Genomic DNA, 51,786 nt, shown 5'->3' on the forward strand with positions numbered 1-51,786 from the left:
TCCAGTGGCGATGAGAGCGCGGTGCAGAGGCGGGTGTGTGACAGCGTGATCCGTGGAGGCATCGAACCGCAGCCCGGTTAACTCTGGCAGGTTAAAGCCATTCCCCTTGGCCTGTCCCTACATCCCTTGTCCCAAGCCCCTCTCCAGGTTTCCTGCAGCCCCTTCAGGCACTGGAGCTGCTCTCAGGTCTCCCCTTCAGGAGCCTTCTCTCCTCCAGGCTGACCCAGCCCAGCTCTCTCAGCCTGGCTCCAGAGCAGAGCTGCTCCAGCCCTCGCAGCGTCTCCATGGCCTCCTCTGGCCTCGCTCCAGCAGCTCCACATCCCTCTTGTGCTGCTGCCCCAGAGCTGGATCAGGACTGCAGGGGGGTCTCCCCAGAGCACAGCAAAGGGGCAGGATCCCCTCCCTGAGCTGCTGTTCATGGGCTGCAGCCCAGAACACAGAGGGTTCTGAGCTCAAGCACACACTCAAAATGGGCTGAAAGTGCTGCAAGGCAGTGCCCATTTCCATCAAACATCCCAATTTGAGTCCTCCTCCTGTCTCCTTCTAAGGCCTGGGACTTTTCTTCACCATGTCCTCCCTCAGGCTTCTACTTCCACCATCAGGAAAAGCTGGTAAGGCAGGGAATGGGAAGCTGGAGCTATCAGGCTTTGGGCATGATACCACCAGTCAGTGCTCACCAGCCCCATGGTCCCGGTGTGGAGCATGCTGCCAGCAGCCTTCTGCTCTTGCCTTGAGCAGCCCGAACATTATCATCTAAAGGTAACAGAAGACAGAAGCCCGCTTCTTGCTGATTTTCTTGCCTCTCTTCAAAACTGATCATTGACCAGAAGGGATGTGTGCCTAATTCCAGGACACACACTGTGCCCCAGCACTGGTCTGGATTCTAGTATTTCATGCTTCCATAGGGAGTGGCACTCCCGCCGTTATCCCACTTTACTCTCTTTTTATTTGTGCCAAGCTGAATTCTTGAAATAGTCACAAAATTCAGTTCTGAGCCTCAGTTTTACCTAATAGATGAGACAAATGGGTTCTTCAGAGCACATTTGACATGTTTCCCACAGGTTTACACCAACCAACATCTCAAAGTCAAAACCTGACACATTCATTTACTCTTCTGAATTCACAGGTTCAAGTTAATCCTTTTATTTTAAAGGGCCATTAAGTGCAGTTAACATGACAGATACTGGCTCCCCCTGTTCATAAAACTGTCTCCTAAGTCTCTATCTATAGGTCAGCTTCACATTCACTAGGGTACAAAGAGTTAGAATAAGGCATACAAAGGGCTTCCAGCCACATCCTGTATCGTGTTGCACCTGAGACATCATCATGCCCATCATCTTAGAAGGCATTTTTCCCTATAATCAGAAAAGCAAATTTAAGCTGTGGTAAATTCTCAGAGACTACTCTGGCATCTGAAACAATGGGAATTTGCTTCAACTTCTCTCTTTGTACAGAGCCGAGCAGAACCTTTTCATTTACCACAGACACACAAATCTGAGGTTTGTATGAAGTATTTGCATTCAGTCTGGTCCAAACCATTATAAATCTATAGCTTACTTTTAACAAGAGTAAATTTAATTCCATCTTTCATCAGAAAAATCTGAGCTCATCAATGCAGAAGCCATTTCTACCACTGTGTCCTTTGCTGATCTGTATGAATAAACTGTGGCTTGGGCCTTTTATATCAGAACAACATCAAGGAATATTTTCTAAGTACTCCAGCACTGCTCTCTTAGTTGGATCCATATTAATGGCAACCCCTCCATGGAGCAGAGGACAAACCTCAGAATGAAAGTTTGGCTCTGAGAGACTTGATGCTTCCGTATCACAGAAAATTTAGGCAAAGAGCAAGAGAAATGGAGGAACTGAGGTATGGAACAGCTGTTAATGGTTCTGCTCACAGGCCAAAGGGAGAAGAACTGAGACTGAGTGACTTTTTTGAACATATGGGTCCTGTTCCGCTTCCCTGTAACATCCACACCCCCAGCAGCACAGTGGAGGAGGAACCTAATCCCACTATAATGCTACTAAATACGGACCACTGCTCCTTTTCAAGGATGCCATGGCACGTTTCTTCAGCTGTAATTCATCCTTCTTCCCACACTTCAGAGAAAGGAGGTTTTATTAAGGAGCATTTTGAATTACGACAGACACGAACCCAGGAGAAAGGCCTGTACTTGCATTCAACTCTTTAAACCACCAGTGACAGGCAAGCACAAGCAGTGCTACACAAGAAATCAAGTCCTTCAAACCCCCTTCATTGTGAAGAGGGTTCAGCCTGGGGAAGTTCACAGAATGCTGGGAATGGGAAAAAAGATCAAAAGCAACATTCAAGGCATACACAAACTGAAACCTACAGGTGCTTTGAAGTCTATACTTTTGTTTTCCTCCCTTTACAAGTCTATACTACGATACAGAGAGAAAAAATAGTGTATGTGGGGGGGAGGGGAAGGTCTTCACCCAGTACTTTTTCTACATTTCCACAGTTTTATATTTTGTTAAAAAAAGTCTTTTATAATTTAATACCTGTTTCGGGATTCTCGGATTATGGTGCTGTTAACATTGCACTTAATTGGCATCATCCATTTAAAAAAAAAAAGAAATTAAAATGCAGCTCTGAACTTTGCTTCTGAGACGGAAGCACTGTCTCTGAACCACCAAAGGTTCCTGTCACTCTTGCTTTGCAACTTTCAAGGCCTGAAGTCTTTCTAAAAGGGGTGGATGGGAGTAATGCCACATTGAAAAGATCCAGTCAGAAACAGGGAATCCTAAATTATCTTTGTTCAGCTTGATCAAAGCAGAATAGAGGTCTTTAGCCTTCCCGAGTTCCTTGGCAAATGCATCTGCTTGAAACTCAAATCGACGGCTTAGTACAGTCAAACAGAATGAGAGAACCTGTGGAGAGAAACACATTAAAACTGATTTTACAATTCAGATATCTGCAAGTTCCTTATGTTATCAGTAAGTAAGTACTACATTATCTACCTTCCCACATCCCACACATCGCTGTGGCTGTAGAATGATCCCACTAAAGTTTATCTAGGCTGCACCTGAAACTGAGGGTCTTCCCAACATGGAGCAATAAGCCTATTTATTGGAACAAGATACCAGAGCCCCAAGAAACCTCAAACTTCCCCCAACCCAGTCAAAATAAAATCATTATTTAAAGAGTATGGTATTTCAGCATCTACGTCTTGAAATCAATTTACCTCATTGTACGGTGAAAAAATGAACTGGAAAATAATCATCAAGCCTATGAGGGTAGGCTGGGTGTCACAGAAACCAAATGCAGCAAAGAGTTCTTTTCGACCAATTAACACAGCAAACAAGAAGAAGCAGAGGAAGGAATTCATCTAGAAAAAGGAAACAACATTCTTAGATTATGATCTAAGTCTAAAACACAGCCTATTCACATTACAGATTTGCATAGAAACACCGCTGAAATAAAACCCCACAAATCAATACTTTAGAACAAATACACAAAGAGGAACAAACATCTGGCCTTCCCATGCGCTAAAGAAACATTTTCTGAACTCAAAAGTTAACATTAACTTAGCTAAACTTTTTTTGGTGGACCTGCCTGAATTTTAGCAATGGGTAGGAAATTGTCTCAGATGGTGACCACGGAAGTGAATCACAGCATCACAGAATCATAGAATAGTTAGGGGTGGAAAGGACCTTAAGGTCATCCAGTTCCAACCCCCCTGCCATGGGCAGGGACACCTCACACTAAACCAGGTCACCCAAGGCTCTGTCCAACCTGGCCTTGAGCACTGCCAGGGATGGAGCATTCACAGCTTCCCTGGGCAACCCATTCCAGAGTAATGTTTGTTAGGGCACCAGCCTGTGAAGTACCATTCAGAACTGCCAAAAGCAGATGAAAATAGGGGAAAGGTAATTCTGGCAGGGGAAGATCACAACCACCAACCTCAGGTATAGCACCTCTTCAAAAGATTAAGGAAGTGGGAATCTTACAAATTGTAGGGAGCATGCGTATTAACCTACATGTTGGGCAAGTAAGTTTTAGCCAATCATGTAAGTGAATAACAATACATATGTATTACAAGATTGAATATGTTAATGTTTGGTGTAGAAGTAGTTGTGGTTTGAGCAGCACTGATGTGCTAGCTTTGTGGAATTATCACCTAGCACCCATCTCTGCAGACATGAAATAAATACCTCAACCCTGGGTGTTTATTGGCTTTTTGCATGCTTGATGAAAGAACCCAGACCTGGGACAACACGACCAACCAGCTGGAGCAAAAAGGGGCAGAAAGGCCAGTGCATGCTCACTGTAGGCATAGCAAAGGAAAAAAAACCAAGCATACATTCTGTTGCAGAGCAGAAGTACGTTGTGTGAATGTGCACTTGCAAATCTGGAAGCAGACACTGGGAAATGGCAGTAGTAACAGAAGGCTCCAGGAAAACCACCCGTTTATCATAACTTACCTGGCTGATGATAATGTTTTTGACAGTGTGACCTAGTTTCCAGTGACCCAATTCATGACCAAGTACAGCCAGAACTTCTTCATTTTTACATCCTTGCTTCTTATTCTGAGAGAATATAACAAAGCAGAAGTAATATCAGCTATGACTGAACATAAGGGAATAAATTTCTTACTTATTATGCACATGTGGATCTGTCTGTGCGTGTGTGTGTGTGTGTGTGTGTGTGTGTGTGAAGGAACATGAGCTAAACCCCAGAACAGGTTCCTTATTCAACCGATTTCAAGGAAGGCTCATTTTTCATGTGCAGAGAACCAGTGTTTTGCTAAAGCCCATGTCGACCTCTGTGGTCTCTTTGGTGCTTTCTGTACCACTCACACAGCCCCAGAAATTCCAACTAGAAGCTCAAGGATACTTTGGTGTTGAAACCATTAGATTTCGGATTTTAGCATCTCACTCAGGACCTTTAAAATACATTAGAAAACACAAGGGAATATCTCACCAAGAAGTTAATGTGAACAACCTAATGAAAACCAAAGATGAACTCACTTTGGTTTTAGACTTGGTATCTTCATTCTCACCATCTTCTCCTTCTGCTGGCTCTTTGTTCAAGGCAGAATAGTCTTCCAGGAGGGTGTCAAAGAGTACTATCCGCTTATTCTTGAAGAAGCCATAGAAATAAGCATTGCTATGAGAAGAACGCTTAGAACCTGATGAGAAAAAATGTACATTAAAGACCATGATGGGACTAATCCCATGCACTGAAGACTGGGCAGTATTACATAGAACAAACTCTTCCAAATGAATTCTCAAAGTCCCCAGATGAACAACACACAAACTCAAGCAGATAAATACGCAGGTTGGAGCATACTTTAAAATGATGTAACGGTGACCTCATTTACTGACTCCAAGTGAGAATTTGTTTCATACATAACATCTAATTACTAAAATCACTGAAAACAAAACAGCTGTCACAGGAAGATCTAATACCCAGGAAAAAAGCCATTTCTATTGCAATTTGAGGTTCAGAGTGGGAAGAGCATTCTGCACAGAACAAGTGCTGCTCTCCTAGCAAAGGCCCTGGGACCAATATGTTTAGAATTCTTTCAATGTGCCAGCAAAGATGACTCAAAACAGATAAGGATGAAGAGGTTAGAAACAGATAAGGAGAAGAGATGAGCTACAGATACCACCTCTCTCCAGCTTTCTTGTAGCCTCTTTAAGCACTGGAAGCTGCTCTATAGTCTCCCTGGAGCCTTCTCTTCTCCAGGCTGAGCAAGCCCTCTCTTAATGCTAAGCTGGGACAAGAAAAGATAAAAAGAATGATAAACTTTTGCTCTGGTTTGAAGTTCTAAAACTGGAAAATCTTCATTGCTGCTTCCATTTCTGACTTGTGCTATCAATTTCCAGTCCACACTGCCAAAATACTTCCATGTTGATGCTGAGTTAAGGCTGTACATTCCGCTTCCCTTTCCTGACCTCAAAGTGAGAAAAAGGGAATGGTACAGGCATTGACAGGTATTACAGTAGCTGAGGAATGTAAGCAACTGCCCTACTACTGTGTCCACAATCAAAGCTAAAAATCCACAAATGCAAAATTACAAAGTCTTTTGATTAAAAAAAACAAAATCTCACCTTCCACAACATACACCTTCGTCAGGGGGAAGTCAATGCTCTTTGCCATCGTTTCAATTTGTTGCTTGAGCTCTCCCTCAGGAAGAGGAATGAATTTATCAAACAGAGGTGCGATATAGTCTGCATAGATCGTAACAAGCACCTGCAAACACAGATGATACAGATGTTAAAAACAAGACATACAAACGTGTGGTGAGTTCAGTTTCAAGGGGCTGGTAAAGCAAAAAACAATACTATTTTGGGATAGGGAAGTGGCAGACAAGGAAATGTGGTATCAATTCTGGTCCTCATAGATGGTGGCAAATGCTCTGTGGGGGTGGTTGCAGCAATGGACGCAGAGCAACTGGCAACACAGAGGTAAATCCATCTGGGCTGCTGCACTGTGGCAAGATTTCACTGCCTGGGTGCAGAACCTGGTGGTGAAGGTACGCTATAGAGATGCTCATGTACCCAAGAGTCGGGTCACTGAGAACACCAGGACAACCCAGAGGTGGATCAAGCAGCTGAGATTGAAGTGGCTCAGACGGATTTAGACTGGCAACACAAGGGTGAATTATTTCTAGCCCAGTGGGCCCATGACATCTTAGGCCACCAAGGCAGGGATGCAACGCATAGATGAGCTCATGATCAAGGGGTGTACTTAATGGACACTATTGCCCAGGTTATTCATGAATATGAATGTGCTGCAATTAAGTAAGCCGAGTGGTTAAAGCCTCTCTGGTATGGAAGACGATGCCTGAAGTACAAATATGAGGAGGCCTGGCAGATTGACCATAGCACACATTCAGAAAGTTTCTTATGAGATCGTACAACACTTTTTGTTACGTATATTTTAATGAAAAGGTGGGAAGAATAAAAGCAGTCCATGACTGGTATAAAGGAAGCAAAGGGGAAAAATACCCACTTAGGTGTAGGAATGAGGGCAGGCCATTTCAGAAGATCCTGTATCTTCTCTCAATCCTGAAACTATCAGTTCTTTTAACATTTCAGCTTAATCCTCCCATGACAAAGCAAGTCTTGAAAGCCTTTAAGACTAAAGACTTAAAATATCAGTGAGGAAGTAATATCTCCCTGGTTTTGCAAATCATAGGGCTACAGTAGAACAACCCACAAGTATGGACTATTCCACTGAGGCTTACAGTGTATATGGAAAGATCCTTTCAATATAAGCCCTGAAAACATCAGTTACCAATTCAGTGTAGCAAAGCAGCTCTATAAGCAGAGCCAGGAGTGGAAATTGCTACTCATCTCAATATAAAGAAATGCAACTGAGATGTGTGCTCGATAACCTGCAGGAAAAGCCCCATGGAAACTTTACTGCTGAAAGCACATGCTGCCTTGTCTTGCCAAACTGCTGGCAGCTCTCCTTGTGCCCTTTCTATACCTAAGAAAAAGGAACTTCTCACCACAGTGTGTTCTATTTCCAGTACCTGTATTAAAGCTTTCTGAACGTTTATTTATCAATTGATGAAGACACTCCAGTATTAAATACAGAAAATCTAAGATAATACATTTATGTGAACAATTAACATGAACTATTATTCCTGAACAAGTACACTGAGAGCAAGACACTGGTACAGTTTGTAGACACTAAATTCCTGGGAGATGTAGATTTTTCTCCATTTCCTTTGCACACTGAGCCATGCAATTAAATTACCAGTTGGAAGAAATCCCACCACATTCTCATACTCACCAAGGAAACAACCAATGTGAAGAGCCAGGCATAGATGAAGAAATAGTCTCCCCCTATTTTAATAATGTAAAGCAGAAGGGATGTCACTGGCAACAGAATACATTGAGTCACGACAAACTTCTTGATAGCATCCTTAAAAAAAAATCCCAGTGTCTGTAAAGAGAAGAGATAAGCAATATTTGCAATGTAAATACTGATGTGGCACCGTGGTTAATGAACTGATCCCTTCAGGGGATGCACAGAAACAAAATCACACAACAGCAATACCAAGGGGATGAGGAAATTAGAGTTGGTTAAGAAAAGGTGTCAGAACCTTTATTTTGTGTTGCACGTACATACTTCATTAAAGGAGGAAAGAAAAATTTAAGCTAATCTGTCCCTTAAATCCTTTACCAATCTATATCCAAGACATTATGGGATTTTCAGAGAATAGGAAACTTACAGAAACATAGTTACTGTAATGGAGGAAACTGTCTTTAACAGTTGCCTCCATTCATCTTAACTCTCTCTTACCACTAAGCTGATTGTTTAAACTGGAAACATATAGAAGTCCTATGAAAGATTTTTAGGTATATATTGAGCACTCCAAGTTCCACTTGCAGGTACAGTTACCCACGTAACTGTCTCAGGTTTTAAAATTAATGATAACTTGAATTGAAGCAATAGATATTTCAAAAGAGCTCTACCTGAATGAATCTGATCTAGTGACCCTGCAGCATGATCAGACACCCAACTAGCTCTTTCAGGAGTTCTTACTTCATTACTTACAGCTATCTGCCAGGCACAGAAGTGAGGGGGGTAGCATGTAAAGATCCTTCCCAACAAGGCTGTATTAAAAAGCCCACACTACGTTAAAGATATGGAACTTGTCTGGAAAGGAAAAAGCATACTGGTAAAACAGATTTTAATGAAAACTAAGGATTTGGATAGATGCCCCAGACTTCCATGACTAACAAACACAAATTGGACATAAACCCCAAATTTTAGGCTATTCTTTAGACATGTACACTCTGGTCACACACTCTGGTAACAGATTCTTGCTAAGCAGCCATTAGTGTCAGCAGTAACACTATTGCACAGACACATGCCCACACAACTGGAGCACACCAGAAAATACTGATGAAGATGAAACTGGCAAGTACTAGTGTATCTCTACCATTACTGGAATGAGCCAAGCAGCTTTACCCCACACCTGCTACCCATCCAAATCTCATTCTACTGTAAAAAACCAAACTAAGCAACACAAAGAAACAACTTCCTAGTAGGCTTTGAACAAAAAGTACAGCAGACAACAGCAGCTGGGTCCAAAAGCAGAAAAACTCTTATGCTTTGCCATGAAATGGCTAATGATGTCTCCTAGATTGAGGCTGTCCTCCCAAAAGGAAAATCCGATCTCATGAGAAACTGATACTGAAGCAGGTTAAACTAAGTTGGTGAGAAAAATTAAGGAAGCCAGAGCTGATATTGAGTACCTGACAGGAGTACAAATGAAGAGCTGAATTCTCTCATTTAGTACCAGCTGATACAAGAAATAAGTGAACCAAAATGAGGGGAAAAGTAATTTCTCTGTCTTGTTTCATCTGTTCCGTGTTCACAGCTCAGGTCTGCTCCAGACTTCTCCATAATCCAGACTTCTAAGGAAGGACTTAATGGAAAGCAAAGGATAGTGCATCCAGAAATGAACAGCTGAGGTATGAACTGTCTTTGTTCCAGTTCTAGAATACACATTACTCCCTGCTCAAAGGCATGGGCTCAGGCAGAGAATTTTGCTGAGGAATGGGTACTTCTGCTCAACCAACTGTCACAGCTCTTATTTTTATGCAGTATGAGTAGAAATGTTCCTAAACCTAATAATCTTTGGCACAGATATGGACATACCAGTCCCTCTGACCAGCCAAACCTACTGAAGATGTCAGGTCAGTGTAAGTGCTATCTACAATACCTGTTGATTGAAGCCATGTTTTTCTTCTATGACAAATGTGTTATACAAACTCCATGGGAGACCAGTCACTGCACTGAAGAGTGTTGCAAGGAGCAGAAATACCAATGACTGAACAATCTGTGGGAAAAAAACAAAGTCAAAATGCACCTGATCTTTACTGACCTGTACTATCATTAATATTCTGGGTGTTAAAAACTGAAACTGGTTAAAAGAAGAGTTTCAGTGGATAAATCCCACAGAAATTACATGACTGTGATAATTAGGTAACTTAATACTCACTATGTTAAAGAAAAGAAATACACTGATGCAACAAATATAAATATAAGGAATTGGGATAAGAATTAGGATAAATACCTCACCCAAAGCACAAAGACAACATAATGGTAGCCTCAAATTTTCCACTCTTTTACTGTGCAGGAAGATCACAGCCAGGATTAGCAAAAGGAAACACCCAAACAAAATGCCCCCAAAACCTAACCCACCATCTCACTTGACAAGCAGCTTTGAGACTTAGAATTACAGAATAGTTAGGGTTGCAAAGGACCTTAAGATCATCCAGTTCCAACCCCCCTGCCATGGGCAGGGACACCTCACACTAAACCAGGTCACCCAAGGCTCTGTCCAACCTGGCCTTGAACACTGCCAGGGATGGAGCATTCACAGCTTCCCTGGGCAACCCATTCCAGTGCCTCAGCACCCTTACAGTAAAGAACTTCTTCTTTATATCCAATCTAAACTTCCCCTCCTTCAGTTTTAACCCATCACCCCTTGTCCTATCACTACAGTCCCTAATGAAGAGTCCCTCCCCAGCATCCCTATAGCCCCCTTCAGACACTGGAAGCTGCTATGAGGTCTCCACGCAGCTTCTCTTCTCCAGGCTCAACAGCCCCAACTCTCTCAGCCTGTCTCCATACAGGAGGTGCTGCAGCCCCTGAGCATCCTCGTGGCCTCCTCTGGACTTGTTCCAACAGTTCCATGTCCTTTTTATGTTGAGGACACCAGAACTGCACACAATGCTCCAGGTGAGGTCTCACAGGAGCAGAGCAGAGGGGCAGGATCACCTCCATGACCTGCTGCTCACGCTCCTTTTGATGCAGCCCAGGATACGGTTGCTTTCTGGGCTGCGAGCGCACACTGAAGCCGGCTCATGTTCATTTTCTCATCAACCAGCACCCCCAAGTCCTTCTCCGCAGGGCTGCTCTGAATCTCTTCTCTGCCCAACCTGTAGCTGTGCCTGGGATTGCTCCAACCCAGGTGCAGGACCTTGCACTTGGCATGGTTAAACTCCATGAGGTTGGCATCAGCCCACCTCACAAGCGTGTCGAGGTCCCTCTGGATGGCATTCCTTCCCTCCAGGGTATCAACCGAACCACACAGCTCGGTGTCATGGCAAACTTGCTGAGGGTGGGCTCAATCCCACTGTCCATGGCAGCGACAAAGATGTTGAACAAGACCGGTCCCAACACCGATCCCTGAGGGACGCCACTCGTTACTGGTCTCCAGCCGGACATTGAGCCATTGACCACAACTCTGTGTGTGCCCATCCAGCCAGTTCTTTATCCACCGAGTGCTCCATCCATCAAATTGATGTCTCTCCAGTTTAGAGACAAGGATGTCGTGTGGGACAGTGTCAAACGCTTTGCACAAGTCCAGGTAGATGCCATCAACTGCTCTACCCCTGTCCATCAGTTCTGTAGCCAAATCATAGAAGGCCACCACATTGGTCAGGCAGGATCTCCCCTTAGTGAAGCCCTGCTGGCTGTCACCAAGCACGTTGTTGATTTTCATGTGCCTTAGCATGCCTTCCAGGAGAATCTGCTCCAAGATTTTGCCAGGCACAGAGGTGAGACTGACTGCTCTGTAATTCCCCGGGTCATCCCTTTTCCCCTTCCTGAAAATGGGGGGTATATTTCCCTTTTTCCAGTTGTCGGGAACTTCACCTGACTGCCATGATTTTTCAAATATGATGGCCAGTGGCTTAGCAACTTCATTTGCCAGCTCCTTCAGGACCCACGGATGGATTTCATCAGGTCCCATGGACTTGTGCACGTTCAGGTTCTTACAATGGTCTCGAACCAGATCCTCTCCTCCAGTGGGCCTAAGGTCTCCATTCTCACAGTCACACGTGTGACTTGCATGTCACACACTGGCTGTGGTTCTCAGACTCACACAATTGTTATGTTCACCAGAAAATCTGTTATTTTTACTATATTGTACCTGTAGCTAAATCCCACTTAAATGCAAGCTTAAAAATGTAAGGGCCACTTACCTCATACTCTGGTCCAAACCCCGTACCACCAGAGATCTGACCAGATAGATTCCAGAGAAAAGGAATTCCTCCACAGAGGAGAATCATCTTGAAAACAAAACCACATACCACAGAGACAATATGAAACAGACTGCATCTTATTCCACTAGAATTTCAGGACCTTTAAAGGGTGAATGAGAAGTTAGGTAATTAGGCTTTTTGTCCCTCTCTGATCTCAGCAGTGCACAAAGCCTGGAGCATTTCGCAGTGCTTCATTTTCACTTTAGAGAAGTAGAGATCAGGTCCAGCTTCCTCTTTTCCTGGGAAATACAAGCACATTTCCAAGCCAATTTACTGTAGACTTTGCTATTATATTGGTTCAGTCCTAATGTGTATTTCACAGACCTTAAAATTCATTTGCCAGGTGGCTGCCTGTATAACACATCTCTAGGAGGGGTATGCAAGATTCAGCAACTTGAGTGAGCTGGAACAGTCTCTCCTGCACTGCCTACCCATAGAAAAGCATTCAGAATAAGGCTGTAATCACACTTTCAGTATTAGTGCTGCTTCAGCCATTCTAAGGGAGCTTTATGCCTTGTGCCTGTCTGGCAATGCCTCCTGCCATACAGGTTGCCAAGAGAGTGGACTACTCAGGACACACCATCAAAGAAACGCTTGAGACAGAGCTACTGAAGTAAGTGCTAATTGTAGTTCAAGGCAGGAGCTGGTAGCATTTGTTAAGCAGCTTGACTTCCAAGTGTTTCATACTGACTTTCTTAGCAAGTTATGCATCACTATACATAAAAATCAGTTTTCCAGTAGGCAGGCTTCCAGTATAGGCAGGGCCTGGTTTTTACGTAGTTATTTTTAAAAGGCTTACTCTTATAACCTGAATTTTGAGTGTCAGCAGGAGATGGATAGGATCAAAGCAAGCTTGTTTCTCCTTTGCAGGCTACCTGTAAGTTTCAGACCTGGAAATCCCAAAAGTACCACCCCCTGAACAATGACAGGTATTAGCATGATGTTGACCCTACCTATTAGTTAAAAAGAAACCCACATAATTAAAGGCTGAAATAAAGCATAGCAGTAATCCTAGCTCAGCATCTCCCCTTCAATTAACTTGGTTAACTGAATCATACTTCTAGAAAGTGTTGCAAAACTGTCATCCAATTCATCAACTTTGGCCACAAAAGCCTCTTTCAAGTTCAGGCAGTTCTCAAAGCCAATCAAAGATGCAGTTTACACTCTAAGGAAGTGGCAAACCCAGAGAGCAGAGGCCACCTCACTTCAGCTCTGCTGGAATCTGATAATCTCAGGACAGACACTGAGAAACAGGAAGACACAACTCAGTATCCCAGAAAGGAGCAGAAACTCATCATCACATACATGTCAAGAAGAAACTGCATACACCATACGCATCAGAGACCTCAGCTTGATTGTAGAATAGAATCATAGAATCATTTAGGTTGGAAAGACCTTTAAGATCATCAAGTCCAACTGTTAACCCAGCACTACCAAGGCCACCACTAAACCATGTCTCAGTGCCACATCTACACACCTTTTAAATAACTTCATTGATAGTGACTGGAGCCCTGCCCTGGACAGCCTGTTCCAATGCCTGAGCACCCTTTGGGGAAGGAGTTGTTCCTCAGCTCCATCTAAACCTGCCCTGGTGCAGCTTGAGGCCGTTTCCTCTTGTCCCATCCCTTGTTCCTTGGGAGCAGAGTCCAGCCCCTCCTGGCTCCATCCTCCTCTCAGGCAGTTGTAGGGAGCGATCAGGTACCCTGTGAGCCTTCTCTTCTCCAGACTCCAGACCCCAGGTCCCTCAGCCCTTCCCCATCACACTTGTGCTCCAGGCCCTGCACCAGCTCCATTGCCCTTCTCTGGCCCTGCTCCAGCACCTCAATGTCTCAGTTTCAGTGAGGGGCCCAGAACTGCACCAAGGATTTGAGGTGTGGCCTCACCAGTGCCCAGTGCAGGGGGGACAATCACTGCCCTGGCCCTGCTGGCCACACAACTGCTGATACAGGCCAGGATGCCATCAGCCTTCTCAGCTCCCTGGGCACATGTACATTTTGACAAGCTCCTACAAAATGAAACGAAGTCCAAGTTAGGCTGCACAAAAGAGATAAGGAATGCAAAAGTTAAGAGGGGCTGCAATTCTTAAGTACAAGTTCTGAATCACAGTTATCAAATCATAGAATCATAGAATAGTTAGGGTTGGAAAGGACCTTAAGATCATCCAGTTCCAACCCCCTTGCCATGGGCAGGGACACCTCACACCAAACCATGGCACCCAAGGCTCTATGTTATAGAGCTACATCAGTTACACTGCCTTAACAGTACTATTTTCGGTACCTTTTATAATCGACCTTTCTGCTTCCTTAAGTTCATCACACAGTAGATCATACTCTAATTATATTCTGCAATGCCAGACATTTTGGAGTTCCTTTTTGACCCAGTTGTGCTATTGATGAGCAGCACATTTCAGCCAGAAAATCTTTAAGACTGTAAATCATACACGTATATACTTTAATGGGTTTGGTTCCTCATATATGCGAATGCTACTGGCCCAGTGCAATTGTTCTTCCACTTAAGAAGTATCCATTGGTACTCTTCTTGTTCTCACAGGCTTTTCTTTCTACCTTCTTTTTAAGTTTTCTCTAGAAGTGAAAGTAGTCACATGCCTCCAAACACAGAAAAAGGCCGGTACTGTACTATTTTGAAGTAATTCTAATGCTGCATAGTTGTTTGGCAGTGGAAAGCATAATACAGTGTCAGTTGTACAGAATGACTCAGCATGGCATAGAGAAATTACTTGCTGTCTGAATAATTCCTTCTTTTTATATGGTAAATACAGCTACAAACAAGAAATTCTAGGCCTTCCAAACGTCAGTGGCTGACGTCAGACTGCACAATGCCACCAGTGCAGGTGCACGGGACCACCAAGAATCAAAGTATTGCACAGTTTAAGTGCCTGAAAAGTACCATAGGAATGCTGGAGTAGAGCTTAGGTACTTACAGTGCCCTCGAGCTCTGAATAGAGGCCTGACCAAAAGCTGAAGGTACTTTTGTCCAGCTGATAGAGCCGAGATTTCTCAAAGGTCTCTGAATCCATGATCTGCCCCAGCTCCTGTGGCACATGCGTTGTTGTTCTGTAGACCCGCCTCTGAAAAAGCAAAGAGAAACGTAAGGTCTAGAGGCAGTATTTCTAAGGAGGAAAATCAGATTTCCATGTAACACACACCAGGATCCATGGGCCAGCACAGGAAGTTAAAAACAGAAAGAGAAACGAAACAAGCCATAAAATGACAAAGACTCCTAAAATCCTGGTTTTGCTCAAGCTCCAAATATAAAACTGAGGCATTATTACTACATTATATTCAGAAACTGAGCTACTTCTTATTTCCGACATGGTTACTACCTAAAATTCACACAGACTCCGTTTTCCACAGGATGTGACTTCCTGCAGCAGAGTTTGAAACTAAACACCCGATCTTCCTCTGCAAACCTGCACCTTTACAAGCAAACATCTCTGTGATGCTGCTGCACAAAGGAACGTTTCCGTTGCTGGAGAGAACTCACAACTTTCCCAGTTTTAAAGACTGGAAGCCCTTATCCCACCCACTGCCTTGTTCCAGTGTATTTATCCCTCGTCCAAGGAAGGGCTGCTACCCTTCGTCAGCTCAGAATGCTTCCCTCTTGTGAGCAGAGAGCTTGTTTAGGTGATCTCACGGCTCAAAGAGCTTTCCTCAGCTGTGCTGGGTCTGGATGAGAGAGAGTTCACTTCCCCACAGCAGGCTGGGTGCTGGTTTGCTTTGCATTCGTGACCAGTGCTGCTAACACCAGTCTGCTGCTAAACACCACCAAAGGCTTCTCCCCCTCTATTCCACCGCAGGAACAGGCTGAGAAGCGACACAGCCAGGACAGCTGACCCGAGCTACCCACAGGGCATCCCATGCTGTACAAAGCTACACTCAGCAGTAACAAATGAAGCAGAGGAAGAAGAGTTGGGGGGGAGCTGACTTCCAAGGTGGCTGCTGCTTGGAGCCTGACTGACCCGGCACTGTCCTGCTCGCAGGCTGCGCTGAGCAATTGCCTCTGCAGCGCTACTGGGCTCACCTCCTCATCCCCATCCCCTTCGCCCACCGAGCCGCCCTTACTTTAACCCAGGAGCGTTTTTCGCCCACTTCTGCTCTTCCCATTCCCCAACCTGCTGTGGTGATGGAGCCGCTGCCGGTCCCCCCCCCCCCCCCCCCCCACACACACACAGAGGGAGTCAGACTCCTCCAACCCCCCCCCCGGGGCAGAGCTGCGGCAGCTTCCCCGTGCGTGGGGAGCGCCACGGCGGGGAGCCACGACCGGCCCCGGCCCGGCCCCTTCCCCCTGCCAGAGCACCCCGGAACCCGCCGGACACCGCGGCCCAGCCCCGCTGCCTCGGCCGGGCCGGGCCCGAGCCCTCCGCAGGCAGGTGACGGGCTCAGCCGGCCCCACAGCGCTCGGAGCCGGCCCCACCGCCGCAGAGGTGAGGCCGGGCCCAGCCCCCTGCCCCGCCGACCTGCCGGTGCGCCAGGAAGGCCTCCCAGAGGTAGACGGCCCACGAGAAGAGCAGCACGGAGCAGAAGATGCGCTGCTCGGCCGGCAGCTCTGCCCACAGCTCGCCGGGCAGCGCCATGGCCCCGCCAAGCGATGCGGCTTCCGCCCGCTGCGGCGCCCCCTGGCGCCCGGAGGAGCGCGGCCGGGCCCTGAGGGGAGGTGGGAAGAGGCCGCGGGGCTCCCGCGTGGGCCTGAACCCCTCTCGGCCCGCACCCGCTGCTCCAGCGGGCCCTGGGCAAGGAGGAGGAGAGCAGCGGGAGCTGCCGGTGGTGGAGGGAGGGCAGAAGCCTCCCGTGATGGACTGTGTGCAGGTCTGGTGTCCTCAGCGTAAAATGGACATGGAGCTGTTGGAACCAGTCCAGAGGAGGCCACGAGGATGCTCAGGGGCTGGAGCACCTCCTGTATGAAGACAGGCTGAGAGAGTTGGGGCTGTTCAGCCTGGAGAAGAGAAGCTGCGTGGAGACCTCAGAGCAGCTTCCAGTGTCTGAAGGGGGCTATAGGGATGCTGGGGAGGGACTCTTCATTAGGGACTGTAGTGATAGGACAAGGGGTAACGGGTTAAAACTGAAACAGGGGAAGTTTAGACTGGACCTAAGGAAGAAGTTCTTTACTGTAAGGGTGCTGAGGCACTGGAATGGGTTGCCCAGGGAGGTTGTGAATGCTCCATCCCTGGCAGTGTTCAAGGCCAGGTTGGACAGAGCCTTGGGTGCCATGGTTTAGTGTGAGGTGTCCCTGCCCATGGCAGGGTGGTTGGACCTGGATGATCTTAAGGTCCTTTCCAACCCTAACTATTCTATGATTCTATGCTCAGGTGCGAAGATGCAGGGACCGATGTCATGGAAGTTCAGTGTTTGCAGTATGACAGTGTGTTAGCTGTGCTCATACAGACGTTGGCTCGCTGCAGTGTGATGAGGCAGTGGGATTTCTCTGGAGACTTTAGTCCATGCTGGAATAAAACAGAATCAAGGGCAGCCCAGCCCTGGAAATGAGGACTTTGCTTCCTGGAGGCTTGAAGCTGTCCGTGCAGGATAAAGGATCCTTTATCCCTGCTCCCACAGCCGAGGTGCCAGGGCAGAAAGCTGGTGCTGGGCATCAGCTGCACAGCACGGGGAGCTCTGTGGTGGTGCCACCACCGTGGCAATCCACCCTCGCTTTGCCACCCAAACCTCCGTAAGAACCTCTCATAGTGGAATTGTTGGAAGCATAAAAACAGTGGAGGGAATGCCGAAGCTTGGGGTGAGTGGCAGGGCCCAGGGTGACTGCAGCAGGCACGGAAACCAGGCCGAGGCCGGGAGGTTTGTGCTGTGGTGGAGCTGTGGAGGAGCATGAAGCGGGGCAGAAGCTGCGTGGTGCCGCCGTTCTGCTGCCAGCATGGCCCCGGTGCAAGGACTCATCACCCAAGAAATGGTTACCGACAAGTGTGGCCACAAGGAAGGGGAGGTTTGGCCACGCTCCAAGCCACAGCACCTTGTGCAAGGACAGATAACAAGGCATAAAGGTACCCAGGGTTAGCACCTAAGTGGGGGATGAGAGTTCCACACCATGCTGCAGGGACAGGTGGATGGGATGCCTATGGGTAAGTCTTGCAATGACTCCTCCAGAGGAAACTCTGTTAAGTCCTGTTTAAGATAAACCAGGCTGGCAGAGCACGTGTTCCACAGAGTCATTTGTTTGGCTGCTTGCTCTGGGACTTCCCACGGCCGCCAGGCAGACACTGCTGCATGGGAATGCCCAGGATGTGGGTTCTTTCCTTTTTTAAAGCAGGGAAGAATCCAAAGTAATTGGCCCCTCCTGGTCAAGCCACTGGAGACTGCCACAGAGACCAGCAGCAGCTGAGAACACCCAGAGGGATGAGCTGAGGCAGCTCAGTACACAGCACACAGCAGTCATTTTCTCATGTGAGGGATGATGGTTGCTTATTGTGGAAGAAACTGGGGCAGAAGGGACCACTGGTGAGCACAGCCGGGCACGCTCACATCAGTGCTGTGGTTTGAGGCCAGCTGGTTGCTCACACCCTGGCTCTGATCCCTCCGGGCTTCTCATGCCCCTCCTCAGTGGCAGAGACTGAAAAGTCCTTGATCAGGGTAAGCATTACTCAGCAACAGCTAAACCATCGCTGTGTTATAGCACTGTTCTCAGCCTAAAGCTGAAAACATGGCACTGCACCAGCTGCTAGGAGGGAGAAACATAGCTGTTGGTGCTGAGCCCAGAACAATGAGGAGGGCTGGGATTCGAGTCTCAGTTGTTAATTTTTACCACTGAGTAAGCAAAGGGCAGGACCTGCACTTGTGGGTAAGGAGGCGAAGCCTGAGGTTACTCTTGTAAAGAAGGACAAGATGGAAAACAAGCTCAGGAAGAAAACTGCAGTACGGAGACCAGACTACAGCAGAGAATCCTGCTTAGGGACTGACATACTGAGTTTGGGAAACTGGGGTAATGAGAGATGTCACGATACTGAACCTGGGCAAGGCCCAAGCAGGGATGTGAAGGCATCCAAACGGGGTACATATCTCTCACATTAAGTTGTAGCCCCAACAGCATTAATAACGTGCATCTTTGAGTTGCAGCCCTATTCCTTTGCACTGGAATGGTAGAGAGGTACTCAACTGTATACTGCTATTGCTGGGTTAGTTTTCTAATGTTTCAAGGAGTTAAAAAGTGCCAGAGCTGTTTCGTTTGCCGGATACAAATGAAAGCAGATTACAGACAGGAACAGAGGGGAAGCAGAGAGCCCCTCCTGGTGGTAACATTCAGTGCCTCAGGCACCTCTGTGAGCATTCAAAGCTGACTTGTATCAGCAGTGCCATCAACAGCAGGGCAGCAGCCCCCTTCTCCCCCTCTGCCACTTCCTGTGCTCACACATTTACATGGTTTTGTAGTAAGGACCAAAGAACTCATCAGTGTTAAAATACTTTAAGCCTTTCTTGTCATGGTTTTTGCCCAACCCAGATCATTCTGAAGGCATGAACCAGATAAAAACAAAGTATCTTAGGAACTGGAAAGATACAGAGCCCTTATGGAAATCAAGTATTGGAGTCAAAACACTTCATACTTGGTACTGTAATGTTAAGTGAAGATAGCAACAGATGCTGCTGAAATCCACAGTTTGCCGCAGCAGTAGTGGGGACACATCCTTCTGAGGCCCCCCTTCCTGATACCCACCAGTGCTAGGCAATTAGGAAGACCAGATAAACGAGCCTAAGAAGAAATCAGCATGTGGATTCAAACTGTGTCATTTGGATGGTGGAACATCTATCATCACCTCGCTCAGAGGGTAGTGCATGCTGGTGATGATGGAGCTCACAGTTGAAACATACTGGCGGTATGTGAAACAGGCAAGCCAGTTTCGGTAAGGAGGAAGTAGATGCTCCTGCTGCTTGCAAGGGGGTTGGACTAGATGAGCTCTGAAGGTCCCTTTCAACCCAAACCTTTCTATGACTGCGACTGGTATCTTTCCCAAGAAATATGAACACAACTTGAGAGCTCTCTATTAAAAAACCCCAGTTGTGCTCAGAATGCCACATAACCAGAGGAAAACGCTTTCAAGATGCTTGTGTCTGACCACTGAGGAAAACCCACTCACCACTTCCTAAATACAGCTCTTGGACTGAAGGAACTATCTCCATACCTGACAGACAGAAATGATGTCTGTCTCTTCACCCTGCCCCGCAGCAACTTAGGACAGCAGCCAACTCACCAGGGTCTAGAGAATACTTCAGAGGTGTAACCTGCCAAAGCTTGCCCTGTGTATAGGGGTGGTAGTTTACAGACATGAGCAACTCTTACTAAGAGCAAGTTACCTTTGAGGCACTGAAGGTTTCACACGTGACCACGCTGTGAGATTACAAAATCCATCTGTCATAAAATTCATGCTTCATATGCAAATTTGTTTCTACAAGTGGCAGGATTAGTTACTTTAATAGGAAAGCTGAACACTGAAGAACTTTAATGCTCAGCTTAAGCACAGCGGGATTGTGTAAAGGTGATTTTGTATTATGTTGTGGCAAAGGCTTTGGTGGCAGGTTGGCAGGAGTGTATAGGAAGAGTATACCAGAAATGCAAATTCATTCTTGGTTTTAAAATGCTAGATCCACAGACTGGAGCTTGACACAAGGAAGGAGGAAGCTATGCTCCAAAGGGAGCAGCAAGGCTGCACCACTGTGTATTGTATTTTGTTATTCACTCTGCAAGGACACGTGGTACCTCCAAACCTGCATTTTGAATTGTGGCTTTTGACAGTAAGTTGTAAGTGAGCCCACTCCTATGCTCATGTTAGAACAGGCAGAGAGATGCACTGTCAGTTACACTGGAGAAGATGGTCATTTGCAAGGCTTGCTGTGATTGCTGTTTGGTCATTAGCATCCTCACTAACGGGAGACTGGAAAATACCAATAGGGGAAACAGACCCTGGGCCTCATGGTGCATCCAGAAGTACGACAAGAAATGACACACAGAAAAACAAGAAACAGATGATAAAATATCAGATGACTCCTCTGGTGAATCTTCCAGCTGGTTTATTCGTTATCAAAAGAGCTAACCAGGGAACCCGAAATGTGCACTGATACTTTCAAGTGACACAACTCTCTGGCAACGCTCTTCAAACCCTTTTGTGCCACACAGTCTCAGAAGCATCTTCTCCCTTCCAAGGTAACTAGGAGTTTCCCATCTGCAAGTGACAAGTGCTTCCTACCTGTACTCATTATAATTCAAGTCTGAAAAAAGCACAGAGAATGTGATAAAATAATACTTTACTTTTCTTTATCTATACTGTTTCAGTCTGATAAATTATCTACAAATGCATAAAACTTAAGCAACATTGTCCAATGCACTCAGAATGGTCCCAAATTCAATTACAAGTAAACGACATTAAAGATTTACTGTACAGTAAACAAATGGGTGAAAAACTGTAATTTATTGAAACTCATAACTCAAAAAATATAAGATGCTGTAGTGTACAATATGTTACACAAAGCACCCTAGGGTGCACATTCAAGTCAAGTAATAACTCCATCGCCCCCCAAACCCTGGTACCCTAGTACTTGTTCCATATACAATCATGCACATTTACTCTTCAAGAGGAAGCCCCCAGTATTCTGATGTGTTAAATAGCACCAAAATCAGCATAGTTCATTGAAAAAAATGGGGAGCAAAATTAACTTGGCCAATACTTTTGACAGATATTATACATTCATGGAATTAAACAGTCTAAACTAACCTAAACAGTGTGTACTGTAACAATTACTGTTCTAATTTGAAGTTCTCCCCGTATAGCAGTAGTGGAGGCAATCTGCTCTAAGCAAAACTACTTATGTACTTCCTACACAAAGCTCATCTGCCTTTTTTGTTGGAAATAAGTCTATGAGGGGTGTGGAAAACTTGGATCTTTCAAGAACAACTACTGGTCTTAAGTAATGCAGCTGTTTTAAGGCAAGGTCTCCACAGTCCGTTAGTGCCTTGTCCAAGATAGCCCTCAAATTTTCTAAGGAAGGGGCAGACGATGACTCTGACAAGAGGGGCTGGATTTCTGTTAGCTGCTCGTGGGTATCTGGGGCTATGATTACATTTTTGTCATCTACAAAGTTGTTTACTGGTGTCTCCCCTTGATTGTCTCCCTCTTTTTTCAAGGTCTTATCTACTGGCAGCTGCTCAGTAGAGTCCCATTCTACCTCCTCCACCAAATCGTCATCATCATCGTCATCTTTTCCCTCACTTTCCTGAATGAATTTCAGAAATGAAGACTCAAACCCCATTGGTTTAAATGTCTTTAAATCAAATGGTTTGGACACTGGAGGCTTATGAAATTTGTCTTTCGTAGCACAAAGTACATTTCTTTTTGTAGTCGGACTAACTGCACTATGTTGACTTTCTTCTGGGTCTTTCTTTCTTGGCAACTCTAATTGTAAACCAGGCAAGTAAGAGCTAGTCTCTCTGTCACTCTTTTCAGAAAGCTCTTCAGTTTTACATGTAACTGTCTCCCTGATGTTTTGCTCTTCAGAAGAGGTGTTCTCTGAACTGTGGTTACATTTTAAAGTGCCCGAATACGTAAAGGCACTGGCATCAAAACTCACATTACTCGATGGAAGTCTTTTTTGGTCTTCATCGCTTACATCTTGAGGTTCACAGTCAGTATTTGGAACGAGAGGTTTGTCGCTTTCCTGCACGGGCTCAGGATTAGCTGATTTATCCTCTGGAGGAACATCGACACCTTTTTTATCCGAGCTTGCAGCTGTGTAGGAGCAGGGCTGCTTCTCAGTCATGACACCACACTTAACACAGACAACAAGCCTCTGAAGCCGCTGCTCTATATACATATTGGTCATCTGATGTGTGCGCTTGTAGTGCCTCACTATGCTGCTTTCCAATTTGACAACAGACAAGCATCCCTGAACCATGCAAGGGTACTGGGTCTGGTTAGACTTCTCTTTGCACATCTGTAGGGCTTCCTCCTTTGTTTTGAAGTTCATCGACTGCTTTTCTCTACTTTTGCTAGTTCTTTTAGCTTTTAACGGCTTCCTGTTTTGCTTGTCTGCATCAAAACCGTCTTGCAAATAACTCTGCTCATTTTTAGCTTTATCTTGCTCTTCTTCCTCCTCTTTCTGGTTTCTAAAGAGGCTGTCGTAGTATTCACTGTGTCGGAAATACACGTGTTGAGAGTAGTGGCTGTAATTGGTGAAAATCCGATCGCAGCCATTAAGGTCACAATGGATTTCAAAATCCTTGTTTAATTTTTCTTCACTGGCATGTTCATCTATTAGGTGCTGTTTGAGCTTATTAAAGGTACAAAACGCAGCAGGGCAGTGGGGCTGGTTACACGCGAACCTTGCAGATTCAGCTTCAGAAAGCAGTTTTTGATCCTCAAAGTGTTCATTGTGGAAATCACTACAATGCTTAGCGAGAGCTTTAGAACACAGAAAACGCTTACCACAGTCTTTGTGTTTGCATGCAAATATTTTTTTACATTTGACAAGTTCCCTTTTTTTTCTTGCTTTATCTCTTTCTAAGCAGAGCTGCTCCTTATTATACTGGTGAACAGTTCTATAATGGCGAATCAAACCTTTCTGGTTAGTAAAGGCTGAGTTGCAACTTTTATGTATGCAATGAAATGGTTTGTGGTATTTATGCAATATATAACATAAGTTTCCTTTAGCAACTGTTCTTTTGCTTCCTCTTCCCTGTCTTGCTTCCAGTTCTTCCCTGTGACTGTCCAGAGAAGCTATGTTAGAGGTTTTCCTCGTGACATTATTGTCTGTCTCTTCATTGGACTCCAAATCTGTCTCGGAACTAAAGTCTTCCTTTTTCGTGCGACACGGCTGCTCAGAGGGGTTTGAGCGTTCATTGAATTCCATGCTGGATGCACGGACAGGGGCTGGGACAGTGCTGGCTTTATGGATGTCATTTGCACATAAACCTACATGATCAAACTTCTCATTGGAACATACCTTGTGAGCCGCCCTCTCAGAGCCAATCTGATGCTTGTTTTTATAGTGAATTCTAAGGTGGGTTTTTCTCGTAAATGATCTTTGGCAAATATGACACTTGAAGGGCGAGTACCGATGCTGGAACATGTTTAACTGAAGAACCATTTCCTTTGAGTAGTTATGCTTTCTAACATAATGCATTAAGAGAGCTTCTCTGGTCACAAACTCACACGTACACCCTTGACATTCACAGAAAAATGGTTTAGCTGCCAGCTGAGTAAGGTACTGGCTGGGTAAATTATCTTGTTGCTCCTGAAGCTGAAATTTTGAGGTAGTTTCATCTACTGACTCAGGGCACTTGCCATCCCTAGATGAATAGGACTGTAAAGAACCCAAAAAAGGCTTGTGTCTTGAAGAATTCTGAATATTAGAATTTTTTAAGCTTAGATGCTTCAAGCCTAACATTAACTCCAACATGTTATCTTCAATATTGGAGTCTTTAGAACTGTCATAAAAAGATGTTTCTGGGGAAGAAGGACAAGTTTCTTCCTTCAGGCCATTGCTTCCTTTAGCATCTACACTACAATACACACTTTCTGGAGAGTCAGCATTTGTATCTGAACTATGACCTAACTGCGTGTTAATGTCTGTAGGGGATTTACCGTCCTGAGCCTCACTCAACAGGTTGAGAAAGTCTTTAGTTTTCACCTCCGTATTTCTTTTCCCTTTAAAGTTATATGGATGGACCCTGCGAAGGTGTTTTTGCATACTTCTGGTATTTTTGTGCGTGGAACAGCAGCCTTCAAAACCACAGGAGATTCGTTTTCCATCCAAGCAAACTGCCACATTGGAACACTGTTGTTTCACATCTGCTGGATGGAAGACTCCTTCCTGGGACATGAGAAAACCTGGAACTGACTGATGGTGAGCTGTTTCGATCAGTAGAGGAGACACCTGGCCTTGGTTTACTGCAGCATCTGACCTGTGCTCGCCACTATGAAGACTGCAGTTACTTTCACTGTCTAGGTCTTCGCTGTCAGAGAGCGCTTCTTCCTTAATCTGTGGGATTTCTTGAGAGCCTGAAGGATCCAAGTTATCATTCAGGCTGGAATTTTCAGACTGTTCAAGCAGCTGCGACTCCGGAAGGCAACTGCATTTGTCTTTTGAAACTGACTCTTCAAGTTTTACTTGCTTCACTTCCCCATTTGACACCTCAATATTATGCACTGCGAGGTGATTCTGAAATTCAGATTTGGAATAATAAAACTTTTTGCAACCAAAGAAGTTGCAGGTGTACGATGCGTCTCTGAAGTGCTGTGCCTCGTGATGGTAAAGTTGCCCTAAGTCACTGAAAACAATATTACAGCCATTTAGCTCACATTTATAACGAAGGTCATCATGTGTTTGTTTGTGATTGAGAAGCTCATTAACTGACCCAAATCTCGCATAACAATCCATCGACACACACATGTAGGGTTGAGGTCCACAGTGCACCCGTTCATGCTCCCGCAAATGAAAGGACGTCATGAAGTGTCGGCGACAGTAAGCACACTTTTCTCTCCTGTTTTTCATATCCAAGTAGTGCTTTGCATTCTCATCATTGTTTTGATGCTCAGCCTTCAGATGCACGCTTAGGTATTTGAACTGTTTAAATACCCTGGAACAATCTGTTCCGGGACAGGGGTAGATGTCTCTGTCTTGTAGCTGGCAATTCTCCAGTTGGCTGAACGTGACGTACTCGTGCGTGTCGTTGTCAAAGCCCTCGGGCAGCTGATGCGACTTCTCCTGACAGGCTGGCGGTGGGCTGCCGGAAGCTGTTATCTTTTGTGGGGATCTCTCTTTCTTCAGGATTAGTTTCTTTTTAGGTCTGTGCGTTCTGCTGGGTGGCATTTTAACATGCTCCATTACATGCGGGACAAAAAGCTCCTTCCTCTTGAACTTCTTTGTGCACACCGGACACGTGTAAACACCATCTTCCATATGCATCTTTGAATGATGCAGGATTCTGGCCTCTATACACTCCCTTTTGCAAAGCACGCAAAAAAATTTGTATTGAAGCCATCTCTGGTATCTTTCTGAAGAACCAATTGGCTTTTTTACCCTTACTTTTTCTTTAGGGTGGGTCATTGTGTCTTTTCCATCATAGTATTTATGTTCCTTTGACTCTTCATAGTCACTAAAGAAAGTTTCTAACATATCGGTTTCGTTGACTGACATATTACAACTTGCATCGTCCTCGGAATCAGAAGCTGCTTTCCCTAACAGTTTAAGGCAATGTCGCTTTAAAGTCTTCCAGTCCCAAAATTCAGGATCAAACGGCCAATACGCTTTTAAAGCTAACAGCAGCTCACAACGGAGGGAGTTTGGAACCAGTGCATTTTCTTCATCAAATTTTTGATCCGGTTGCATATAGAGCTCTTCCAACACATTAAATCCGCTCAAAGTTGGCTCAAGTAGAAATTCGGTGAGCTGACAAGCTCTTCTGACTTCAAGGTCTTCTGGTAAAAGGCATGCAATTGTTTTACAGACTGACGTCTTCATCTCATCGCTTCCATTTGAGCGGATCTGAAGGGCTCTCACACATAACAGAACAGACACTGCGAGTCCTGCTTCTTCTGCCTGTTAAAAACACACATAAACAGCCACAAAACAAATGTTACTTTTCTTGGATAAGCACATTCCCTCTAGAACTGGTCTATGAAAAAAAACATGCAACGAGAACACCCAGGAGCCTACAGCCCAGTCAGAACCTATTCAGGCTCTTGAGTGGTAAGTGCTTGAGTCACTGTGGAGCAGCCACACAAACTAGTTTAGGCATTGCAAAACATCTTCCTAATTCCTCTCTCCTCGACTGACTCTGACCCGTAACTCAGATGTCCAAAAGAGAATAAAGTACATCCTCCATATGCATTGCTCCCACAGCATCCACACAGGTTATTCATTCAGAATATGTGATACTGTGTAATAAGGGAATTAATGTAAATTCACACCCTGCAACAAAATAACCTTCGACAGCAAAAGCAGCACAGTAGCAGAAATGATTCCTGATGAAGACAATTGGCATTTCCCTTCCAAGCATTTTCTGAGGAATCTCTACAACACCGAGGTGCTGCTCAACAGCATCAGGAAGATACCTACAAATATTACTCACATGCTGGCTTTAAAAACAGTGTATTCCAAATTCTACATGGACAAAAGTGAAAGTTACCTTGTTCCAAAAACATACTTTTCAGCATAAAGAACGTGAATGCATGAACTATTTAGTCCTTGTTAGTAAAGTAACAGTTAAGATATTTATGAATAACGTAGAGAGATGACAAGTGGCTGACACAAGCACATCCACTGTAGCTCAGATGGTAAAGATCCAAAGGAGCTAAGAAGTTAAAAGAATTAGCAAGCTTTTATACTCTCTGTGCACTGTACTGGAAGTCAAGCAATAGTTCTTTAATTCAGTACAGTGTTTATTTGCTAGACAGCTATACAAAAAGCCATTTCCCCAGGAGAAGGAACTGGTATACAGTTAATGATGCACTGTGTTTTATACATAAAAGTGCACATTCATGCATATTTTAAACACAGAAATATGACAACTTTAGATAAACTAGTTTCAAATATTTCTCTCTGCAATCACAACTGGAATTCATCTTTGCCAAATTAGAGTTCTGGACTCTATGATCCATAAAAAGGACAATCATGTCACCCTCCTGAGCTCTGCTCTGACTCTAAACCAGGATTCTGATACGAGCTCTTATCAAATCACACTTGGCAACTCCTTTGCTTCACAGGATTATATCTACTCAGTGAAAGAGACTCCCACATGAACAAATCTAAAGCAAGAGAGAAATTTAACTGAAAAAAGAAACCTTGTCTGTTGTGTCCATAATCCAGTCGATGCCTTAATTCTGAATTAACTCTGGTCCATGCAAGAATGAAAAAAGATCAGCAGATTTGGGAGTGTAACATTAACTGAAACATTCGTAAAACTGGAGTTCATGTGGCTAATTCAACTCTCTATGTACAAAACCATGCTGCTTTCAGGAAGAAACATCTGAAATCTTTTGGAAATGGTGACATTCCCAAGGGAAATTCCTGTACCTAATTTAAGTTTCACTGTCTGTGTAATACTGTTACTAAACAGTCAAAATCCTGTCATCAGCGAGCTTACTTTTCCTCCATTAAAGTGTGCCTGATTCATTTTCATGTGTCCTTGTCGTGGTTTAAGCCCAGCCAGTAACTCAGAACTATGCAGCCACTTGCTCACTCCCCCACTTCTTCCTCCCCTAGCTCCCATAGGGATAGGGAGGAGAATGGAAAGAATGTAACTCCCACGGGTTGAGATAAGAGCAGTCCAGTAACTAAGGTATAACACAAACCACTGCTGCTACCACCAACAGTAATAATGATAAGGGAAATAACAAAAGAGAACACAACCGCTCACCACCCGCCAACCGATACCCAGCCCGACCGAGCAGTGATCAAGCCCTTCCGGGTAACTGCTCCCAGTTTATATACTGGGCATGACGTGCTGCGGTATGGAATACCTCTTTGGTTAGTTTGGGTCAGGTGTCCTGTCTCTGCTTCCTCCCGGCTTCCCCTCCTCCCTGGCAGAGCATGAGACTCACAAAGTCCTTGGTCAGAGTAAGCATTACCGAGCAACAACTAAAAACATCGGTGTTATCAGCGCTGTTCCCAGGCTGAAAGTCAAAAACACAGCACTGCACCAGCTACTAAGGAGGAGAAAAACGACTGCTGCTGCTGAACCCAGGACAGCCCCCCAAAAATCTATGCTCTCGCAGTGACCAGACACAGAAAGCTTTAGTCTAGCCAATTCCAAGACTCAGAGCAGCAACCAAGGGAAGACAGAAACCTCCTATGGAGCAAATGCCAGATTAACCATAGCCATCCCTTCTGCTCTACTATGAAGAGCACGCTGCACCCTCCTCCTGTGTAGATGCATCAATTAAAGTCTTTCCATTACTCCTCAAACAGAGATTACAAGTTTATAAAAACTGCTGTCAAGCATCTCGTGAACCTTTCTGCAGCTTCCTGAAGATGGACATCAGAACAGGAGGTAGAAGTCCAGATGCGTCAGGCTGACCCAAACCTAAAAGGGCAGGCATTTTTCAGAGGTTTTTGTTAGTAACTTATGAAGCACTTAATCGGAAAGTGTGAATAAAGAAACAAGCTGTATTTCAGATCAGTTCAGAAGAATTATCAAAACAGTAAACTCATGTAAACAGATCTAAGCATGTTCAAAGACTGGACAGCAGCTTGCTTACTTCAGATTGGATGACTCTTATCAAGAAGAATAAATGCTGTAGAGTTTTGGCAATGATGCCAAACTGACGACATCTTTCCAAAAAGGAATCTAAAGAGGGATCTATTCTTCTCTGCAGTTTGCTCCAGAAAAGCGTCAGTTCCCTGCAAAGAGTTGAAAGCAGAACATAAAAACACTGCGGATATACAGAGTTTGGCCAGTCTGCACTCTTCAGGGCAGACCTGACCGCAACAATGTGTTAGTAAAAGGCAGCACACACTTCAATGAGGTCCCTGTCTCTGAGAGATGCTGCACACAACTCTTACTGTACATTACTCCTAAACAAGCATCAGATCAAAACACCACATATATCCTGTTATTTAATCAGAGAATGATAGACTGGTTTGGGTTGAAAGGACCTTAAAGCTCTTCCAGTTCCAACCCCGTGCCACAGGCAGGGACACCTTCCACTAGAGCAGGCTGCTCCAAGCTCCATTCAACCTGGCCTTGAGCACTGCCAGGGATGGGGCAGCCACAGCTTCTCTCAGCACCCTGTGCCAGTGCCTCAGCACCCTCACAAAGGTATCTACTTAGACTTCAAAGTCAAATCAAACCTACACCAGCAGATCAGCCTGGAGAGAAGCTTCTTGAAGTTGTGCTTGGTTACAGTTCATACTTAATGCCACTTGTGTTAATGCTAAGGATCACATTGTTTCATGGACTGAATTGCCTGACTCCCTAAGGCCACCCACTAGCTTGGACCTCTAACAACAGCGTGGACATAACGACATGACTTCAGCACAAGTGACAGAAACCTGCTAACATCTTCGATAAGTAGGAAGATACTTGTGTCACTAGACTCTGCCAACATTTACATCTTTAAGCCTTCACTGCTTGTCACTTAGGCTAGCCAAGTTTAAAGCTGTGGAAATACCTACTCATGTTACAGCTGCACCATGGTTTGCATAGAGTCAACCTCAGGCAGGCGCCATCATGGTCCAGACTGGGATGCCTCGTGTAGACAGATCTACAGCTCTAACTGATCGCTCCCAACTCATTAGTCAGGAGAAACTGTAGGTTATACAGTTACAGGACCTAAAAGTTTTATTCAAATTCTATCTAGTTTTAGTTCAGACTTCATCCTGCAAGCAAAAATCCAGCCATGGCTGTCACAAAGAGATCTTAACAATAAATGCTGGGGCGGGGGGGGGGGGCTGCTTCTGCTACTTCCTACTAGTACATTCCTACTACTTCTACCACTGATGATGGTGTGAAAAAAATGGCAAAAACCTCTCATGGGTCTAAGTAGTTAAGAAGGAAGAACTGAATAACAAGATACTTTGTGGAACCACAAACCTTAGAGGTTTAATATCAACCCAGACAGCACTACTTAGAGCTGCTACACTGTTGAAGCATTACTGTCAATGCCAAGTTTCCTTTTTAAACACTATTTTTGTCTAACTGCTCCATTACTGTAGCAAGATGAGTCCCTATTTATTTTGTCACAAGTTACCTAGAAAGTAACCTTCAGTTTGATGTACTTCCAAAGTTAAAGATAGATCCAATTTCTCTACATAGCTTTCCAATGTATTAGCTCAATTCTCTTGCATTGAGGCCAGAGAGGAACAGTTAGGAGTAGCAGTACCACTTAGTACTTACCAAGAGCAATACACGTTTGCTGTTTGAAGCTGATGAGTAAGGTATGTTGTACACAGAACAAAAGCAGTGTTTTCTTGTCCTTCAGATTCCAGATTGCAGATGATGTCCAGGACTTCTTTGCAATCCACTTTTGCAATCTTCAAGAAAACAAAAGAAAAGGTACTTTATTCTCAGCATGTTACCAACACAAATGCGTGGTTACCACGTCAAAGGAAATGGTCTCACAAACATGTAAACAAACACTACATCTCCTTTAATACCCAGGGTTCACACCACACCTTTCAGTTACAGCATGGCATGACTTCATCTATGTCAGTTCTGATCCCTTCTCAGTTTTCTTTGGGACCATCTTCTATTTTGGGTAGCTTAGCAAAATACTTCCATGCAGACAACAGTCCATCTAAAACTTCCCATTCCTTTTGAACATGTGCAGACATCCCTGTTTTCCTCTGAAAATCAAAAGCAAGGTCCAAAAAGGTCAAGAGATGTGAAGAAAAAGAACAACCCCAGTCTCTTGTCCACTTTGTCCTTAAGTGCTGCTTCTGAACAATCACACTCCAAAGCATGATGTTAAAAATAGAAGTGTTTAGAGGAGACACAAATCCCATGGAAGTTCTGGAAAGCCTACTTAAAGGTAGGTGTTTATGAAGTGCTTTTACTGTTAAGACAACACTATTTTTAATGCATGTTTTCCACTGGATCTATTCCACTTCACAGAATAGCAGGTACTCAAGCAACATCTACTTTAATCAGCTGTTGCTACTATAAGCAATTCAAGAGAGAAACCTCAAGAACTGATCTAAGTGACAGTGCTTTGCTACCCAAGGGGACAGACGTCACTGCTCCTTGCATGTCAGACATAATAAGCATTTGCAATATCTGCACATCATGTGCCACCTCCGACAGGATGAGGGAGATGGAAAACCAAGCCCATACAAATGGCCACATGAACGAATGTCAAAGGTGTTCACCACTGCACAGGAGGGAAGAGGCTGCTGGAGCTTACAGGAGGGGTTTGGTGCTTGTTTGTATCGGGTTTTCTTTCTTTTCTTTATTAAAAAAAACAGCTCCACAAAAGCTTTTCTCTCCTAGGTCAGAATGATGGGGAGATAAGTAACTGATGCAGTACCAGTATTTGCATCAGAGAAGACAGCTTCCCAATTAGGTTTTGCTTACAAAGGGAACCGAAGCTTTAAGTTTTCAAACACATCTAACATGAGCCAGCTTCTGTGTGCACTCGCAGCCCAGAAACCAACCGTGTCCTGGGCTGCATCCAAAGGAGCGTGACCAGCAGGTCGAAGGAAGTGATCCTGCCCCTCTACCCTGCCCTTGTGAGACCTCACCTGGAGCACTGTGTGCAGTTCTGGTGTCCTCAACATAAAAAGGACATGGAACTGTTGGAACAAGTCCAGAGGAGGCCATGAGGATGCTCAGGGGCTGGAGCACCTCCTGTATGAAGACAGGCTGAGAGAGTTGGGGCTGTTCAGCCTGGAGAAGAGAAGCTGCGTGGAGACCTCAGAGCAGCCTTCCAGTATCTGAAGGGGGCTACAAGGATGCTGGAGAGGGGCTCTTCATCAGTGACTGCAGTGACAGGACAAGGGGTAACGGGTTAAAACTGAAACAGGGGAAGTTCAGGTTGGATATAAGGAAGTCCTTCCCTGTGAGGGTGATGACGCACTGGAATGGGTTGCCCAAGGAAGTTGTGAATGCTCCATCCCTGGCAGTGTTCAAGGCCAGGCTGGACAGAGCCTTGGGTGACATGGTCTAGTTGAAGGTGTCCCTGCACATGGCAGTGGGGCCAGAACTAGATGATCTTAAGGTCCTTTCTAACCCAAACGATTCTATGATTCTATGAACGTAAGCATGAAAGACACCAGCAGTTAATACAAATGTTCTTCCCTACTGCAGCCTGCGAGAGATCATTTCTTTTTTGGAACTCTGCTGCAACAGTTTCACTCTTCAGCTTCAGTTCTTAGTATTGCAGAAAGAAATGATAAAAAGATTGATAAATATACATGAAAAAGGGACTGTGGATTACTAACCTCCTTAATGGAGTCTTCATTAGGCAGCATAGAACACACACATGTGATGTAGGCTTGGCGAAAAGATGAGACATTTGCAATTTCTGAGGACTCTGCACACAGTTTTGACAAGTATCGAGCTTGTGGGATGCAGTTTGACTTCATCAGATGTTTTATTCGCATCTGCAGAAAGGAAGGCCCTTCTTGTGTAATCAATTTATTGGCTAGGAAAAGAAAAAAGCCTTTGAGAATACACCAAGGTACAGCTCGCATTTCACTGAAATCACATTTTACTTCATGACAAACTTGTCTCAGTCTGGTCAGTTTGCTTAGGATATTTGAGGTGTGATCAAAAGCGACAGCAATCAATGGAATACTTTCTCCTAAACAAATTCACACCAACTGTGTAGGGAGAGAACGCTGGGCTATAGAACACAGACACCTCTCCAAAGGACAGCATCCATTCGCACAGTAAGTAGTATGGCACAGCAGCGGCTAAAGCAGCACTCATCAGACCACACAGGATTTGGAATGAGATACCAACAGTTTAGCTGAGATTCAAAATCTTCATATTGCAAAGCAGCAGAACTGCTTCAAACACAGTATCCCATACTTTTCAACTGGAGGTTTTCCCACCCAAATTATTAAAACCCACATAATGCCAAAATACACAAAATGAGACTGAGGGTGGCACTGTTATCGTTGTGGCACTTTGGAAGAACTGTCTTTTAAGACCTGCTTATGCTCTAGATCAACCAAATACTCCCAAGACATTATGAGACTCGAACTAATTAAACAGGAACAATGCAACTTGTGGTTATTTTTGTAACTAGTTAGCAAAATTTAGTTAATCTAAAACCTCATGGATTTAAGTTTGCTCTCCCCAGGTACCTGTAGAACCGCAGAGTACCTCAAGTTGGAAGGGACCTGTAAGGATCACTGAACCCAACTCCCTGCTCCTCACAGGACTACCTAAAACTAAACCATATATTGACAGCATTGCCCAGACACTCCTTGATCTCTGACAGGCTTATTGCCATGACTACCTCCATGGGGAGCCTGTTGCAAGGACTGACCACCCCCTCAGTAAAGAACCTTTTCCTAATGTCCTGACACAGCTTCATTTCATTTCCTCATGTCCTACCAGAGAGAGGAGACCAGCACCTCCCTATCCATTATTTACTGTAGCTCTTTAAGTCCAATTCATCAGCCAATTGCTCACCCAAAGTATAATGGACTTGTCTAGCCATACGCTGGACATTTTATCCACAGGGATACTGTGAGAGACAACATCAAAAGCTTCGCTACAGACCATGTACTTTCCCTTAGCTGACAAAACAGTACGCCTCAAGAGAGCTATGATGCCATTTCAAGCTTAACATAAAGCTCGACAGAAAGGCTTGATGCTCCTCTCCAGAGCTGTACATACTTCAAAAGCACCTGGAGAATTAAAGAGTCAATACATTCTTACACTGCACGCAACAATGCGTATCGACAAGAAACAAACTGTCTGATGACCTGTAGAAAGAAGTATGGAAATGTCTGAGATGTTCTGACAAGCCACATTAGAACCGGTGTCCTGCAGCAGCTGTAGTCAACCAGCTACCTGCAAAGGCTGTCATTTACTCTGGGTTAGCCAAAAAGGAAAGTTTGCTTTAGGGTAACAACTTAGTGGAAGAACCATTGCATAAAACCATTTTCACTATGTGAGTATCTTACTGGGAGAGATGGGTAGCTAAGAAATCAGTAGTACAGAATTTCTGAGAGAGGACTGTACACAATACAAGGCAAGAACAATCTCAGGCTTTCTGCACTTAAATTCTGTCCAAATAAAAGAACATCACCTTCTGACAGACACCACACCAGTTAACAGAAGGTTTTCAAAGTGCACCTAAACAGAAAACCCATTTCAGGGTACATACCACATGGTTGTAGTGAGATTCCCTGGTATTCTGCAGAAGTCTGCTTAATGGGCCATTAGATTTTATTTTCTATATAGGTTTTATTTTCTAAATACAGATTTAAGTTTCGAGTCTATGGTGCTAGGTTCCATTTTTGAGAGGAAAACCTCTGAGCAGTAAACTCTTGACACAGCTGACACCTCACATTAAAGTAACCTCAGGAGAGAAGGCAGAAAAAGCTGGGAATAAGCTCTCCAGTTGCTAGGAAACAAGCCTCCTCTCTTAAAATTTACATCTGTACATGCCACTGTGCTTCAAATTTATCAAGGAAAACAGTGCTTCCATCTCCATCCTGTTTGATGCAAGGGAATGCTGTCACAACAGGGTGGCTCAAAACACCCCATTACTGAAGAACTCGAAGAAGGCTTGCTTATTCAACACATCCATCCAGGTGAAGCACATTACTCATGGTCATGTCTGTACATGTAGTTTATGTACTGTTAACGGAGGGACTGAAATACCTGCAAGTCCTTAATGCTACCACTAACAGATACGAAAACAATTCAGTGAGTAAAGGAAGAGAACACATCCAAAAGTTCTATGAAGCGATGCTAAAAGCTCCTTTCCTTCCTCACCTCTCAACATTTTCTGATTCAAGATCTTATTTCCATAGTCTAAACACACTGAGGTTCCAAGCCCAGAGCTCAATGAAACCTCCACACTCATGTTGCCCCTCCACATGTGCTTGTCATACCTCCGAACGGTGTGGGGAGGCACGGTTCCTCCCTGGGAAGCATTCAGGAGCATGTTTAAAAGCAAAGTTCTGAAGAACAAACCACCTCAGGGAGCAAAATTTCCCTATTTTTATGATGGAAAGAAAGGTTTTTTTTTTAAAAATGGAGCTTCAAAATATTCAAATTGCTGGCTAGTAGAGCCCAAGCTAAGATGATTTAGCAAGGCCACATTATTCAGAGTGACACTGAGGCAGTTTCATCATAACTACCTTTTAGCAACACAAGAATACTATTGCACAATGCAATTTAAAATACAGCTCTCTTTTGACTTCAGATCACTGGCTCCCCACCACAACTGCACCAAGTAATTCCTTAATACCCACACATCATCTCTGGAATCACCTTCTTACCTTCCTCAGCTTCTACTGGTTGCTGGGACAGAATTTTGAGAAGAACTGGATGTTTCCATATTCCTTCCCTTGTGATATCCACCAGTATTTGGAGGTTGTTATTCCCAAATTCCAGCAAAGCATCATGTGAATCCTACAAAATGTGACAACAAAAAAAGTCATTCAAAGGCTCTGCTAAAAATTAAACTGATGTGATTTTACATTACCTGCCCAAAACTTCCCAATCTCAAAGTACTGGAATGGCTTAAGTCAAAAAGCCTGCTCTGCAGTTGTAATTCTGCAATGCACAACACTGCCAACCCAGCCCAAACGTGATCATGAATAATTTCCTTTATTAAGATGGAAACATCCTTCTACTGAATACAGATTTCCTCACAAAATAAACCATGCCCAGTGGTCACTCCAACATCCAGGGACTTCCAGTCCTGCAAGTTCTGATGCTGTGAAGGCTGGCGCAGGGACCCTCCACCCTCAACAAGCCTCCAGCTGAAGTTCCTCCACCAACCCTGTGCCCACAGCACAACACCCACCAGAGATTAGGGCCCTAACACTTTTAATGCTGGAAATCTGAGGAGTGAAGGATGAGACATTTCACATGGAGAGAAGTTGAGAGCCTAATGCAGGAAAAAGGCAACTGCAAAGGATTCCAGCACTTCATGTGTCTACCAGGAAAACCCATCCCGGGTGACCGGCACTGAAAAACTGAAGCTCACTGAAGGCAGTTTAACTAGAGAGCCATAAAGCTGTTTCTCACAGCAGCCACAGCACATCTCACATTTAAGAACTGATTTGATACATGACATGTCCCCTGGTTCTGGTGAGCTGTGGTTTAGCAGGCAGCACTTCCAACACCGTTATTAACCTCAGGCTGGCTTTCAGTAGCCTCTGCTGTATCCTCTCTATATGGCAGACACAAGTCCATGTTCTAAATGGTCAGAATTAAATGGGGCTATGCTATAACCACTGGGAATAGCAGAGTAACCAGAGTCCTGCAGCATGGGCTGTCAAAAGACAGCAATAAACTGCATTCCCCATTGCAACACACAATCAAGCTCCCGAGTTACCTTCAGGAACCAAATGAATTTGCTATGAAAATACCCAAGGCTTTCCCATTAACCATTCACAGTAAAAGGCATCTTTTTATTTAACAATTAGATGTCCTTTAATAAATTTGATATACACATTCAATATCAAAGGCTAATTTCAGACCAACTTCAATGTTTTGATATACCAATTTCCTTTCTAATACTGCAGCAAACTGCACTTCACAGGTCTCTGGAGAAGAGAGCTTGGATTTAACTCTTGGGCAAAGCACCTGCCCACTAAGGATTGAAGCTTTATCCCCAGCAAAAGATTTACCAAGAGGAAATCACATTCCTTCAGTGAATGTTTCATTTACTTGATCCATAGCTGTTGTAAGTCAGAGTCTCACAAGTTTCTTAAGGGACTCCTCTCCAATGACTCTGAAACCATGCTATCAGACATGCTACTTAGTAAATCCCAAATTAAAGTCAAGTGTCCAATGGCAAGTTTATATGGATCTATTCATCCCTTGGATAGTCCACCCATCTCTACAACACGAAACTAAGCGTATGAGGCTCTTCAGGTAGTCTGCGCATCCGGATGACTCTGGGTCAATTCCTGCACTAAACCAAGAGCACAGGTGAGTTTAGAGGAGAATCATTCCCAGTAGATACTAAGAGAAGATTCCAACAACCAAAAGGGAACCAGAGGAGTATGCACATACCCCTACAAAGCTCACTACAGCAACCACCTTCCAGAGTGCTCATGCAGCCCACAGTGAATTGGGACATTCTGGGGGATAAGCAACAACACTGGGTGGTGTTCTGCTGCACAGGATACGTATCTGTATCCTGCATATCTGTAGGATGTCTTGTCACAGGCAGCACAGGGAAGTCAAGGAAAAGTAATGCACATTTTGTATGTTCCTGTGTAAGCTGATAAGATAACACAAAATGTATTCTTGATTCCAGAAGCTGGTATTACTGTACTCCATCGCTGGACTGACCTTCCTATGCTAGTCATAACATTAAAGTAACCGTGTCCTGACTGCCCTTGAACAGACTTGATTTCAGCTATAACCAGCCTTTAATATAGTAGGCAAGATGGGAAAGGAGGAAGGAAACAAAACAAGTTATCAGTTGTCATTGTTAGAAGCCTATCGGACCGTCTGCCACCTTCAGGTGCTCATCAGACTTCAGGGCGTGGTGTTTGGGGGCCAGACTAAAGGACAGGAGCATCTGTTTGGTCTTCTTCACTTTGCTGAGGAAAATACGACTGAAAGCAAAAGAAAGCTCAAGAGAAATCTGAGAACAGCTCAGTGAGGCAGGGCATCAAATAACAGAGGCCATGGCACTCAGGAGCTTTGCCTCAAGTTTTACTGTTCAGGTCTGCACTTTGCCCTTCCTGGACCCTATGACTAGTGTCAGAGTTGGAGAAGAGAAGGGGCACAAAGCAGCACAACAGATGAGATGCTGGGACATGTTACCAGACAGAAGCCAAGGGTGTCGATGGAGATCACGGCTGTCACCCCAAGACCCATCATAGCTCTGAAAGGTCGCAGCCACTGGGAGAAGTCTCCAAGTGACTGGAAGAAACCACCAGTCCATTTGCAAGACCAAGGGGAGGAGAGCCCGAGGAACTATAGCCCAGCCAGCAAAACCTGTGCTCAGATAGACTATGGGGCAAATTCTCCTGGAAAGCACATCCAGGCACCTGAAGAACAAAAACGTGACTTGGGGCCAGCCAGGGTTTGCCAAGTGCAAGTTATGTTTTAGCAACCTATTTTCTGTGATAACAGGCTACAGATGACATCAGAGTCATCAGGCTTAGCAAGGCTTCCGGCAGGCTCCCACAGTAGCTTTAAACCCAAACTATTAAAATAGGGAAAGTGCACAACAATGCAGATGGAAAAACCAGGCTCAGGCTTGTGACCAATTGTACAGAGACCAGCTGGCAGCTGCCTCCGGTGGTCAACACTGAGCTGAAACTTCTAACACCTTCATGAATAGTCTGAATAAAGGGACACAGCACGTTCTCTGCCAGCTCACAGCTTGTACAGAACTTGGAGAGCACCTGACACTGCCCAGGCACTGACTGCAGAACATCACTGGCAGGGACGTACTGAAGTTCAAACAGCAAATGCTGCATCTGGCACAACCCCAGGTGTCACTACAGGCTGGTGACAAGCTGGCTACAGGTTCCAGCATGCCACAAGCAGCCTCTTGGGTCTGTAATTAAAGCGTAGGTCAGCAGTGAGCCCTTATGCAAACAGGCAAACTGTGCTGAACACTTTCAAGCACAGCATAACCAGGAGGTTGGCAAAGGGTTTATTCCTCTCCAGGATTCCTGAGACTCCACTGGAATAAAACACTAAACTCGTGGCTGTCCTCTACTATCCATTTGCCACAGCAGAGCAAGTCCAGCCAAGGCCACAGAGGGCCTATAAATTTTAGAGCTGCCTTATCTTCACTATACTCTCCAGGAGATAGTTGGAGCTGGACTCTTTCTGTCCAGAGTCAACAAGTCACATAAAGGGAAAGTCTGTGAAGTGTGTGTGGGAAGCATATCACTGTTCAAACAGCCTTGCTTTGAAAGGACTATGTGAACTTTGTGCTATCTCCATTCTTACAGACACTTAAAACTTGGTGGGGAAGGGCCCTAAGCAACCTGATTCAGCACAGCCCTTACTCTGCACGAAGAGGTGGATCAGGAAACTGGAGCTCCCTTCCAACTTCAGCTCCCTCGTGACTCTTCCACAACAGACACCTTCAGAGCACTGCATATTCAATGCATTTACTGGACATACTGAAAGCACACTCAGTGGGAGCTGGTGCTTCTGTCCTACACTAGTTCTTCTCTGGCTGCAAGAACAAAACCAAACCAACATCAGAAGAGAGCGAAAATGCACACATCAGGAGCTCTTTCCAAACACAACTGTACTGCAGGATTCCACCTGCTAAGGAGCACTACAGTTAAAAGCCTCACAACTGAATGCTACAATGGAGCAGTTTTGATACCTTCATTTCAATTTCCTTCACAGTAACCAGGACTGTGATTGTAAATACAGCCCCAATGTTGATTTTATTTGTAGCTAACCACTGTATCTGTGGCCCAACTCGGCTCCTGGCAGACTTGCTAACTGAGAATCAATAATTAAAGACTAAGCTACTTCTAAAACTGATTAGAAAAGCTAACAAGTGAGCTACTGGTGAGAGCACATCAAAATCAGTTGCTGATATCAGTAGAAGAGTTGGTGCTAATTGCAGATGCAAAGAGAGCAAAGTATGATGCTTAAAATCACACCCAATTGCTGGACTTTTGGCTTGGAGCCTGAAGCATTGCTCACAAAGGGGTGTTGCAGCTGCACCCTAAAGATGTGAGTGACTTTGTATGTTCTTAACCAGAGCTCAAACTGCTCCTAACTAACAGCACTGAGACCAACACATGAGCTACAACACACAAAGTTTTCAGACTGTACTTAAGCAGTTGAAAACATCACTTAAGCAACCCTTACAGTCACACAGCTGCTCCTCCTCTCAAGTATTTCCTTCCTGTGCAAGCTGGATCAGGAAACCAAATTTAGCAGAAAGAGCCTCAGGGGAGGAGTGGGGTTGTTTCTTCTTCTTTTGTTTTTCACATTTAAAGCACAATCAATCCCCACTTCACAGGCAGCTAAATGCCAGTAGGATCAGGCAGGTGAATTGCAGACCTAACTCAAGGCTGCTGCTGCTGCTGCCAAAAGATGCTCGTTACAGCCTCAGGACAACTTTAAAAATGCCAGTGAAAACCAATAAACTGACCTAAATTTGTATCTATGAAGCACGCAACCACAGGGCAGAGTTTTGTAAGTGGCACTTAGGATCATACAGGAAGTCTGTGCGCATCATTTTATCCTCAGCCTTGGGTGTTATCAGCAGCTACTACGGGGTCACAAAAGTTTTCATTTCATACTCACCCTCAATACACAAAACTTGTCTAAAGAAAGCATTCACACTCTGTCAGGTTCGAAGGGAACCCTGTTCCATAACCCATATTCAATTCCCATGACAATACATCTCTACTCCCACTAAAGCCATTTCTGAATGCACCGGTTTATCTTCCTCAACTGGCCAGATTACATCCATCCCCACAGTACCTCTCCAGAGTTCCAACCCCAGATCCGGTTTACATGCATCAAGAGCCCTGCTGTTGTTTGACTGTTGTTGGTGGGGATTGTTGCACCAACCCTTTCACTTGGATTTTACAGCATCTGCTCATCTATATGCACATCCTTTCGCTGCTGCCATTGTACAAAGTCTGTGTATGGATTCCTGCCACACGATCTCACACGTTGTTTTCATTTCACACAGGCTACCCCGGTCTTGCTTAGAGACAACAAAACTGGACTCATAAAAATCACAGAATCATTCAGATTGGAAAAGACCTTTAAGATCATCAAGTCCAACTGTCAACCCAGCTGGGGTTAACACTCAGCACTGCCAAGTCCACCACTAAACCATGACCCTAAGCACCACATCCACACATCACAGTTAAAATCATAGCAGCAATAGATCTGGCCCTCATCCTGGAAAAGTCTATTAGTACAAACACAGCAAGACTCATCTAACTCAGTCTTTTTCTCACACAAACCATCAGAAAGATCAAGATTTGCTACAACTGCCATGTCTATGTAGTTATAAACTACAGCCTAAGGCTGCCAATACTGTTGTTGCAATTGGCTGTTTGCTGCTCAGAAATTCTTGCTGCCTGGAAAACAGCAATCCAGGACAGGTGGAGTTCAGTGGAAGGAGAGGAGAGGAGGAACACAACAGCAGCTTTATTTATTAGGTTGTAAAGGGAAATTCAGAACACTTACCTGTATGGACTGATGGAATCCCAACCACACCTCATGTGGCAATTCACTTTCAGGAACTGAAAGCAGTAGCTCAAAACAACTCCTGGAAAAGTAAAAGGCAAGTAAGCAAGCTGTTCTTGAGCACACTGTGAACATTTGTGGCACATGTTACTTAGCGTTCAGGTAAGAAATGACAGTAACATTGAAACATGTTTGCCTGCACAAATCAAAGGCAAGAAACAGCCCCAGAATCAGGCAGGAGTCATAGGGAAAGAGTGTTCCTTTTACTGTGTACAGCCTCGCTAGGATGAGATTACAGATACTTTTATAATGCAGGGTATTTTACAATAGAATCACAGAACAGTTTGGGTTGGAAAGGACCTTAAGATCATTCAGTTCCAACCCCCCTGCCATGGGCAGGGACACCTCACACTAAACCAGGTCACCCAAAGCTTCGTCCAACCTGGCCTTGAGCACTGCCAGGGATGGAGCATTCACAACTTCCCTGGGCAACCCATTCCAGTGCCTCACCACCCTCACAGTAAAGAACTTCTTCCTTAGATCCAATCTAAACTGCCCCTGTTTCAGTTTGAACCCATCACCCCTTGTCCTATCCCTACAGTCCCTAATGAAGAGTCCCTCCCCAGCATCCCTATAGGCCCCCTTCAGATACTGGAAGCTGCTCTGAGGTCTCCACGTAGCTTCTCTTCTCCAGGCTGAACAGCCCCAACTGTTTTGTTCAATGTTGCTCAGGAACACTGCAGTACAGAATTTCTGCTCCTTCCTCTCACAAAAGAATCCTAACATTCATCTTGAATAAAACTCGTTTGAGCCCTCATGGTCTCTGCCTGGAGTGCGAATGAAAGTCAGCCTTACCTAGCAAGTGTCAGTGCTGAAATAGGTGAGAAAATAAAGCTAAAGAACAGCTTGACAAAAGACACAGAGATTAAAACAGAATGGGACCTAGAGAACATTTTCCTAACAGTAACCTAGAAGCAGCAGCTGTACCAAGAGGTGATCAGCAGAGAAACGGACCGGCAGAATAGATTCCTACAAGCACCTTATAAATCTGTCATAAAGGGGTGGGAGCATTCAAATATCTATGGTGCAAAGAGCAACGCTTACCAGGCACAGACACACCCCATCCACACTGAGAGTACATATCAAAGGTGTTCATATTTAAATCGGTGTTAGATCAGATTACAAATTTCCAAGTTCATTAATTCAGGGAGCTGCTGTATTTGAGGAGCTCAGTTACCTACACAACACAGTGGAGACATCATTCCCATCATCAGGCACTGGAATATCAACCATCACTGTGCCCACGAACAAGTGGGCAACAGGACCATCAGATATTCCAGCTGTCATAGGCCTCAGCACTATACAGGAATCAGGACTTACTTCTCCCTCGTACCCCAGCTTGGCAATACAAGTTATTCACCAGCCCAGATGTCCAGACCCAGGTGGTGGCTATCAGACTATCAAAAACCTTCATCAGTTCTCACAGTAACTCCATTTTCACATAACCAAAACCCCTACAAACAAACCCAAAGAGGGACCTGCTACGTGTCCAGTTTCCATGGACATCATACAGAGACTATCTGCAACAAACAAAACGTCTGCAAACTTCAGGGTCAACGTGCTTGTGGAGAGTCTCTGATGCACAGCTCATTTTCAGACTACAAGTGAACCAATCCTATCTACTTCCAAGCTCAACTCCTGGATATACTTTTCTTGAATATTACTTTTTCATGGATATACTGGTTAAATAAAATATCAGGTTTCAAACAAAATGTCAAAGCAAGGTTTTAGAAATCATTTTTCTATACTTAACCCTTCAGGTGCTACTTGGACAGTGAAAAAAACAGCTGAAATTAGATTTTTAAAGCATTGTGGTCCTACTGCTGGTAACATGAATGCAGCAGCCCCCTCACACAGTACACTCAGAAAGAAGAGCACTCGCAGAAGCTGGAGAGAAAGATCAGCTTCAAGGGCTTCCTGAGATCCCTGAGGACAGCCAGCTCACCACATCGCAGGGACAGACACATTTAAGATGGTTAAATTGTTCTTAGTTTTTCTAGAGAAGCATTACCTTAGGTATGGTAATACTGGGGGAGGCAGGGGTGTGCTGTGAGAGGAATGTGTTGTGGAAACAAGAAGTCCAAGTTCTACTTGACCAAGGCAAGTATGTGGTGGGCTGATGCCAACCTTACGGAGTTTAACCATGCCAAGGGCAAGGTCCTACACCTGGGTCAGAGCAATCCCAGGCACAGCTACAGGTTGGGCAGAGAAGAGATTCAGAGCAGCCCAAGGAGAAGGACTTGGGGGTGCTGGCTGATGAGAAAATGAACATGAGCCGGCTTCAGTGTGCGCTCACAGCCCAGAAAGCAACCGTATCATGGGCTGCATCCAAAGGAGCGTGACCAGCAGGTCATGGAGGTGATCCTGCCCCTCTGCTCTGCTCTTGTGAGACCTCACCTGGAGCATTGTGTGCAGTTCTGGTGTCCTCAACATAAAAACGACATGGAACTGTTGGAACAAGTCCAGAGGAGGCCATGAGGATGCTCAGGGGCTGCAGCACCTCCTGTATGGAGCCAGGCTGAGAAAGTTGGGGCTGTTGAGCCTGGAGAAGAGAAGCTGCATGGAGACCTCAGAGCAGCTTTCCAGTGTCTGAAGGGGGCCTATAGGGATGCTGGGGAGGGACTCTTCATTAGGGACTGCAGTGATAGGACAAGGGGTGATGGGTTAAAACTGAAGCAGGGAAGTTTAGATTGGATCTAAGAAAGAAGTTCTTTACTGTAAGGGTGGTGAGGCACTGGAATGGGTTGCCCAGGGAAGTTGTGAATGCTCCATCCCTGGCAGTGTTCAAGGCCAGGTTGGACAGAGCCTTGGGTGACCTGGTTTAGTGTGAGGTGTCCCTGCCCATGGCAGGGGGTTGGAACTGGATGATCTTAAGGTCCTTTCCAACCCTAACTATTCTATGATTCTATGTCCCTTCATGGCCATGGCTAAGGAGAACATTCCCGTTCCACCACAATCAGCTGCCAAATCTGTAAACTACAAGAGGCAGCACTCCAAGCTTTCCTTTTACTTCCTAAGGTTAGCGAGAGAGTGGTCCGACAAGGTCTCACACTGTACCTGCATCATGTTTCTTACGGGTGGCACAGCCTCTGCATCAGGCCACCTTTACTGTGAACACACAGCTGGCCAGGCGGCAAGGAAAACCACAGCAATGCTGAGTTTTGCTATTAGCGGCTCACCCTGCTGAGAAGTTCTTTCCCCCTTCTCTGGGAGGGATGTTGGAAGGGAAGTAGCAAGTAGAGCACTTTTGCTTTACAACAGGAAGCTTGCTTGTTTCATTTCTCATTGGGCTTCACGTCTGAAAATATACAGCATGCATGACAAAACCCAACCCAAAACCTGCAGTTACAAGGCAACAGGACACTTTCATGTCCCTACCCAAACAATAGCCTTCCTCCTCATGGAACTTAACTTTCACCTTTAAATCCCTCGTCTAACTCCTCTCTATCCCTTCCTTGGAAACTCTTATGCAAAATAAAACCATGGGAGAATTGACTTCAGTTATGTCATTTACCTCACCCTATCTGCAACCTCGTATTGTCTTTATCATTCTTTAGATTCCTCTCAAATGTAATCATAACAAGAATAGGGGAGATCCCAGCAAGTTATCTGAAAACACAAGGAACAGCAAACAAACTCCTCTCACTGAAAGACAGAAGAAGCCAGATTAGCAGAAGATTTGGATTTTTCTCAAGAGAAAAGCAATTTTGACAAAGAATTGGCATTCCTGCCTCAAATTATCCAACAGCTGCAAAATGCACACCAGGGATGGATGACCTGCACACAAAGACAGTGAAAGACAAGCTTTTAAGTGACATGAGTAGGAAACAGGCAGAACACACAAGCTAGTAAGTGATAATATGATGATGATGAGAATACTTTATCCATAAAGGGACAGTCTGCAAAAGGAATTCAGATATTTTGTATTATGTACCAGGTAAATGATTTAGCAGCTGAAGTCTTCAGTTTCCCTATTGAGAAGACAAGGCAGACTTTCCCTGATTTCATGGGGTTCTCCTTCTTTACAAAGGATTAAATAGAAAAATCAAAGTCACTCCTAGTTCACGTATTTCTTATAACTCAAAAAAAACCCAACCATGTAAAGAATTCAAGGCATCACACAGACATATCTGGTTCTGAGCTTTGATTGAAAGTTAGAACATCACAAAAAACCCCACTTCTGACCAAGGAGTTCATTGCAAAATCCTCCTCGAAAAGAACACTTGATTTCAGCCCACAAAGTGAGTAAGCTGCTGACAACAAAGAGAAAACAGTCCCCTGAAAAACTGTCCTGGAATTACTTTTACTTCATGGTGACCTTTATATTCGGGGCTTTAGATCTTCACCCTCCCCCTTCGAATAAAGCCTTACCAGCAAGGAATGACCGGCACATCAAGTTATCTTTGCAGGTCAAGGGTAGCAACTGATTCTCCTCCAATGGGTGTGGAAGGCCTCAGGCTACTCTTTTCAATCACAAATAGCTGCTTCCCACTTCCACCAGACTTCGAGGCACTACAAGTTCTAGCAACTTAGCTGATGGCCTGTAAAATAGTTGTCTCTTTTGTTCCAAGAATTGCTGTGCTTTAAGTCCTGCCTACTGGCACCTGTCAAAAAGCTCAGGCTGAACTACTGTGTTCCACTTTGCCATCCTGCAGCAACAGCCCACATGCACAACTTGCTTGCCATAAATACAAACCAGCTCATCCTTTTCAAAAAGGAACATGTTGAGAGGACACTGACAGCAGCAACCACACAGCAAGTGATAACAGTTTTATTCATCCATGCATGGAGGTCTAATATTAAAGCTTCTGCTCCATGAGGACCACACTAAGCTTTTTCTACAGAAAATTAGTCTTATTTTCAGAATTTCAGTACCTGCCTGATTACCCTGACACAGCAGAACAGAGCCTTACCACTTGTTCACATCCATTAGCAATACCCAAGTACATTTTTGTGGTATGATAAAAAAAACCCAGTTCTTAAGACATTCAATCATAATCAAAGATAATAAATCAAACACGGTTGTCAAATGAAGCACCACATTATTTCAGTGACTTGCTCTTTCATTTATAAAGTACATATTCTCATTTATTTATTTCTTAATAAGATAATGTACCAACTTAAAACTTACAGCACCAGCCTGCCAAGTACCAGAAGAACATCTTCACATTCGGTAGTCAAGTAAGGTCGTGCATTAGCAAAGCTTTGGATGGAGATCCGATATACTTCCAGAAAAGGTAAAACGTGTTCGGATGCACCCCGACTGCCAGCATACTGCAGCAGTGTCTGAAAGAAAAGGAGACAGCATTAGAAGTTCTCATCCCCCACTTTCAGCTAAAACCCAAACATCAATATGCAATATCAAACACATGCAGTGGAAGAATTCCTGGAAATGAGCAACTTTTACTCTGAACGAGAAATAAAATTGCAGCTTTTCTCCTGAAAAGAAGTTCTCCCTTTTACTAAAAAAAAATAAAAATTGCATTTATTTTATTATTTTTGATGAAGTTATCAGAATTTCTATTGAGGAGCAAGCTGGATGCAGTTGGCACAATGTGAACTGTTTAGTTAAAAATCAGGGAGGAGTCTTGCACTCCGCTTCAACTGCTATGGAGACAGGAGCACACATGTAACACTGGAACCTTTATTTATAGTGAGAATGCAGACAAATAGGCGAGAAGTTTGAGATGAAGAACAAATCATCCAGTTGTGGTATTTTAAAGATGAAGCCGTTACAAGGGGATACAGAACCCACATCAGACCTTTTTATGTAGTCAGTTTTCACATGCGGAATTATCCTGCATTTTACTACTTGCCCACAGCAATCCTACACTATCCAGAGGTAGCAATGAAGAAGCAATGGAAAATGTAGACAGTTTGAAGAGAACCAAAAGTCATTTCAAAGATCAGCACAGGGATGGCAGCAGTTATCTCCCAGCCTTTATAAAACTTCACTATGCCACCATAGTGTTTTCCTACAGTTGTAAAGGAATACTGAGAGCAAGCAGGACACCTCACCTCTACTGCCAGCTTGCTTCATAAGGAACACCTTCATGCATGTCCTCCTGCAACTCCACAGCATTATGCCTGTGTCCTTACCAGTTACAATCCCTCTCTCATGCTGCACTCCCCCTAAGCCAAACAAGGTACCAGCTGCAAAGAAAACACAAACCAATGAAGGTGATGACTGTGCTTTGTGCAACCCTTAGGGCCAAGTTCATATGGAAAAGAAGTTCAGAATGCTCCATCCTATCATTTAATACAAGCCAATATGTCCCAAGAGGATGACCAGGTCATATCAGGTTTCAAATTGCTTCAAGTTGGGACTCTGTCAAAGGATTTATTTTAACACCTATAAACACACACATAGGATCATATCAGATTATAACTGGAAGAAAGACACTACTGATGATCCCCCAATGAGCTTACTAAAACCAAGTGTGGTCATAATAGTCAGAAGCCTCTAAGATGAAGCCTAACTTTGAACACAGCAAGAAATACGTGGCCAACTTCACACTCTTTTGTGGGCTATTTGGAATCACGTCAGTGATCTAGCTGTACAACACTAGCCCTAGGGTAGAAATCAAATGCAGATATCCATTGGACTGACACAACCATGTGTGATGTTTAAGAGAAAAAACACACTCAATAAAAAAAAACATCGAAGCACCAGTAAAAAAAATCAAGCCCAATTCATAGATTATTCTCCTAGAACTCAGTAACACAACTCTCAGTCATGAACTCTCCAAAAGACCACACAACATTGATATAGACATAAGGAAAGGGAAGACTGAAAGCATACAAGGATCCTCCTTAAACAAAGCACAAAGATCATTAGCAGAAGCAATGACGAGTTAACTAACCCAGCCTAATGAAGGATTTGACCACATAACTCAAATTACATACGGCATAAGAAGCATTAAATTACATTCAAAGGCTGTCAAGCTGTAGTCCCTAGAGAAACCCAACTGATGACTATCATGTTTAGTAAACCCAGCAGTAAGGCTCTTGTAGCAACTACAGAAACAAATCAAACATTCAAAACTCTGCACTTCTCTAAAAATACATCCATTAAACCCCATCTCTTTAAAAAGCCAAATTTAGTATTCAATTATTTTGATAGACCCTGAGATCATCAATTATCTGGTCTGTATAAACCCATAAAACGTGGCAGAATGTTCCCTAAGATTAAACTAACTTACTAGGAAATGCTGCACCATTGCTTGAGTGCAATCCCAGCAGAGACCAAGAGTCCTGCAGCTCATATTAGCACTTCATTGAGTAGCCATTTATCAGAACCTTCCCCCAGAGACGAGCACTGCTGGTTTCAGTGTGTAAGACAGGTTCAAGACAAGAACAGCTTGAACTTCAAAGACACATGGGTTTGAACATTCTTGTGCTATTAAAAGTAGTGTACTAATACATAAGCAAAACACAGTAACTGTATTACAGAGGCTCTTAAAAGCCCCTTTGCTATTTCACAAGTAGCACAAGTTCAGTAAACCACTACAGACTTTTCCTGGCAGTCTATAAAGGCAAAATTAGATCATCTTGAACTTGTCAGAAATACATAACCCACATTACTTGACATAACAGTCAAGTAACACTTCTATAACCAATTACTGCCTTACAGTCTAATTACCTGAAGAGAGTATTCAAGCACTTTAAGTCTGGTTAACACACAACCACTTAAACTTTATCCTATCCTCTTGCCTTTGACCACAATCACACGTCTAAACCGTGAGTGGGGCGTGAAGCTCTGAGGTCACACACATCCACCTGCCACAGCATCTACAGAGGAGCCCAGGTCCTCATGTCCTGCAGTGCTGGGATACCTGCTTAGCTGCATTTCTTCTGAAGCATCAGTTTCTTGCTGAGAACCTATTTAAACACATCCAAGCTGCCTGACCTGTTATTACAGCTTTTAAGGAAAAAAAACCACCCCAAAAACACAAACAAGAAACAGACCAAGCCAACAACAACTTCCACTTCTTAAAACCACCAGATTGCACCTGACAGTCCTCAGCTGTGTCACCTTTAATCACTGCAGAAAGCCAGCATGTGCTGGGTATTGGCAGATGGGATGCTTTGATGTCCTACATCATCTGCTTCAGTGGTAACTTTCTCCATGGCACAAGCTCACACGCACTGTGCTCGCATGGAGCTCCCCAACAAACAGGTTTTTCCTAAGGTGAGTATGCAAAGCATTCATGCTTGTACAGTATAAAATTGCAGAGCCAAGCCACTAGTTTGGCTTCATGAGTTTCGTGACACCAGTGTTACTCCCCTGCTCAAAGAAGAGGGATCTTCAAGGCAAGCATGCCATCCAGCATCACTCCCAGGAAGAGCTACTGGAAAGCTGCACATGGCAGCATGGGTTTACATGTAGTAAACCAGAGGATCCGTACAGCTCAAAGGATTCAGTTGTGTCCTGGCAACTTTAGGGACTTCCATGGCAAACAAAACACCTTTCAGGACCTTACCATAGGCACAGGATGATGGCACATCCATGGCGATGACCCTCATCACAGCTACTTCCCCACACTGGATTTAAGTTCAGCTTCTCTCTAGGCATGTTCTGCTGTAGCTTAATAAGCTTGTGACAAGACACCAGTGGTACCCTCCAAGTCATCAACACAGAACCAAGCCGAGCTCCTTCAATTTCATAAGGGCAGACCTTAAGTTATTTTTAAGTCCTCTCTCTCAAACTCAGTGCAACAGCCACAAATATCCCCAGACAGAAGGAGAAACCAAGATGTCAAAGTACAGCCTAAACACAGTGGTTCGGCTGCACAATAACATCACGAATTCGAGCTTGAAGTTTCTGCATCACAGAGTGACCATTTCACCTTTCCCACTGTATCTCTTGGTGTCACGACAGTCACGACAATCAGAAATGTCCTGAACTGATGGCAACCCGGGATCGATGGTTTTCATTTTTATGTGGATTATCACAGAGCTCTAAAACAAGACCACCATTAATGTCAGCACAAAGGCCTGAGGAGGCGCACACCTTCCGAGCAACAGCCTTTGGTGGGGTTTTTTGCTTGGTTTTTTTAGGTAACAGAACTGTCTTCCATCAAGTTCCTCTAAAGCTTCCTCTGCACCAAACCAACCCGGTGAGTGGATGTCTGTGTATGCTGACCACCTTGAGAACCTCTCCTAAGTGTTACTTGAATATCTGCTCTGATATAATGAATGCCACTGGAAATGATTTCAGCAAGAGAGGAAGTCACCCAGGTTATCCTGGGCTCTGTGTCACTGCAGGAGCACAGACCTGGACAGCTGGCTTCCCTTGGGCCCTACCCAGCAACAGGCAACCACATCCCACAGTCCGAGAAACAACAGTTCTGAAACCCAACAAATAGACTCCTGTTGTTGTTGTGGTAAGGGATGAGCTACCCATCCTCCCAGCATGGGATGGCAAAGTACACAAGCTGTGGATGTAAAACCCAGGACTCTGAAGGGGAATGTCACTTATCTATAACACACCAGAAGGATTCTCCTTCATCTGGTACCCAGCTTTGCCAATCTCCATTCAAACACAAGGGCTGTATCAGATGAAGCTGGTTAAACTAGCTTATAAACCAGATTTTATTTTGCATTTTAGAAAGCACAATCTCTTCAGCGTCAAGAGGGACAGCGCTCCAACCCAGCAACACTTATACAGCCTTAGAGCTCAGGGTGAACGATGGTGTGGTGGAAGCAGGCAATAATGAACTACTGAAAGAATTTATCTAAGAATAAGTTCTCTCCATCACTGCGAATTTAATCAAATTCAGCTCTTCTTCTGGAAGGGAATGGCTCAATCCAGACACTGCTGATCCTCAGCCCGAGCTGCATTAAGCAGCATTCGGACAAGATCACCAGCCCACAGCAGCTCCTTCA

General features: G+C 44.5%; 2 protein-coding genes across 2 annotated transcripts; both read right to left on the bottom strand.

Moving 5' to 3' along the window:
- Positions 1–1,127: 1,127 nt before the first annotated feature.
- Positions 1,128–16,683, bottom strand: ZMPSTE24 (zinc metallopeptidase STE24). Its single transcript, XM_062637687.1, has 10 exons — positions 16,523–16,683; positions 14,987–15,133; positions 11,986–12,072; positions 9,717–9,833; positions 7,775–7,927; positions 6,082–6,223; positions 4,996–5,156; positions 4,450–4,554; positions 3,210–3,353; positions 1,128–2,895 (listed from the first exon to the last, which is right to left on the bottom strand). Exons 1-10 carry the CDS (start codon positions 16,637–16,639, stop codon positions 2,671–2,673), a joined length of 1,398 nt encoding a protein of 465 aa, XP_062493671.1. The 5' UTR covers positions 16,640–16,683; the 3' UTR covers positions 1,128–2,670.
- A 4,374-nt stretch (positions 16,684–21,057) lies between these two features.
- RLF (RLF zinc finger) lies at positions 21,058–47,202 on the bottom strand (the record flags this gene model as incomplete). The annotated part of the gene is made up of 7 exons (XM_062637686.1): positions 21,058–26,597; positions 29,258–29,399; positions 30,895–31,031; positions 32,937–33,139; positions 35,961–36,093; positions 41,839–41,920; positions 47,030–47,202. Coding segments are annotated over 7 exons (5,601 nt in total), but the record flags the coding sequence as incomplete, so codon positions are not given.
- Between the last annotated feature and the right edge of the window lie 4,584 nt (positions 47,203–51,786).

The sequence above is a fragment of the Pezoporus occidentalis genome, unplaced genomic scaffold (genome assembly GCF_034315485.1).
Source record: "Pezoporus occidentalis ecotype Australia unplaced genomic scaffold, CSIRO_AGI_Poc_V1 ctg534, whole genome shotgun sequence".
In the NCBI taxonomy this organism is placed as follows: Eukaryota; Metazoa; Chordata; class Aves; order Psittaciformes; family Psittacidae; genus Pezoporus; species Pezoporus occidentalis.

Coding starts and splice junctions, on each gene's coding strand:
- ZMPSTE24 (XM_062637687.1), bottom strand. CDS start 16,639: ATGGCGCTGCCCGGCGAGCTGTGGGCAGAGCTGCCGGCCGAGCAGCGC. Junction 9,834..11,985: donor GGTTTGGACCAGAGTATGAG/GTAAGTGGCCCT, acceptor TTTTTCCCACAG/ATTGTTCAGTCATTGGTATT. Junction 2,896..3,209: donor TTTTTTCACCGTACAATGAG/GTAAATTGATTT, acceptor TTCTCTCCACAG/GTTCTCTCATTCTGTTTGAC.